The sequence below is a fragment of the Amblyomma americanum genome, chromosome 6, assembly GCF_052857255.1.
Source record: "Amblyomma americanum isolate KBUSLIRL-KWMA chromosome 6, ASM5285725v1, whole genome shotgun sequence".
Lineage (NCBI taxonomy): Eukaryota > Metazoa > Arthropoda > Arachnida > Ixodida > Ixodidae > Amblyomma > Amblyomma americanum.
The window spans coordinates 97,462,869-97,517,749 of NC_135502.1; the positions used below are offsets into that span (position 1 = coordinate 97,462,869).

The following is a 54,881-nucleotide window of genomic DNA, read 5'->3' on the forward strand; positions in this document are numbered from 1 at the left end:
CTGTGCAATGCCCTTTTTGGTTCTGCAATCTATTTTTTTAATTGGTTTGTGAGCAAAGGAAATCACGCAGTATCTGTCTCATATATCGTTGGACACTTCAACCGCGCCGTATAGGAAGGAGTAAAGGACGTAGTGAAAGAAGAAAGGAAGAAAGAGGTGCCGTAGTGGAGGGCTCCGGAATAATTTCAACCACCTGGGTATCTTTAACGTGCAATGGCATCGCACAGCACAGGGGCACCTTAGAGCTGGGTAAATCGCCCTGGAATATGTCGCACACCCCTCCTAACACCGAGGACCACAGACCTCTCCCTGCCGACACGCCAGTGCACCGGGTCAGCAGCCGAAATCTTGGACTGCCCCCTGAGCATAGGCTATTGGAGACAACCTCGCCGCCTGGCCGACTACCCCCTGTGCTCAGGTCATTCGACTCTACCTAGGCGCCTACCCCTCAACAAGTCACGCAATAGCGCGCGGGTCTCACTTCCTTGTCCTCAAGTCGCCACCCGGGGAGACCTGGCGGCAATATATGCCAGGATTCTACAGGGACATGGAAGTAAAAGCAGAAAACAATTATCTGGATACCTCACGGAAAAAGAACGCTTGAAAATGATGTAAGACCAAATTTTTATGGGTAAGGTGCAAAGGTTGCGTGACTGCGTCACCCCATTGTGGGGTATGTTCCTACAGTCACTTCACAAGCAAGCTAGTTAATGAAAGGAGGAGGAGGAAAAACTTTATTCAAGACGAGCACTAATGACCAATGAAGGAGAGCGCTTGCTCTGTTAAGACCCATTGTTCATCTGCCGAGCCCGAGTGAAAGCAAGCTATCTAGGAAGGAGGAGGAGGGAAGGACAAATAGGGAGAGGTGATTATAGCGTTACATGAATACAGAATGTGTTGCCTGTCCTGATCTTCGGACAGCTGGGACAGCTAGCTGTGCCATGCCATGGAAGTTGTAGAGCGTTAGTCGGGCAGGAGAGTGTTGGTTAGATCTTTGCGAAGGACGTGTGCTTGTTCAGTGCTGAGTGGTCGGTGCAGCTCAGGCGCTGCCAGCACTCCACGTCGTCCAGTGCGTGCAATATGTATGTCGATGTATCAAGGGAACATGCACGCAAGACATCAAACTTGTAACGTCCACGACAGCTCAGGCACAAAAGACTCCCAGTGCATGAAGTAAACATGCAGTACATAACATGAGTTCAGTACCTTCTGCTGAAATGAGAAAACAAGTTAAAAGTACATTATATTTGACACACGGCGCCTCACATCCAGCTTTGACCGCTGTACACAACCGAGTGGAAATTTTGCCCATAGCTCAGAAACCTTGCCAACTGGCCCTCGCTCTGTGCTATTCTAGAGTGCTGCATTTTCCTTTGTCTCTTTGTATTGAATACCCACATTTTTCTGTCTGTAGGCGTCCCTGGCTGCAGACTTCCACGCCGGAGGTCCTGGTCCGTCAAACCACTCACAGATAGCGTGGTTGGGGTTTTGAGCAGGAACGAGGAAGCGTGGGCAGGATTTAGAGCAGAAAACAAGGAAAAAGGCTTTATTCTCAGTATTTACTGATTCAGAAAACTGGGACAAAAGGTAAGAGACTGAGGAGGCAGATGGCTTCTTCCTCGGGAGTCTCAACACATTGGCGCTTCTCGAACGGAGCGCTGATACCCGAAGAGCGGCAGTGTTCTCGTAGCCAGGAAACCCGCCCTCAAAGTGTCTCGTAACCTCCCTTCAACCGCGCCTTAAGGGAAGAGGAAAAGAGTCTGGAGGGCATACAATTAAAGGCGTATATGTCGTTGTTTTGAGCCCATGTCAAAAGTTAGCCTGCAACTTGGATGAGGAGGAGGAGAAAGGCGAAAAGGAAGAGGCAGGGAGGTTAACCAGAAGAATAGTCGGTTTGCTATCCTGCACGGGGAAGAAGGGCTTGAGGGGAAGAAAAAATAAGGGAGAAAAAAGAGTAGCAGAGAGAAGGGGAGAGATGGTAGAGTAGCCTCCAACTTGACTTGCACGTGTTAGCTATATGCAAAGAGGCGTCACCCGGAACGAAGGACGACAAATGATTGCGCCATAATTTTGATACGGATGTTGTCGGGAAAACTGGCGCCACATGAAGGGCGGCCAATGGCGAGTATATAAAGACAAACGACATGCATAGTATTTCCTGAAGTGGCGTTGCTTGGTTTCCTGTGTGAGTCATACGGCGGCTTGTTAACGTCGCCCTTTTCTTTCTTGTCATCGCTGAGATTTTGAGCACCACCTGCGAGTACAGACAAACACTCACGCACACACGTTGCCGGCGTTGTTAGTAATAGGACTAGTCGTAAGGGGCAGTCTTCCTTCAATCTCGAAGTACTTTCCAAGAGTAGCTGTTTAGACGACTTCTGACATTGATGTGATGAACTCAAGAAGGTATGGTCCGTGGCGCTACTCTCGTTTTCTGACTCCCACTTCGATTCCTTTGGCAGTGAGCATTCCGTAGCCGTTGCGGAATTCCAGAGGTACCTGGAACACGGGCACCACATAATGGACAGCAACACCTCCGCAATACACTGCGGCCTGGAGATGGCCAGAGCAAACACGATATGTGAATACTTCGCAGCCCGCTGCATTTTTTTCACGGGGCTTGTTTTGGCGATATCTTTTTTGAAGCTCCAATTTTGAAGCTTAAGCGTTTCTAATGTCCTACCTCATATCCACCGCGGTAGAAAATTTTTTGGCGCATGAGACGCGCATTTTTTGATCGCGCTACAGAGAACGGCCGCTGAACATGTCTAATTCGTATAGTTTAGTCGTTCGGATCAGTCTCTCTGCTTATACTTGACATTACAGCCTTGCTACACACCTCAGCATGTAAATCTCACTACAAATGCTAGGTACCTGCTTATAATAATTTATGTTCATATGTTCAGCGTGTGCATTTGCTGCCCCTAAGCATGCCTAAAACAGAAAATTGGTGAACTGTGACAATTTTCACAAATTCCCGATTGTGGCGGATGCTACTGGGCTCGGACTTTAAATGCCTCTATGCAAGGCTTAATGTTTTTTCTCGGACAATCCATGCGGAAAAAGGTATGAGATCAGTAGAACAGGTGTGTCTATACTAACTTTTGTCTGCTCAATGCGAACGAGCAGAACGTTCCGAATGGTGTGCAGCACACAAAGCTTCACTGTGTGGAGTGCGAAGTGCGTGGCGATGCAGTTGCGCGGACCAGCTCCGAATGGAAGGTATGTGTACGGCTGAATGGAGGCCATGTTCTGTTCGTTGAACCTGGAACAGGCATTCACAGACTTACTGAGGCCCAAAGCATGTCTCAAAAGTGGACAGTCACTGCAGAGACAAATGGACCACAAGCAAGATGGAAACTACAAGACCAGAACGGAGCTTCTTTCTAACCTTTCAGGGTTGAAGGTCAGCGGGTCTGGAAAGTACTGCGGGTCGTGGTGCAAGGCATAGACAGGAACTGTGACGATGTCGTCCTTGTTTACTTTGATGCCGGTGTCTCCGAAAATGTAGTCTTGGCAGGGTGCTCTCTCGAGTCTGAAAAGAGTATGAGAAAAATTCATGTGCCACTCTACTATTGGCCTTTTCGTAGCTCAAGTAGCTCTAGTACTGGTTGAAATCGCGATAATGGCGCTACCTCATACCGTGTTACTGGCAGTTACTGTTTATTTCTCCTCCGACGTAATACTACTGGCAGTTTTAGGTGCCTGAGAGTTTCAACCTCAGACACTTCAAGTGACTGCAGAAAAGTGTCGCGAAAGGACATCTTATATTCAGTCGAAAAGGAATTGATTTGTGTACTGTGTCAGCTAGTCTGAATTAGAAGGAAATAAAACGTCGTTTCTTTTTTCTTTTATAAAGTTTGTAAATGCAATAATAATAATAATAATAATAATAATAATAATAATAATAATAATAATAATAATAATAATAATTGGTTTTGGGGGAACGGAAATGGCGCAGTATCTGTCTCATATATCATTGGACACCTGAACCGCGCCGTAAAGGAAGGAATAAAGGAGGGAATGAAAGAAGAAAGGAAGAAGAGGTGCCGTAGTGGAGGGCTCCGGAATAATTTCGACCACCTGGGGATCTTTAACGTGCACTGACATCGTACAGCACACGGGCGCCTTAGCGTTTTTCCTCCATAAAAACGCAGCCGCCGCGGTCGGGTAAATGCAACCGCAATACAGTTTTTGAATGCTGATCGCATCGAGAACGTGCGCAGTCCTATCTAACTACTTCACCAAAACATTCATAAACAATTATGTGAGGAATCTGTTCACTAATCTGGCAATCCCGGCCTTTTCTAACGCCACGAAAGTATCGATACCTATGGTAGCTTTCAACTAGAAAGTATCTTCAATGAAATGCGTAAACTGCTCAATATGGCAGTGACTAATCACGGTAGATATGGCCTCAGATACTAGAAACTTTTGGCTGCACACAGAGAGAAATTTTCCACTGATTATTTTACTGCTACTTGTTACTATTGCCCAAAGCGATAAATAGAAAGACGCCATGAATAATAATAAAAAAAAACTACGGAACGGCTTGCCGGCTAGGCGTTGGAGAGAATAGTAAGTCTGGTCCGAAAGGTACGCATCGTATTGTAACTGTACTCAACGAAACTTGGAATCGATCGACCAAGGTCAACTTTCAAATTAGATTTCACTTGCACAGAAACTTCACTCAAGGCTCACAGAGAACTACAAAAAATCGGTCTCCTTTCAATCGCTTTTTCAAATAGGATGCCTCAAGCGTTCGCTCATCGACAACCTTCTCGCCACTCAACGAATTCATATGAACGATGACACGCGCAATTGCCCAGCTGCTTTAATGTTCAGCTGCTGATTCCAAGGTCCTGTTTGCAATCCGAACCGCGACGGCCGTATTTCGATGGAGGCGAATTGTGAGAGTGCACGTTTGCTGTGTGATGTAAGCGCAAGTTTAAAAACCCAACATGGTCTAACTTAACCTTGAGGTCTCCACTACGTCGTCCATATAGCCCGTGCATCGGTTTGTAGCGTTAAATTTTACAATTTACAAATTCTTTGGAGCAAGAACTCTACAGATTTTGGCTGCAATGTAAATTAGTGAAGGAGATCGGCTTAATGCCATATTTGTCAGAATGCGATCGGAGCGCAATAATTTCTTGAATCGAAACGAGCCAAGCGATTTGTGTTTTCGTAATGCTAATGCTCTTTTGCTCCTGTCGGTACAGTGCCCAGATGTTAACTCTTTATGGCAGTTTGCTGGCGAAATTCATGTTGACATAGGAGCTGTACCATAACAATCACCATCAGTAGCGGCAAACATTACCGGGGAACAGGCGGGTACATGCGCAGCGACTCCGAGACAACGCAGTGCAGATACTCAAGCTTGTTGACCTCATCAAAGCCTGGGCGATCACCCTGAAATACAAAATGAATGTATATTTTTTATGCAAGGCGTTAAGCACCGCAAGCGAGAACTGCATTGACAGCCATATATTGACAGCACTTGTACACTAACGCTTTCAATGCATTGAATTTCAGTGGTGCTGAATAGTCTCTTGTGAGACCTGGCAACTTAGTACCAAAAGACATGTATTTCATAGTCGCTGCAAAGGTCGAAGGTCGAGCTTCATGAAGCCATCTCCCTCCCAAGCTTATTGCAAGTATGACCTGGTCGTTATGCAGAAAGAGGAAGCTTTATTATCAAGGAAGGGTGGAAAGATCGGACAGAGGAGCATGTCTCTGGAAGGCAGCTCGACATTAAAATGACATTAAAATGAAAGCAAAAAAAATGGTAGGGTTTTACAGCTGTCAAACTACGTAGACGTTCGAAAGCTGGTGTTCAGCCTGATTGGCTCATGGTTTTGCTTCGATGGTTCGTCGGTGCGTCTGGTGACGATATTAGACTCAGGTTAAGCTCTGATAAAAGTTAGGTTGATCTCATCTGTTCGCGCCGCAGATGGATGTTGATGCAGACGACGATGAGCAATGCACAGCGAGAGAGTTTGTCGCAGTTTAACACGAGGCGTAATCGGCTGCTGCGATAGCATTGACAGTAAAGAAAAAAAGCGGCGATAGCATTGTGGAGCGGGTCCCGGCCCTTCAGAGCTATGCTCACTATTTTGTTCCGCACCACTTATCACTTTTTGGTGGAGCGCAGGCCTGCAACATGTTTCTGGCAACAAAAACTTGTTACGTTTTGCAGGTGCTCCAGTGCGCGAGGCACTACATCCAAAACTTTCACCGAACATTTGCGACGTTTATATGGTCCTCCAGTTTTGAGCCGATGCGGAGCGATAACCTATAGAGTCTTGTTTCTGCTGGCGGACTAGGTCTCGCACATCCCTATTTAGTAGAGTTAGTTTCACGTTTCTTTTTTCCGTTACAGCTCCAATCCAGTTATCAGGGCATCGCTGCAAACGAACTTTGTGAACCTTCTTACCCACCGCGGTGGCTCAGTGGTTAGGGCGCTCGGCTGCAGATCCGGAGTTCCCGGGTTCGAACCCGACCGCGGCGGCTGCGTTTTTATGGAGGCAAAACGCTAAGGCACCCGTGCGCTGAGCGATGCCAGTGCTCGTTAAAGATCCCCAGGTGGTCGAAATTTTTCCGGAGCCCTTCACTACGGCACCTCTTTCTTCCTTTCTTTCATTCCTTTATCCCTTCCCTTACTGCCGCGGTTCAGGTGTCCAACGATATATAAGACAGATACTGCGCCATTTCCTTTCCCCAAAAAACCAATTATTATTATGTGAACCTTCTTCCCAACTTAGTGGTCTCTTCTAATTTTATGCAGCGGCCCATATTAGTTGGTATTATGAAGGAAGTTTATGACTCAATGCGTTTTCTGGAAATTCGTTTTTCTTATGAATACCAATTCTCTGTTTCACGCAAACATTTCTACAAAGGATTGATATCTATGCTCTTTACGCCTCCTTTGTATCGCTCGCTCCACTCTAATTGTATTGGTCATGATGTGCTGAGACGAGTACGTAAAATGCCGATTTCACATTTGTACCAAAACGTTTTTCTTGAAACTACACGCTGAAATTTTACCTATCGAAGTGTGGCTCTGCAAAAAAAATATTTTCTTTTCTTCTGTTAATCGCCTGTTATGTGATGCACCTGAAACCATCGAACTATGCTTTTTTGGCTGCAAAGACGCGATATCATTTTGGGACATTCTACAAAGGATACTGAAGAAATACTTTGTTTTGAATTCTCAAAATGTGCGTTACCAAATGGCCACCCAATATGACCGCGAACCATTTTACGTGATTTTCCTGCTCGGACTGCATAGCCTGTGGAAAACGCGCATGTTGGACCGGAATGCTAAGCCTGTCGTCTCCTCCCCCCCACAGACATTTCGGCCAGGCGCTTACGAAGATAGAGACTATCAACCCGACTGCTTCCCGTTATTGATATCTTGTCTTTTCTTGCCACCGTTTTAGTTAAGTTGTGTTAAGACGTCTTTTAGTTGTGTGGAGCTATGTTTCCATTTAGCTTTGTCGGCTGCTGGCTGATTACTTTGTAAATAATATATACAGCTCTGTCCTGCATATAAACGTGTCTACTAAATACCATGCTGAAAAAAAATAGCATTGTGCTCACATGCAGTCGCCAACGAAGCTAACCTGTTCAGAAAAAAATTTGTTTTATTTATTGCTTTATTCAAGACAAGGTCAAGGCTTCCGCGATGAATCGGCTTCGGCAGCTTTGGTGGTGAAGTAGAGCTTTCTTTTTAAATATTAGAGAGCGAAAATGAGAGGTGATGCCCTCATAACTTCATGAGCTCTAGGCAATATCAAGTCAAATGCACAACACGTATACGTGCACCAAGCCGCATAGTTCACCGGTTTGAGAGCCACAAAAAATGGCTGACGTTCCAGATGGGCGTCAAGAGTGCTCGACAAAATTCCTCTAGCGCTTATGCTGCCTCGGCCTTCTCACATTCACTCTGCAAGTACGGGATAAAAAGTGGGCTAACAGTAAGGATATCTCAAAAGTTTTCTGAGGAGTAAATTGAGGCCCTGTGTTATGCCAGTACACGCCCGCGAAATGGTATCATGCACTGGCTGCCGAAGCTTTGAGGGTAAAGTGCTGCGTAGAGCAACGAGGGTAGCACGTACCAAACTATTTACCGGAGAACAGCTTTTAGTGATGGAATGCAGCGTGGTTCAGATACAAAACGCGGGCAGGTATCTTACCTGAAATAAGATAAGAGCTGACTTCGAGCACTTCTTTTGTGCAGAACACGTACCAGTGGTTGACTGTATGTTAGTGTGGAAGTGCGGACACGGAGTGATGGATTACGCAATTAGCAGTGGCCGATAATTAGTGAAGAAGAGGGGGGGGGGGAATGTTTGCAGCTGCCGTAGGGTAAGGGAAGGTACAGACAACTGGAGATCAGCGGCAAAGCCTTTCCTCCTACAGTAGTAGCTAGACTGATGATTTTGATGACAAGCTCCTGAAGCTGCTGTTATAACTGCCGTGATTACACATTTGCAGTAAGTGAAGACAATAGTGAAATAGCAGTTAGTCACGCAGCGAACAATTGTGGCACATACATGAGCTGTGAAACACTCGTCCACTTCCTTTCTGAGCTTCTCCTGCACATCGGGATGAACGGCCAGCAGGTACAAGGTGAAGGCTATGGCACTTCCAGCCTTCTCTTGACCGCCGATGAAGAAGAGTATGCATTGCGCCATGGCCTCCTCTTCAGTGAGTTCTACGAGAAAAGGCGTAAAGACAACAACGATGAGAGAGGTTGGAAGTGATTAACCTTTGATTCGTCTCGCCTTTAACAGCTTTTGTCACCGCGTAGACATTTTAAACACTGATCCCTAAAAGATTCTCAAAGGCGGAAAGCTTAGTTAAACCACTAACACATATCCTATGTGGCTATAAATGTGCTGCCGCGAAGGTTACTTTCTTTAGTTTTATCTACGCCAGAACAGTTCTGATTGCACTAGAATGACAGTGAGCGCGCGCATGAGCTTCTGCGGTCGTACAAACTTTTTTGGATATTTTAGGCCATCTTCTTTAAAATATTCGTTACTTTCAGCTGGAGCATCCGGTATTCGTGAGCACATGCATAACGACTTGATGTAAGTTATAAATTCGTAAGGCATGCAAGGGTATTACACATGCTGTTCAGCAAACAAAAATAATAAAAATTCATAACTGGCTACAAATAAAGAGTGGAAGCAGTTTCATTCATTCGATGTGCATGGATTGCATGACTCCTAGAATGTTTTAGCACGGCATGGAATCAGACTGACTTTGCATATGTGTTCTAAATGCGATGATACATATGAAGGCAGAGTAAATAATTCGCTGCGTAAAAGATCGTGATAAAATATTTTATAAAAATACACATAACTCTGAAAGCTTGCAATGGGCTGCAAGTAGGGCTTTCAGGGTAATTATGAAAAATAAAAAAATATTCATTTACGGCCTGCGTTGATTTCGAGTGATGTATCATCGACAGCAAAAGTGGCGTATAGCACGTGAACTTAAACTAAATCGTACGATTGCTCCAAGACTACTATGCATGCAGTTTACTGCTCATCACGTACATAGCAATTTCGCTCCTCATGGTATACACATGTGGTGCGCTAGAAACGAAGAACAAAACGAGAAATACATAAATGTGTATATACGAAAACAAAGTGCTCGAAAAACAACGAAATAAATAAGAAAGCAGGGGCCCATTAAGGGAGCCGTGAATGGCCACAAGTTATTTCAGAACGCTTTCTGAATTAACGATGCTGTTGACACCGTCCTGCTGAGTGCTGCACATAGCAGCTGAAGTGGGACACAGTGGTCATTGCATCGCAAACCCATCGCGCCACGAGCATTCTCCTTCAATATTCACCTGAAATTAACGATTAGCTCACCACCTTAACCCACCCCCACCTTTTATATTAGAAATAACTAGTTTACCACGACCCCGGTTACGCCGACGGCGACACGGAAGCCAGGGACGGGAGCCTAACAGCTATCGCTGTAAAATAATAAGAATGACTAGAAACTACTGGTTCCATCCCATCTCTTGTTTCTTTGGACGGCTGTTAGCGTCATTAGTTTCGTGTTTCAAGAGTCGCACTTTTGCTTTTCTTCCAGGCTGATAGCATAACAAGTACAGCAGACCTCGTAGTATAAACTACAAATGCACTATAAGTAGTTTCAGTCTGTCAGCAATTCAGTTCAACCACGATGCATGTAGCACTCGTTGTCTAGTTGGACGTCTCCAGTCGTCCATAACTTTGGAAAACTACGGCACCGGCTAACACACGGTAGCGCCACTCACGCCACAGAGCGGGCCTAAAGCTAAACATGAGGACACTCATCAGCATACGTAGCTTCATTAATGAAACTCGACAAGAGACATTAGTGGTGAAGTGAAAGGGGCCGTGCATTCGGTGTTATTGGTGGTGTGCTGCTTTCTTGTGTTCTTCTACTGCACCCACGATACTAATAATTAAAAACACCGTTGCTTTCACACTTTCCGTCGTTCCTGAAGAGTCCCCTCTCTCAATGTCTGAGTTGAGGTTGAAGAGTCGATTGTCTCTGTCAGTGCTGCTTTCCGGTGTGTTTCCGCCTGTTTCTTCATGTGCATTCTTTAGGAGTCGGAAGAAGTTTTCTTCTTGCTAAAGGATTGGCAAAATGAAAAATATGACAGTCGGCACAACGTATACGTTCAGGAAACGGAAGAAACTTTCTTACCTCCTCTGATTTGTTGTTTATTATGCGCTGCAAGACGTCCCTGAAGAACTGGAGCACGCCAGGCGGGAGGAGTGAAAGGCCTATCATCTTGGCGAACTTCGGGAAAATAAATGTAAATCAGGAAAAAAAGAAAACAGTGTGTCACAGGTAACACACGTGATTTATTACTACCATATAATTGAAGACAATACAGTGCGCTGAAGGTGTAGGGACGTAACTTAGAGTTATCGACTACCCGCATAAACTCGCAGCGCGCAATTCCTCGAAGCCTAGTGTTTAACTAGCGCTATACACACCTACCGGCTGTGCGAACTGCGAAGAGTGCGATCGCTGCCTGAGACGCTAACTTGACAATTTCTTCATTACTAACTTTCATGTGGGCAGCCGCGATCTCAAATTGTTTAGCGCGCTTGGCCTATGTGCATATGAGCAAACCTTGTCGGAACATTACACACCTCAATTTTAACTGCTAGCTTGAATAATGCCAAGCAGTAGTGTGCAACTTACCTCATTCCCACTGGTAATTAAATGTATTACGCTCACTCACTGGCCCTTGGCTACGCATAAAATTGGACATGTCCCTATGCTGCGACTGTGGCGTTCCTGACAACCACCATAGACCTTTCATATTACGACTTTAAATATTGGCACCGTAATGAAGGCCATTTATTTCCTGACCATTTGTTCCTATCCTTTGCCATGTTCTCTGTCTTTACCTGCCGCCTTTACGGAAGCCGATCGCTCCGTGGGGTTTCATGTTGGGGAAAAACGCTGGCACAAATAGCCTTCTTTCCTTCTAGCATTAGTGTAAGCCACGAATCTTAAACCGGTATAGCTGTCTCTCGTTCTCAATACTTTGTGCCATCGTTCTCAATTCCGTCTGACACCGTTCACCTGCACTGCAGAGTATCAGCCTCGAGCAGGCTGATTCATAGCCCAGTTTCTGCATTTTATTTCCTTCTATTAATTTTCCTCCTCCTCTATTCGGTTGACCGCAGTTAAATATCATCCGTGATATCGCACAGAACTGACCACGGCATGTGAACATTACATATATGAGAAGATGAACGAGCTGGTAGATTGAGGAAATCTAAGCAAGCAACTATACAGAAGATTTAAAGGTGCTCCTGTAGTAGTCGTTTCTTTTATAACTGTAAGTGCAGCTGCAGCCCCGGACAAATAAGTGAGAGGTGCCACTCACTAATCAGCAGTATGCGAAGCGTGACGCCTTTGGGAAGGATTTGCTTTGACCGAGTGACGAACTCGTTCTCTCTGTCTGAGTGGGAGTCCAGCCTTGTGGCAAAGACACATCTGGCAGTCACGTCCATTGTGTAATCCCAGAAGAACCTGTAAAGCATAAGCGGGAAGAGACGCGGCGAAATTCTCACGAATCAATTTGTAATAATAAATGTGAACGGCGATATTTATTGCTGTGCTTTCGGCACGGATTGCAATAAAATCGCGTTCCTAATAAGGATTTTTTTGTCCGTACCAATGTTCTTTCACTATCATCACAAGACAAGAAACTCTTTCTTCATCTCTTCCCTACCCCCGTGCCGAGTAACTCGAGAAATAATCATCGCTCAGCCCAATATGTGTGACCTTTACTATAAGAAAGCCGCTTCTCTCTCCCTTAAACCTAGTGTATTTTATATACAGTGGTGCGAAGCATGTTTACTGCAAAGTTATGTTTTAGACAGCGGGTTCTAACGCACTTGTGTTTTCAGTGCGATAGCATTAGAAGCGTCATCGGGGAAAAAAGTTAGTCGTCGGTCATAAGATTCGCCCATAGACTGAAGAAAAATGACGTCAATTGACCGGGTAAGTCCCATTGGCTGGAGAGATGCGACTTCAGTTCTGGAAGAGGTATCAGCCGCCTTTAATTCTACTCATTGCCAGCACATTATGTACTTTGGTGCCCCTGTGGATTGTTTTCTCTGTTTATTATGAATGTTTGCCTTTATTCTTTGAGTTTTGTCGAATGTGTGTCATGCTGCTGCCGCTTTGTGGCCCTAATGAAGAACGACAGCATTAACAGCTACATTTCAGAATCTCTATGACCACATATTTTTGTCCGTCGGTCTGCCCACATATGAGAAAACAGGAGCAAGTAGAACACATGCGGAAAGGTATGAGCTTGAGTGGGATTTGAACTCACGCCTTTTAGTTACCAGTATGTAGAGCGAACGCAAGAGAAAGGAAGCGTATCGCACGGGGCTGCAGAAATTCAGGTGGGCGGATGAGGACAGGAAGTTTGCGGGGATAGTGTGGCCGCATTCATTGCACGTTACGACAGGGTTATTGGAGGGATATGGAGAAGGCCTTTGTCCTGCTGTGGCTGTAGTTAGGCTGGTGATGATCGGTAGCGATAGTACGGCGACCTCAGGTACCTGGTGCTGCCGGAGGCCGACGGCGCTGCTGCTCTTGTCACACGGAAGCTGCTGCTGCTGAGATCCAAGCGAGAAAGAGGAGGAAAGGGCACGGTCCTGTCGACTGTCTCCAACGGGGCTACGATTACTGCGACGTGAAGAGAGAAGGAAGTTGGTAGAAACATATGCGAATGAATGAATAAAACCTTTATTACAAAAGAGGGGGAGGGGAGGGGGCGTAGTAGCTCTCAGCAGCTGTTGGGGAACTAGGAGAGATGGGGGTGTAATAATAATAATAATATTTGGTTGTTTTTTTGGGGGGGTGGGAGGGGAAAGGAAATGGCGCAGTATCTGTCTCATATATCGTTGGACACCTGAACCGCGCCGTAAGGGAAGGGATAAGGGAGGGAGTGAAAGAAGAAAGGAAGAAGGAGGTGCCGTAGTGGAGGGCTTCGGAATAATTTCGACCGCCTGGGGATCTTTAACGTGCGCTGACATCGCACAGCACACGGGCGCCTTAGCGTTTTTCCTCCATAAAAACGCAGCCGCCGCGGTCGGGATCGAACCCGGGAACTCCGGACCAGTAGTCGAGCGCCCTAACCACTGAGCCACCGCGGCGGGTCTCTCACATATCGGCGGACACCTGAGCCGCGCCATAAGGGATAAAGGAGGGACTCCGGAAGAAAAAGCGGCGACGGCGGCGACGAAGCGCGCGGCGCACCCACTCCTCCTCCCCGGTTGCCATGGTAACGGCGCATGCGCACAACTTGCCTTTCGCGTGTACCGCGAAATGTTCGACCGGTAGCATAGTGTTGCTCCCGCTACATAAGAGGTGCAGTAGTGGAGGGCTCCGGAATAGTTTCGACCACCTGGGGATCTTTAAAGTGCACTGACATCGCAGAGCACACAGCCACGTTTGCGCTTCGCGTCCATCAAAATGTGGCCGGCGCAGCAGGGTTTGAACCTGGGTACGCCGAATCAGTAGCCAAGCGCATCGTTTTATGAAAGGAAAGGTCGCAGTAGCTGTCACATCTCGCTGGGCACCTCAAGCGCGCCTTAAAGCATGCAAATGAAGGTGCATATGTCATCGGTGCGAACCCCTCTCGCAAGATATAGCATCAAACTTGACTAAAACATTTAATCTATATGGAAAGAGAAGTGCTGTCACAACACCCGGAACGCTGTACGATGGACGGTTGCTCAAAAATTTTTTTCCAAACCTAGTCGGCAATTATGCCCCCTTCCCCAATTAGTTGAGCCAGTGACGCTATCACTGGATCTAATCTGTCATCACCATGATACCTGATACCTGATTTAATATTTACTGTGGGTCCTTGGACCCAAGATATTAAACTTACTTTTGGAACATGGCGGTGTGCTCGGTTTGAAGCACTCTGGGGCGGGTTTGCCCGGTATTGCTCTGCCTCCATGAACGGGCCGGGGCATATTAGAGCGCACATTTTCTTTCTGTTTTTTCTTCCTCTCCAATCCTTTAACTCTCCTACTTTCAGCACGCTGCAGTGAGCGTGGCTCGTCTTGAGCCAGTAGGCAGACCCGTGCACTTTCCTTTTCTTCCTATTAGCAACAGCAGCAGCAGTACGTTCATAATAATAATAATAATAATAATAATAATAATAATAATAATTGGTCTGGGGGGGAAAGGAAATGGCGCAGTATCTGTCTCATATATCGTTGGACACCTGAACCGTTCCGTCAAGGAAGGGATAAAGTAGGGAGTGAAAGAAGAAAGGAAGAAGAGGTGCCGTAGTGGAGGGCTCCGGGTTCTAGTGCATTGGGTTCTATTTGTGGTTTTCTCCACGATTTTCATAATTGCAACTGGTAGGTTGATGTGCTAATTCTTTTAAAGTTCTACGAGCTCTTCTTTTTCACCAAAATGCTGTCTGTTATTTAACTGTCAATATTGTTCTCTTGTTTTTATTCATTTATTTTTCAAAATTCACGATTGGTGCTACATTTTTGTCATCATCTTCCATGGAAACTTCTTTGTTTATTCAACTACACCTTGGCCCATCCCCCCGCGTGGGTATGTGCCATATACCTCGGGTGAAGAAGAAGAAGAGGGCTCCGGAATAATTTCGACCACCTGGGGATCTTTAACGTGCACTGACATCGCACAGCACACGGGCGCCTTAGCGTTTTTCCTCCATAAAAACGCAGCCGCCGCGGTCGGGTTCGAACCCGGGAACTCCGGATCATAGGCGAGCGCCCTAAACACTGAGCCACCGCCAGTACGTTCAGCACACACATGTTTTTATTGGACACACCCCGCGCAGGGTTGCAGAAAAGAGCTCTGTGCACACTCATATCCCAGCAGAAACGCGTATGCACTGGCGACGTACCCGCCGTGGTGGCTCAGTAGTTAGAGCGCTCGGCTTCTGATCCGGAGGTCCCGGGTTTCGAACGTGACTGCAGCGGCGGCGTTTTGATGGAGGCGAAACGCGAAGGCGCCCCTGTGCTGTGCGATATCAGTGCACGATAAATATACCCAGGTGGCCGAAAATGTTGAGGTGAAAAGCTTCTCTTCGTTAGGTAAAGTAGTCGTCGCGTAGGCCGCAGAATGACCTTGAACGACCTTCAGCCCAACCACGTTGGCCGTGTATGACCATATGTGGTACAGTTATGGTGTGGAACCCATGACCTCTGACATTGACGCATGAACTTTAGTTGATCTTTGACCTCCGACCTTGAGTTGACCATTGACCTTTGATACTGGATGATTTCATTGACATTTGATACTGGATGATCTTTGGGTTAAATTGGAAGCTATTCTCGCCAGCCCGGACCCAGACGTTCAGTACCGGGCCACAGCAAGAGCGTAGCAGGTCGCCGACCGACAAACTGCCGGCCACCTAATTCGGCTGAAGAAACCCAAGAGCACCATCTTCTTACTGACAATAAAGTTTTCTCTGTTTCACCCCTTACGGAGCGATTCACGTGTCCGCCGATATGTGAAACGTATACTGCGCAATTTGCTTTCCCCAACAACAAATTTTCCACCAGCGAACTCGAATGCTCCTACACGATATTCCGCGCTCAACCATGCAAATAGTCTGCTAATTTCGCATTGTTATATGTGCCGACATCATCAGACCTTACAATTCACATATTCGACACTGACCACAAGGCTCAGCGGTCGTATGAAACATCTGCGTCACGAACTGCTGTGGCATCTAATAATGTACATATAGCGATAACCACGTTATGTTCCGAAACAACTCAAGTTGTGCTGGTATTACAGCAAAGCCGCCGAAAGTGTCCTCGTAAATCTTGAAATATGGCGCCTAAAACTTCCTCAACACTGTGCGCTGCTTGAGGAGATGAAAAGCTTAATACCACCTCTGAATAGACGAGTAGATTTTAAAGCAATACAAGATTTGTTCACAGTCGTGGGAATCACTTGTGCCACAAATTCCGCAAGATTCTGGAAATTTAGAAAATTGGCTTTTATGGAGAGCAAACGGCACAGTATCTCTCTCACATATAGGCGACACCTGAAGCGCGCCGAAATGAAGGAAGAGGGGCCGTAGTGGAGGGCTCCGGAAAAATTTCGGCCACCTGGTCATCTTTAACGTGTACTGACATCGCCCAGCACACGGGCGCCTTTGCGTTTCGCCTCCATCGAAACGCAGCTGCTGCGGTCGGGTTCGAACCCGGCAACTCCAGGTGTGACTGGCTCACGGTGTCAGTGGACACCTCAGTCGCGATTTGAGTAGGCGGTACCGTCCGCCTACACATTGAGGCAGTAATGCATGTCTTCTTTTCGCAAAACCAACGGAAGGCTTAGACTCCGTTGATTTTGAGGAAATCAAGGCTCATAACTGGCTCTTTGGGTGAGTGGACACCACAGTCGAGCTTAGAAGTAGTGACGGTTGTGCCCCCCCCCCCCACCTGCCTGCAAAGAGCCGTGCTAATGCACAATATATTGTGCCTAGTAATGCTAAACCGCCAGCCATTTCTTGTTTCGTGTGGACTGAAGTGAAATTCAAATAAAATGTGGCAATGACGATGACAGTGAACCACTCATTCTTGACCCACCAAGCGGTTTTGTGAAGAGTGAAACAGAAGTTATGAATGGCGGCGTTTCCTCCAGATGACCTACCTTCAGATAGCAGATCAGCTGTTGTAGACGGCTTACAATGTGTCTCAAAATGATTGTGATACATCTGAGAAAATGAACTGAATGTCGCCTTTAGTTCAGTTTGTTTAATAAGTCTTTCTTGTCTTGTTAAGGGTTCATTGTTAAAACAGACTCGGGTTCACTGACCTGGGACTTGACAGAGCTCTAAATGTGAAGTCGTTGTTTTTTCCCTCCCGCATAAGCATGCTGCAGGCTTCCTCAAAGAAGTAAAAAAAAACTAGTAAAGATGCCACCTTGGCGTTAGGTAATCATCATCATCAACGGTCGCACACTCTCTCAGACCGTTTTCGTCTTCGACGTCCAATTCTTCGTTCTACGCCCTGCTCGAGGAGCGCGAGCATCGCGCGAGCATCGCGAGAGCACCAGCGCTGTCCACGCGCAGCAGTCTGCCAGTGCTGCGCGATCGAACGGCTTTGTTCTTTTGTGGCGGCGAGTCGACGCAAGAAGGTGAGCCCGTCGTTTCCTTTCTTTGTCTTTCGCAGAGCTTCGCTGCCTATTCCGAGGGCGAACTACTTTGACTGTAGAGGTTGAGGCTACGCCCTCACCGCGGGCGATGCTCTCTAGGCGAAGTAGGCAGGACAGTGCTATCCGTCTGTTCAGCGCGACGAAGCGCAGTTGCGGGGAGCTTGCTCTCGTAACGCCCGATAAAGGAACGGTTTACTCAGCACTGGCTTCGAATGAAGGTGCAAGTTCGCGTCAGCCTCTAATTAGCAATCGAAGGTGGTTCGAAATTGCCGAGACTGCTTGAGCCTCATAGCTTGTCAATGGAACGCGTGCTCAACTGGAAATCGTCTTTTTGCACCAGCGTTATGGCACCACTCTGGTTCAGGCTTACCTCAGAATTCAGTGAGGCTTCTCGATCGCAGCAGCGATGCGGTTCAAACTGAGTTTATCTCTGCCAGCGCAAAACTGGAGATTTTGTTTCAGAACCTGATGTTCATTGGCGTAAGCGAAAATTCCCTCTTTTGGAGCAAAAATTTCCGTTTGGTAACTTTATTCGCTGCACCAGCTTGAAAACTCCGTCAGTTTGAAAAATTGAGACGATTTCAGTTCTTACATTTGCTGACCTTGCGCAAAAATTTTCTTTTAATTGCCCCTCAAATCCCGTCAAGGGAAAAATCCCCAAATGGAACATGACTGTTCAGGACGAGCGTTGCTGTTCGCGCCACTCCTACAGCGCCTATTGTTGTAGAGTCATTGGTCAATTTCATAACTATCCTCCTAGCCAAGCGCACAGACCTATCACCCACACTGCGCAACAGGATATATTAACCTTTAAGCCTCTCCCAAAGCCACTGATGCAGGGCTTTGGCAGCCCCTCTGTAATACCCCTGCATCAGCTGTGGCTTGTCACTCAATCGAACAGCAGCGTGATTTATAGCTGCGACCGCACACGTTATATACACCAGTTCTGCCACGTTATATCCCAAGTTTGCTAAGGCAGATGCTCAACCGCCTCATATGCCAGTCAATTGGCTAACTCGTGCGGGAACCCTCAGCATCTTTGGTGGTCCCCTGGAATTTTTTGCGCTTGGCTCTACTATAGATTGAGTTAAGTGTAATCGATGTTAGCCATTGTTTAATGTAGGGCAGTCATTTTGTGAGCTCTAGAACGCGTCACCGAATAGGTTTCCACCGTGACTTATTTCACTAGTCGGCATGAACGCTAACCATTTTCGGTATTTGATTAACTGGGGATACCCCTGCGGGTGTTGGGAAACGATGTGGTTATTAGCAAAGGTTTCTGGGTCAGAACTAATAACTTCTTTTTACCGGGCGCTGCAGTTGTCAAGTCTCAGAGAACGCCTGCTAGTACCAAGCTAGTACCTAGCAGATTCACCATCGCCGCTGAGGACCACTCGCAGGTACTCGAGCACCCGACTTGTAGCCACCGTGCAATGAGCCGGACTCCGAAAGCCGCTGCCGGCCCCAACCAACTGAGGGAGGAGCTGAGGCAGCAGTTGCTGACCACATTTGCGGCCAACAAGAGGGAACCAGCAATGGAAGAGGGAACCCAGTCCGTGGAGGATTCCTCTCCCGCGGCGTCCGGAGAGCCGTCGAAAAAGCAGCCTCTGACAGTAGTGTCCGCCACTAGCTGCGGCTGCCACAAGTACGATGACATGCACGTGCACGTCACTGTGCTGTGTCCGTGCTCTCGGCCGACCACTACCGACAGAGCGACGCAGGTATTTAAAGCGTGCCACTTCGATATCCATAACTTGTCACTTTGAAATTTTGTGCATTTTTAAAACTGTTTCACACGTTTCACCTATGCAACTAGATTTTTTACTGGGTTCGCAGTCCTGTTTAGGAAGGCCCCCTGCCAATTTTTCAAAAATAATCTTTTTGAGTTATGAACCTGAGTTTTGTGGCATAGTAATATCTCTTTTGGCGGACATCAGAAAAGAGGCAAGGAATGTTACTATTAAGCTGTTAAGTAATTCCTCATAGTGAACTTTCTAACTTTTAAACATTTAGCAGATTGCTCGTATTGGGGATATTAGTTTTATAATTGCTATAACCCTGTTACCCTCGCCGCTGTGGCTCATTTGGCCCCCGAAAGAAGTGTGCTTTTCAAATGCACTTGTCTTTGGCAAGCGGAAAACAACGCACGTCACTACTGGCGCAGCACCTGTACGGGACCTCCTTTCTCCCGTGTGGGTGTCGAGGGCGGGGCAGAGAAGGTCACATGACATGTGTGACCCGTGTGCGAAGAGTCGGAGAATCGGAAAGTAATCATCGAGGGTAATTGCAAATGCTTTCGCAAAATTCTTGCATAAGATGTCTGATCGTCCTGTGAAGTTTTTCTTAGTAGCTCTTTGCGCCTCATGTTCCTTTCCGTCTCTGTGCAGACTGACATGGCGCGCACAGACGAACAGCAGAGGAGCACACCGCGAGGAGCTGGGATCAGCGTCGACCACCTCCAGACGTCGAACGAAAGGGTGTTTTCCCAGACATGTTCACACGAGCTTGGAGCCAGCGTTCCTAACGGAACTCCCGTCACTCTCAGCCTCCAAGGGACTCCGAACAGCGCACACATTTCTGGTGAGTAGCAGAATAAGCTTCATGGTATTAGACGTGGCCTAGCTTGCGATATCGTGTGCGCACATTAAATTTATGTTGCCAACAGGGACAGTCCATATTGGTGTATCGGAGTGCATAGATAGCCGGAACACTGACATGTGTTAAAGGAGTTTAGGCACCTAATTTTGGTGACACGTTTTTTTCTCTACTATGATGCGAAGGACATTACTACGCATGAATCACCATGTGGTATTTACCTACGGTCACTACAAAATTTATAATCATATTTTACCAGTCATGCTGTTTTGGTTTCGGTTTCAACAGCCGAATGATGGCTGTGACGTCAATGAGTGGTTTTATAATCACTGCTTCATCGTTTTAATTCAATACAGTGCTTACAAGGCAGCCTTCCTCAAGAGCAGGAATGACAACTAATGAGAAAGCAGCGATTATATTGCAGTTTTTTCATGCCTCACATGACAAAACCACTCTTTGACGTCACAGTCTTCATATGGCTGTTGAAACCGAAACAGCACGGGAAAGAAATGTGATTATAAATTATTTAGCGCTGGTAGGAGAGTACCGGATGTGGATCCATGTATATCAATGCCTTGCCCATCATTACAAGCAAGAAAACGCGCACCCAAAAGTTACGTGCCTATACACTTTTAATGAGGACACGTTGAATTTTGCTCAGCATCTGCCTTCTCCGAGCCAGAACTATGTCTTAATGCGAAAGTGCTGCCACCATGTTTCGCGGCCTCTGTCATGATTCCTTGCCTTGGCGAACAGAAATGTTGTTGCTGCAATGAATTCTTCCCATTCCATGAAACCTTACGGCTTCAACAAGGTCGTTTGAGTAGCGATAGGAATAGTGTTTGTGTTACTCTGTATGAAAGCAGCACGAGAAGGTGTCCGAAAAGTCTTTCAAGAATGTCGGCCCAATTGAGAAAGGATGCCGCGGAAATCGTATGCCAAGCTGGTGTTTTTGGAATGGCAATTGCACTTTAGAACTGCCTGGTTGTAGCCAGGGGTGGAACTCAAGGCAGTTCCTGTGTTCCTGGCAGCAGCAGGTGATCTCTGCCTCCAGCCACAGCTTCATCATTCCGTGGAATTACCACCTGCAAACAGTTCAGACGAACTCGAGAAGCTCATAAAACGCAATTATTGAGGTAATGCAATTCCTTTGAGGACATCTTTGAGAACTTTCGTAATACAACATTGCAGAAAGGTACCCATCTGTTAACGCTTGCTACAGTATAAGTGCAACCAAAGCATGCAGGAGAATGATTCCAGTAAAGGAAGAAAAACGGTTAATCATAATAATAATAATTGGTTTTCTGGGGAAAGGAAATGGCGCAGTATCTGTCTCATATATCTTTGGACACCTGAACCGCGCCGTAAGGGAAGAGATAAAGGAGGGAGTGAAAGAAGAAAGGAAGAATAGGTGCCGTAGCGGAGGGCTCCGGAATAATTTCGACCACCTGGGGATCTTTAACGTGCACTGACATCGCACAGCACACGGGCGCCTTAGCGTTTTTCCTCCATAAAAACGCAGTCGCCGCGGTCGGGTTCGAACCCGGGAACTCCGGATCAGTAGTCGAGCGCCCTAACCACTGAGCCACCGCGGCGGGCGTTAATCAACTTAAGTGATTTTTAAGTGTTTTGTTACGTTGCACTTTTGAGTACTTTGCAAGAATGCAACAACGACATAGAGGGAGAGAATCTATATATTGTGGTAGGCACTCGGAATGCCTGTATCACCGGAGACACGCCGCTGTTCTTTTTTTTTTACAATCGTTGCCTGTTTACGTGGCTACTAACCGCCTCGGGCATTATGAGCTGCTTCAACGTGGCCAGCGGCCAGCAGCAGGTTGAGAGCGACCGTGTGTGTCGAGCTCATCGCGAGCAGCTTTGGTCTATTGCTCTGGGGTGCCAATTATATTGGTTAATGGCTTAGTACGATTCCTAGGCAGTCAATTTGCCTGTTACGACACACGCTGTCTCGTGCGTCATCAACGAAGTTATCGCACCAATGTCTAATTGCAGTTTTATCAGGTTTCGTGGCATCCTTTTTGCTAGTTTTTGCTGTTGTGGTGCATAGTAACACAAACGCTGCGAACTGCAAAGATAGCGGCTGTGCATACTTGATATTGTTGGTAAATACAGTGCGGCAAGGTGCTCGTCTTTGTATGCACTTGCACCCCTTGAACTGGCATGACGCAAGTAGAGAATGTCATTTTTTTGGAACCAGGCCGACAGCACAGAGATAAAGAGCTTTAAATGGTAAAAAATATATTCTGGAACCCTTCACTACGCTTTATTCCGTTGCCCACCCGTTGTTTTACGACGTTCAACGCCATAAGTCAAGCCCTGTACGCACCTTAAGGCCTTAAAAATATTTATGTATCCATCAGGTGCAAGCCGCATTTTTGGACCGAGAGGACCATGCTTCATTCAACTCTGTTACAAGTTTCGAATTCCGGATGTAGCGAGCGAAACCGAATAACGCCGATAGCAGGCCTCAAAATCCTGCTCATCTATAGTAGGATACAACTTAAAAAAAAAACAGCAGTTGCTAACACTGGGCCACGGTCCGCGGCGTACTGTATTACTCCGCTGGCCCATTGTAATACTAAACGAAATCAGCTTTTTAACGTTTCAATATATTAAAGAAGCGATTTATCAACATTCTAGCTTCTATAATTTTATTTTCCTTGTGATTAGTTTTTTGTTTAGGTAACAAGAAAAGTTTTAACAACGGGCTATACTTTTTTGTCCTGAAGGAAATCTGTGAGTCAGTCGTGAGCTTCACTGCAGACTTAAATTGTATCCGACTATACTAACATTGCCTCTTCTGGTGCCGCTTAGTGCTCGCCCCGACTTACCTTTTCGATAGCCTAATATAATTCAAAGCATCGATTCTAATTATAATAACCCGCCGCGGTGGCTCAGTGGTTATGGCGCTTGGCTGCTGACCCGAAAGACGCGGGTTCGATCGCGGCCGCGGCGGTCGAATTTCGATGGAGGCGAAATTCGAGAGCCCCGTGTACTGTGCGATGTCAGTGCACGTTAAAAAACCCTCGGTGGTCGAAATTTTCAGCAGCCCATCACTATGGCCTTCCTCATAGCCTGAGTCGCTTTGGGACGTTAAGCTCCCATAACCCAACCCTTTAATTATAATGGTTTAGGGGTTACATTGCCCGCTGAAAATTGGAACGATGCTGCGAGCAACGTGAGGAACCTGTTCTTTCCTTCGGAGATGAGCAATGAAGTGCAGAGTATTATATTGTATATATGCTGCTCATCCCTGATACTATTCTTGTGAAGTGATAAACAACATTTAACTTTCCTTTCCGCTATACCACGGGGCGAAAAAGAGACTACTGTTATAACGGTGCAAGGTGACAGCTACAAACATTTTACCTGGACACGGGTCCTTATACATCCGTCGTTTTAAGATGTGCTTTTGGAGCTCGACCCATGCAGAAATTTGAGTGAATTGGGTGACCGACTCCTTCTATCGCATTTTCATTGCTTCAATGATTCATAATACTTTACTCATTCATTGTCCGCAGTGCAAGCTTTCGAAGATGAAGGAAACGTCAGCATAGAGGACGGCAGCAAGTAAGTTTCCAAAGGCTTAATTTTTTAAAAGCATGCCAGGCATTCCAATGCAAGGCGTAAAATTTTATTTCATTCAAAAGCAGTGTTAACTGTTATGTTTTTAAAACTTGCGCGACTTCGAACTGTGCATTCATATTAATTGCGAAAACAGAATTGTGCAGTCAGGGATCGCTTTGACTACACGCTGTTCTGAGGTAAAAGAAAACGCCGAAAGCACCTCTGCACATTGTAGTTACTTGACGTTGTTTCCGCGCTCTTTCTTTCCACCGTAGCCATGCTCACAGTTACGCAGCGGGAACTGCACGCTGGCACCATTAACTGCAGACTGCATGTAATACACGGTACTGCTGAGCAGACAAAGGAATGGAAATGAGGGGATTATTATGACACATATGAAGGAAGCCAACAGTCTACAGCACCAAGAAGCATAGGGTAATGTACATAATTGTTTTAATAGCGGTGTTGATCAGTAAGGGAATAATAGTGTACATATTTTATCGCTGAAAGATAATTGGTTCGAAAGCAGAAGAATAAACATGCTGCCGGCTGAATCTGAACCCACAATCTCCTAGTTTGGCGACCGCTGGCCTCCTTCACGCGGTACCGTTTTTAATTACATCAAAACCATGCTCTGGTCTTTATTCTGCATTCAGAAATTGAGTAAATGGTTCGCTTTTGAAGCCTGTGTAACTTACTCCTGGTTCAAAACTGGCGTACAGAAGTGGCGGCTACAACTGGCACCCGCCGATTCCGTGCCGAATTTTTAAAACGTCATTGTATATGACGGTATATGACGTCACTCGAGCAATCACGCCAGACAGTGCGGGATGCTTTAATAGTTAGCCTCTGATTGGCTGGCTGAAGCTGTGGCTTCTGGAATTTTCTTAGCCGGTTCGTGCGTATTTGGTGGCTACAGACGTGACGAGGTAGATACAGCGCACTGTACTGACTGGAACTGACGCAGAATGGACTGCAGGAAAAGCGAAAGAAGAGAAGTCTGATTAAAATTTCCGGCCAGGCGCTGGACTGGACATCACGACAAAAGCTCCCACAGAGGCGCCAGTTGAACTGAACGTTCACGCCCTGCGCTTACAATATGGACGGTCGATAAGAAAAAATGAGTTGAAGCCGGACATACCCGCAACTGAACACTGATTTCGTGGCGTATGTGTTGTCATGGCGTTACGATAACTAAGTATATGCTAAAGTGTCGCTCAGTGCATAACCACCATGATCATCATCAACCTGACTACCTCCCCCTGCAGGGCAAAGGCCTCTCCCCTGTCTCTCCAATTAACCCTGTCCTCTGCCAGCTGCGCCCACCCTATGCCGGCAAACTCACTAATCTCATCCGCCCACCTAACCTTCTGCCGCCTCATGCTACGCTTGCCTTCTCTTGGAATCCACTTCGTTACCCTTAAGGACCAGCGGTTACCTTACCTTCGCAGTACATGTCCTGTCCAAGCCCATTTCTTCCTTTTGATTTCGACTGGGATGTCATTAAGCTACCTTTGTTCTCTCACCCACTCTGCCCGCTTCCGGTATTTTAACGTTACACCTATCATTGTTCTTTCCATGGCTTGCTGCGTTGTCCTTAACTTAAGCTGAAGTCTTTCTCGTTAGCTTGCACGTTTCTGCCCCATAGGCGAGTACCGGTAAGATACAGCTATTGTATCTCGACCAAACTGTCCCGCTTCTAGTTCTTTATGCCAGAGCTACCGCTGTAGCCGAAAACGCAAGTTCGCCATCACACCGCGGTATCGGAAGAGCGCTTATGTACTTCACGTTATGTCAAATCAGTGCGGCCTCTCCAGTTTGGTATTCCCGCCATCAGCAAGAAATTTTTAATGAGCAATTTATTGAAGTATTATTTTTCGTGAAAAATGTAATTCATTGTACAAATGGAACCGTCCACTCGAACCTCCTTGGATAGATTTTTCCGCATACAGCCGACTCTGGCTCTTTTGTCACTGTTCCTTTCACATGTCCGCTTAATTATATCTCTTAATGTGTATAACTTAAATTTAATCATGTGGTCATAATAGTGATTTGTTTGTTTTTCTTTTAATGACACAGTTTCTGCACTCCTCTCTTTTCACCTGTTTCCTCCTCCACCTGCGGTAGCACGACGGCATGTTAAGGTTGCACGACGGCAGGGTATAAGCATGCATCAATCGCTGCACTCTAATTAATGGGGTCTGCATCATCGCATAACAGATCTTTGGCACTGTACCACGCAGGGAAGAGGGGCACCCAGCACACCCAGTTTTCAACGGCGCTGACACCTCGCGGATCTCGCCCGCCGACAGGAGGCGCAGCGTTCACGAGGCGCTGGCCCGCGTGCGGGACACGCTGTTCGAGGCGCTCCGGGACACGCCTCGCGCCATGGCTGCCACTTCCCGAGCCGCCATATTCGAGAGCGTCTTTCCCGCCATGCCAACCTCGACGACTCCGTCACCACCCACAGCGCAGCCGCTCTCCTCGCTGCTTCGGGTACGTGCACATTAACATTGCTGGCACAGTGAAGCTGCCGCGTCGGACGAGTCTGATGCATCATATGTGATGGCACGCTTGTCGACGAACTTTTCTAGAGAGTTCGAGCGACATCTGCCGTTGGCCTCTCGGTTCGAGTGGAGTGTGGTCCGTTACCTTTTGTCGCCTTCCGTGGCCGGCTGTTGCTGCGCGCCTATTTCGCTGCCGGACGCACTATTTGTGAGTGGCTGCGCGCATCGTACATGACGCAGTGCTTTTTCGGCTGTTAGAAACTGAGGCCCCGGCCGCCGTAGTTTCTAAATACTACCTAGAGGGAAAGCTGGCGCCACCACCTATGCGTGTTTCTTAAACAGCACTTATTCCACCGCGGGAATGTCGGTAAGACGAGGTTTCGTTCTTGGCTTGGCTAGTGTCAGGCCGAAAGCGTGGATTCTACCTCAAAATTAGTAGTTGGAACGCGATTCTCACCTCTTTGCGCAAATTAAATTCATTCAATACGGCGTTTTTCGCTTCTTCAATAGATTTAACCCAAGTGAAAGTTGTGTATTAGGGTAATAAGGAAGCTTTTACAGCATTTCTTCGAGGACTACTTCGAGAAGATTCGTATTGTTACGGCTAAATCCACTTTTTATGCCCAAGATTAGCTAAGGCAAGTAAGAAACGTCATCTTACCGGCATTCCTGCGCCTATGCACATAGGTTGAATTGTAGCGCCGCCAGCTCTCCCTCTAGTTATAAAGCAACGCTATGCCGGCAGCGAACAATGCGAAAAGCGAAAGGCGGCCTCTGAAATCCGAGGCGTTAAATAACTTTATAAACACCGCATTTTCGCTTGCGTGTTTTCTTCTTTCCAAAGATACCTTAGAGATTTTTATTCATTGAGCACCCCGTAGTGTTCGCCTACGACCATTAAACACATTTTAATTGAAATTTTCTTCACAATGGTTCGGTTTCATCAACCGAACTATGGCTGTGACGTGTAGTAGAACTTTACGTCACGTGCGGCAGGGAAAAACGGCAATATAACAGCGAACTCGGCGTTCGTTGTATAGATCTTGAAGAGTTCTGCTTTAAATGCTTTAGGGTCTGAAAACTACGGATCAACATTAATACTGTAGTTTTTCCGCGCATCACTGATGTAGAATTGAACTACACGTCACAGCCATCGTTCGGCGGAAGAAACTGAAACCGAAAAACATGAGCAAAGAAATTGAATTATAAATTACCGCAGTGTCTAAAAAAGAATTAGTCTGCCGCTCCACGCGTGCTTGAATTCCACAGCGTGAATTTAATCTTCCCTGCGGTTTAGCTCGCCGTGAGGACGTGGCGTTGAGGAGTATCCGGGTTTATGCTGCTCTAACGCCTGTGGTCGGGTCCTCCTGGACATGACAGACCCTGCTTCTTAACTGCCCCTTCTGTTCTTTAACCCTCTCATGCAGAAAGCAATATTTGCGCGATAAAAATATATATTTTGCGGTCGTAGGCGAATACCCCGTGGTGATCTTTGTGTTCTAATATCTAACGCATTATGTGAAAGCAGAAAACACGCGTTAAATTAGGTGCCTATGGCAGCACGCTCAGGCAGGCTAATCGCGAACCCAGAGGCAAACTGTAGATATCGCTCAAGCACTGAAGAGCACGCTCCTCAAACATTCTAAACATGTGTGTACATCGGCTCAAAGGGAACAAAACATTGATCGTCACTACAAACACGTGCGCACTTTTTTGTGCACATTCTTGCGTCTATCAGTTCTGCAACAGTTTGAGTAAAGTTTTTCTGCGGAAGTTACGCACATGTTTTTTAACAGGAAAAGTTGACGCTTCGTTTCTTTATACTGTTTATAACTCCAGTAGACGAATGCCGTCTATGTTTTTGCCCAGAAGGCTATGAATTTCGGATACGAGGAGCTTTCATTAAAACAGGCCTCTTCAAATGCAAACCCAGTCGAAAAAAAAAAACTATAGAATTGTGCCCGAAATTCGAAAAAAAAATATTTTCTTCTTTTCTCGCAGTGACTGACTTTCACTAGTATTGTAGATTTTGTAGTGGTTCTGTTGCTACTCTAAGGAACAGCACAATACTACAGAAAATCTGCTCTAAGTTCATGCACAGAAATTCTACAGAAATACGTTTTCACAGGCGGAAGTTTTCTCTTGTGTTCTTCGATAGGCAGCTTTTTTACTAAGTGATAGAATTAAAGCTGGTAACCTTCTTACTAAACTTAGAACTGCACTCAATACCTAGAGTATGCCACTTACACAGAACCTTCAGCAGTGGCGATGTACGCGTGCCGTCGGTTTGCTGGTGGTATTTTCACAGAATAAGATTGTATTATTTTCCTTCAATTTACAGCACGGACCCAACATTTTGAAGGCGTTATAGTGACGCTAAGACATGAATTTTCAATGGAAAACAAGACGTACAATAAACGTGCAGTTGTCGTATGACAACCTCGGTTGCTTACGCGCCAATGAACCCTGTAAAAAACAGCAGCCGCTTAAATCACCTCCAGCATAGGGTAATTAGTACTGTCCCCGCAGTTGACGCCGTAGAGTGCCAATCTCATTTTTTTTGTGTCATGCAATGACTACTGGTCATTTTGGTGAAAGTGAAACAATGTTGATGGTGCTTACAATGCTTCTCTTCGAAAAGGAGGCGTTTCAAGGGAAAGTTTGAATCTTTCAAATCTGGCACCCAGCGTAGCGGTAACTACCTGCCATGACGTCTACATAAGGCAAGCAGTCATCGCTGATCCCTATCATGAGAAGAATAAGAATGTGGCGGAACGCATATGGCACGTATGCTCACATCATGAAGAGCAGCTCGCCTATAGCCCTCAAGAGAAAAATTAACATAACAGCTGCATCTTACCGGTATTCACCTATGGGGTAGAAGCATGCATGGAGGTTAACGAAAAGGGTTAAGAGACCGGAAGCTAGCAGAGTGCTGAGTAGGTGAGGGAACAAAAGCGGGTTAATGACACCCTAGTCGAAATCAAGAGGAAGAAATGGGCTTTGGCAGGGAAAGTAATGCGAAGGCAAGGTAACCGCTTCTCCTTAACGGTAACGGGGTGGATTCCAAGAGATGGCAAGCGTAACAGGGGGCAGCGGAAAGTTAGGTGGGCAGATGAAATTAAAGAACTTTGCGGGGATACGGTGGCAACAGACCGCTGGTCGTTAACGGTAATGGAGTGGATTCCAAGAGAAGGTAAACGTAGCAGGGGGTGGCAGAAAGTAGATGGTTGGCTGAGATAATAAGTTTGCGGGAATACAGTGGCCACAGATGGCAAAGGGCAGGTTTATTTGGAGAGACATGGAAGACGCTTTGCACTGCGGTGGACGTAGTCATGCTGATAATGACGTTGATATCTTACCAAAAGAGCGTCATTATAAGCAGGTTTTACTTGGGTAAATTTGAATGAATAGATATTTAGATACAGAGTACAAGAGCAAAATAGCAGTATTACCAGGTGTTGAAATTGATTGTTATACGCGGTGTTCAGCGAACTTTACAGCAATATCGAAATATAAATCGGCTGCGTTTTTATGGAGGAAAAACGACAAGGCGCCCGTGTGCTGTGCGATGTCAGTGCACGTTAACGATTACCAGGTGGTCGAAATTATTCCGGAGCCCTCCACTACGGCACCTCTTCGTCCTTTCTTCTTTCACTCCCTCCTTTATCCCTTCCATTAAGGCGTGGTTCAGGCGTCCAACGATATATGAGGCAGATACTTCGCCATTTCCTTTACCCAAAAACCAATTATTATTATTAAATATAAATCGACTTCCAGCGACTTTGAAATCGGAAGGAAATATTTTCAAGCACAACCTTCAGCGGATGTAGTTTTGGAAAAACCATTGTAATTAGGTGGCTATTTAACCAAATTTTCTGTTTACTTCTAATTAACTGTCTGGTGGTTTGTGCCGAGGTCACTTCGAACCCATGAATAATAATTATAATAATTGGATTTTTTGGGAATGGAAATGGCGCAGTATCTGTCTCATATATCGTTGGACACCTGAACCGCGCCGTAAGGGAAGGGATAAAGGAGGGAGTGAATGAAAGGAAGAAAGAGGTGCCGTAGTGGAGGGCTCCGGGATAATTTCGACCACCTGGGGATCATTATCATGCACTGACATCGCACAGCACACGGGCACCTGAGCGTTTTTCCTCCATAAAAACGCAGTCCATGAACAAAATGATGCCAGATAAAATTTTGATAGGTAGTAAAACTAATTGGCTTCCGCTTTGTAGCGCGATGACGCAGAGCCCTTTTTTCCGCGCAGAGCCGCCATTAACTGTGCGCAGGAGCGCGCAGGAAGCTCGATGCAAACGCAACGTCCACTGATGACATGTTGCAGCGCTTACACTCTACACACAACGCCTATATGGGAGTAATGGAAGTCTAATGCACTCCCTTTTATTAAAGGGAGTCCACTAGAGGACAGCTTACTCCCGTTTAAAAACTCTCTGTTCAAGGTGTACGGCGCCCAATTAAAACACCCTGGCCCGTTGGAGCACACTGTGCGCATTCTTTTACTTCGTCACTTGGTGCAAGGAAAAGGATAGTAATCGGCCACTATGTGTTCGCTACTTTTGAAAGTGACTAACCATGAGACTTTGTGACCGAACTAACCAACTGATTGCTCTAATTAATTAGCTCTTTAGTGAGCTTCACTTGCTAAGATAAATAATTAGGTTATATGTAGAGGAAATAACGCCGGCCGCAGCGGACACTTTCGTCCTGAAAAGATTTTCTTTCCGTATCGAAACCCTTACTTTTAGGAATTCGTTATTCTTCGTTGAGACAGCTGGTGGCGTGTTACATAATCTGTCCATTTTCGATTTGCTCATTTCGCCCTCTGTCATTGATCACTAAGATATACCCGCGGCTTTCAAACTTCGGTTGCATGGAAGCGACGCGACCATTGAAAGTGGTTGGCGACCGGATCTCATCAATGGCTGCCATTGGCTGCGAAATGCAACTACGTAGTGGTGAAGTCCGGTCACCAACCGCCCAATGGTAGGTTCGCTTCCCCCAGACGCTTGAAAGAAGCGTATATAGTTGAGTAACCAATGACAGAGATCGAAATGGGGAACAAACAGTTATAGAATACAGTCCCGTGGTATATATATGCAGAAGCGAACAAGAAAGTTAAACCACTTCTACGTTGTGAACATAGGAGCGGAACTCTGCGAATGAACTGCTTACTTGGTGTAGTTTTGTTGAAGAAAAGCCGGAGCGAGGAAACACTGCGAGGAATTAACGTGTAGGTAGCACCATGCACAAATATTTTACTTTCGGCCTTACAGGCTTTTATTGGCAGGTCAGCATGGCTTAAGAGCCAGGCAAGACCTTTATAGTTCAAGCTGTGCGTGCAGGTATTCGTTTTCGCAAAATCTGTTGTTGTCAGGAATGAAACATTGTACAGTCAGCTCGTGAATATGCTTGGTTTTATTTGGATTTATGGGCTTTTATGGCGCCGCAGTGAAGGGCTCAGATTATTTCGGCTACCTGGGGTTCCTTAGCATGCACTGTCTTCGCACAGTACACGAGCATCTGGAATTTCGACTCGATCGAAATTCGACCACTTTGGCCGGGATCAAACCCGCGTCTTTCGGGTCAGCAGCCGAGTGCCATAACCACTGAGCCACCCCGCCGGATATGGTGGAGCCGCTTCCGCGAAGCGTCCAACGTTTCCATCATTTCTTTTCCTTAGTCTTCAAAAGTTAAATGTACGTTCACCGAATGCTTCTTGTTCCATATATATTTCGCGTATTCAGATAATTCACGCATTTTCCACAAGGCCAAGAGGATGAATATTCCAAGCTTTATGATGACGCTTATCTACACGACTCGGCAACGCAGTATATGTTCTCCCAACCGGCTTTAACTATATATAGCTGGCACCATTTGCATCTGGAGTTGGCATTACGAGAGCAATTAGAGAAAATGACGCCGGAATCGAAAGCCGAGTGGCATTCCACTAACCGCTGTATTGGGGAATTGACCTGGCATTGACCACGGAGTAGGAAGCCTTAACGAAATCTTGCAATTTTTTTGCAAATGTTTTTAAATGCACTGCAGGCACATGCCGGTGGCGATTCCCATGCCATCGTGAACAGCATCCTGGATCCTATCGCCGAGGAGGAAGAGGGCATAGGTGCACGCTCAGAGGCTCGTCGCATGATCATCAGCGAGGAGATGACTACCATCTTCGAGCACATCGAGTCGCGGTGGACAAAGGTGTGCGATCAGCTCCGTGTGGACCTGAACGGCAGGTGAGTACGCTCTATGAAGTACGTCTTTCGATAGAGTAAACGTTTGCTCCGTATTTAACCCCCCTTTTTTACAGAATCGCCGCATTAACTTTGAAGTATGCCTTCGTTTTCTGGAATCCGCAATTTGAAAAATTTGACTGCTAAACTTCAACGTGTGCAGAATCTGGCTGGTATAGTCAGTGAGCAAAAGGTATAAATAAAAGGGGAGCATCACAGCCATTAACGCTTGAAGGGCCGGTGGCTTCCCATGAATAAAAAAAAGTTGGTTTCTGTGGCCATATTCTGCGGATACTGTGGTTGGATTCAGTGTTGGATTCTGGTGGCTTCAGGGGCCAGGGCTGCAGCGCTTCTATAGTTAGGGCAGCGGTTGGGCTGCCCTGGCATACCTGGTCAGCAGGCGAGTGCCCAGGGTTGCGGTGGTGATGGGGCTACGGCAGGTGGGCAGCTCCGATGCGGTGTGGCAGGTAGCAGGGCGTCCTGGTTACAGCAGGGTGGCGACTGTAGGTCGCGGGAGGGGCGTAGCATCGGGCCCTGGGCGCGGCGCGTTGCCGAAGCGTGATGGTGCCTTGTAGTTGCTAGTGATGAACGTTGCCGTTCTGATGTGCCCTTCTTTTCCATCTGTGCCGAAAAAGGTCCACACATGTATCCAACTCCCGCAGCGCGTGCTACGTCGCTGTTCGACCTTCACGAGAGTCATGAGGGTTAACGCAAGGCAGTCTTGAGTGACAGTGATTGGCATGAGCGGCCCTTACGTTCATGCACCTGACGAGACTGCCTGCAGGCTCGCGCCCTCGCTCTGGGCTGCGCAGGCAGATCTGCTTCTGCCTATAAGGCGCAACTTTACCGGGACGCGTGGTTCGCCGGCTGATCGCAGCGCTCGTTATCCGACTGCGGCGCGTGTCGGGCTGTGTCCTGTAACCACTCATCTCGCTGCACGTAACGTTTCAGGTCGCATACGTGCACCGGTCCGCCTGTCGGTTTCGACCACTAGTCCTCGAGCCTGTAAATGATCGAGGAAAGTTTCTCTCGCACGCGGAACGGCCCGATCAATTTCGGCGCCCAGGAGGCCGCAAACTGTTCGCTAGCGTCGCTGAGAACGAGCTGGCGTCCAAGCACCAGGTCGCCCACTTCGTAGTGAACACCCCTGTGCGAGCGGCCGTACTGTGCTTTCTGCTGTGCCCTAGCAGTGCCCAGGTTGCGGCGAGCCTTGCGTAAGGCTTCCGTCATCTTAGCGCGCAGCTGCGTCGCGTATTCAGCTCGTGCGGACGAAGCGACTGGCGTCTTCCTGCTGTCCGATAGCATCCGGTCCATCGGATTTAGCAGCTCTTTTCTCAGATTGAGAGAAGACGGCGCATACCTAGTCGAACTGTTAACTGTATATAACGCAAAGCAAACGTGATCTCCGGCAGATAGGAGTTCCAATCTTAGTGCCTCTCAGAGTACGCGACAAGCATGTGCTTAACGTTGCGATTGAATCGTTGCGTGGGGACCGACTGAGCATGATAGGTGGTCGTTTTCTTGTGCTTAATGCCGAGTGCAGCGCACGAATCAACGAACACCTTGGCAGTGATGTAGGACGCGTTGTCCGTCATCAACTGCTCTGGGAAACCGAACCTGGTGAATACGTCCATCAGCTTCTCCATGAACCCTCGTGCCGTCAGCTTTCTGAGGGGGGAAAGTTCCACACACTTGCTGAAGTGATCTGCGACCACTAGCAAGAACTCGTTCCTACTCAGTGATACGGTCCCATGACACACATGGCACGAGCGGGCGTAGCGTATTACGTCCCTTTTCATACCTGGCCAGATAGCGAAGCGACAGAACTTACTGTAAAGGGCGCTTCACATGCAAGCGATTGAGCGAACTGAGCGACCAGCGGCTCCGCGCGGCGATCCTTTTCGCAAGGTTCCGTTTCACATGCGTCGCTTCAGAGCGTTTACTGCCACGGCGAATCCCAGTGTTGCTGGTAAAGAATACGAGCTCGCGGTTGGTTCCGGTGGTTTGTAACCATGAACATGAACAATGTTCATGCAATTTTTTTTGCAAGATTGCGGAAATTTTGCTAAGAAATAAAGAATTCTTGTTTGTTAAATATTAACTACTTCTTATTTTCATGCCAATATCTTTTTTTTTAAGTTCGTACGTGCGTGTCGGAAGTACGCATAGTAAACAAACATTGTCTTTCCCGCACGAAACCTCTTCTTGTCACATGCCTTTTCCGCCGTGCAGTCATTGGTCAGAGGGGGGAGCTATCGCGCTGTCACTGCAAAAATTTACAGCTTTTAGGAAACCCTACGCTCTGGCCGGCCGAGCCGCCGCGACGGGTCGAAACAGGTTTTTACTGCGAGGCGACAGGATTCGCTGGCATTTTCGCTTGCACGTGAAACACGCTTAACAATGCTGCTCTCAACGCTCGCGGTATCACCACCTTGAACGCGTCATTTGTGTCGTTCTCGGAGGGGATATACCTCAGCAGGACGCCGTCGGAATACAGCAGATACGAATCCATCGCGCTCACAGCACTGCCAGCTGTTTCCAAGTGCTCCGCATCGACAGCAAAACCAGCTGTCACTCTGTGCGCGGCGATCCTGCCGGCCGGCACCCGGAGCCCGTCGATCACCTTTCGACAAAACGGATCCTTCTGCTGAGCTTAGAGCAGCTCTTTTCTGCTGAACACGATCCCCACGGGACTCGCGTAGTCCACGTGGTTCACGCTCTCGCCCTGGATCAACGGTTGGTCCGTGCTCCTTACTTGCGCTACGGCTCGAGTATGTCCCTCACTCTCTCCTGCTGTCGGGCGGTCGGTCGCGTGACTTTCCTTGCACTGGACAGGAGCTCGCGAGAGTGCGTCAGCCACAGCGTTGTTTTTCCTTTTGCGGTAGCGCACGGTGAAGTCGTAACGCTACAGCAACAGGGACCAACGCGTTAGGCGGCCGCTCGGCTCGCTGAGTCGTCTCATCCAGGTGAGCGCATTGTCATCCGTCTCGATCACAAATGCCACCCCATCGACGTATTAGTCGAACTTTCGCAGAGCAAAAACTATCGCGAGACATTCCTTCTCTGTCACCGAGTAGTTTCTCTCTGCCGGCGTCAACGAACGGCTCGCGAAAGCTACCGGACGGAGAACGCCTTCATGCTCCTGAAGCAACACTGCTCCTAAGCCCAGGTCGCTTGCTTCGGTTTGAAACACAAACTTCTTGTTTAGGTCGGGTAGCTGCAACTCAGCCTTGTCAGCGAGCACTTTGGTGAGGCTGCGCAGTGCATCCTCTTGCTCGTGACCCCAGCTCCAGCGCTCGCCTCTCTTCCAAAGCTTTGTCAAAGGCGCCTGCAGAGCTGCGCAATCTGGAATGAACTGGCGATAAAAGTTCGCCATTACCAGGAAGTGTTTGAGACCAGCTAGATCTGTGGGCGGCGGAAACTTACCAGAGCGTCAAGCTTATCATCGCACGGCAGAATGCGGCCTGTGTCAATCGGGATCGAACCCCAACAGCGTTATTCGGGTAGCGGCGATCTGTGGCTTCTTCGGGTTCAAAATGATTCCCGCAGATCTCAGCCTCTCTACGACGTCCCTGAAGTGGCGCAGGTGTTCTTCGAATGTTTTCGAGTACTCCGCGATGTCGTCCAGGTACGCGAGCGCATGTTGCCACTTCGCATCTCCTAGAACACGGTCCATTAGGCACTGATATGTAGCCGGTGCTCCTACCAAGCCAAAAGACATTCTCTTGAATTGGAAAAGGCCTCTGTGACAAGTGAAAGCAGTTTTCTCCTTATCACACCCTTTCCTTTCGACCTGACAGAATCCGCGGCTAGCAACGAGCGTTGTAAAGTACTTCGCCCCACCATGGTTGGACACTAGGGAAGGAATGGTTGGTAGAGGGCACGCGTCTGTTATTATAACCTCATTCAGTCTGCGGTTGTCGACGCAAAGCCGATAAGTATCGCCTTTCTTGGAGCTAAGACTACCGTGAAGACCTCTTAAGAGCACCACGGTCGATAAGTTCGTCTAAGACGCTGTCCAGTGCTTTTCTCTTAGCCAAGCTAATTGTTCTAGGATTTCCCTTCCAAGGCAGTGCGTCACCCGTGTCTATTCTGTGCCTGACTAGTGTAGTGAGGTCAAGGCGGTCAGTGAATGTCGCGTTGTATTCGTAGAGGAGCGATGACAACCGTGCCTTCTCTCTTTCCGACATGCTGCTCACTTCCGACAACAAGGCGTGCGCTGACCTTCCCTGCACGGCAGACCAGATTTATACCGCGGCAACCTTATCTCTGCCCTCTCAGCGGCGATGGTCCGCTCGCCTCCTAGTTCTCGGGCGGGCGGGGTGAATTTTTCACGGTCTCACCCACCTCGCGCCACGTTCGGAATCTGAGTTGTCTGCGACGCCGCGGGCGCTTTCGCGAAAACCTTCAAGCCCCGCCGCGGTGGCTCAGTGGTTAGGGCGCTCGACTACTGATCCGGTGTTCCCGGGCTCGAACCCGACCGTGGCGGCAGCGTTTTTATGGAGGAAAAAACGCTAAGGCGCCTGTGTGCTGTGCGATGTCAGTGTACGTTAAAGATCCCCAGGTGGTCGAAATTATTGCGGAGCCCTCCACTACGGCACCTCTCCTTACTTTCTTCTTTCACTCCCTCCTTTATCCCTTTCCTTACGGCGCGGTTCAGGTGTCCAACGATATATGAGACAGATACTGCGCCATTTTCTTTCCCCAAAAAGCCAATTATTATTATTAAAAGCTTCAAGGCGCCTGACGTGCGCTCCCTGTAGCGTCCGCTTCTTATGTCTTTCGCAATACCTGTCTAGGCTAGGAAGTCTCGCTCAAGAATTACAGGGGCGGATAAACAGGGAAGATGAACGAGGCGTTGTCGCCGCACGCGTCTTTCCAAGCGAACCACTATTCCAACTGCACCTCCTGGCTGCGTTGTGCCGCTCGCGAGGTGAAAAGTGGTATCGCACTCTCTCAACTGGATTTTGTTCTCACTGAAATGGTTTAACTCCTCGTCACCGAACAAAGTAGCGCTTGCTCCTGTATCGAATAACGCGGTGAATTTATTTCGAGCTATCGTTAGCTCAATGAACGGCGCGGACAAGTCAACAGAACTTCCTACGCGACATGCCAAAGGCGCTAGCAAACTGGGGTTCTCTGTGTACGCCGCGCGGGATCGAAGGTCGATCACCGGCGGCTTTGGCCGTTTCCCGACCGTGTTTGGTCACGAGTGGGTGGAGGGACACATCCACGGGTGAAGTGCCCCGGCTGGTTGCATGGGCAGCAACGGTTGCCCGGGCCCCGACTAGCTAGGCGCTGGTCGCCCCGTTCCGGTCGGTCGTCTCGAACTCGCTCTGCGGACGGTAGGGGCCACTCGCGCTTCCGCGTGTCGGCCTCGCTATCTCGCCTAGGTTCCTTCAGCTCGGCGGCAGTGTGTGCTGTTCGCAACGCGTGGCTGAATGGGTCGAAAGCGAGGTCAGACAACTCCCAACCTCTTGGGACACGCTCGTCAGCAAACTATGCTGACGCTTCAGCTCTGGGTGGACTGCGCGCTGAGCTGCCATCACACGCGCAACGCGGCTCAAGTGACAGCTGTGCGGGCTGTGGCGGCCGATACGCACGCGCAGAGAGTATGTCTCCCTGAATGCGCTTCGCCTAGGCAGCCAGCTCAACCAAATCTCCGAACCTGACTCCGTTCAGATAGGCCGTGAAAGTCTGGTGCGCTTGTCTCGTGACACGATCAACTTTCACCGTGTTCCTGGCGCGAGGGTCAGCGAGGCGATAAAGTTCGTCCATCGCTCGGACGTACTCTAACAGAGACTCGTCGGTGTGCTGGGTGCGGAGCTCCAGCTCTCTCCTCAAACACCACTCGTAAAGGAATTCGTCGCGGAAGATTGTGCAGAACTCCTTCATTGTCCTCGCTCGGTTGCTGGATAGTCGGTACCAGCGAGCCGCTTGCTCCGTGAAAGAAACAGGCACAACACGCGCGAGCATTTCGGCGTCTGCGATTCCTGTCTCTGGGTGATAATGCAGCACGCGGTCGAGGTACTCATTTGCTCCCGTACAGTCATGGTCCCCCGCGTAGGTAGGCAAGTCTATAGTAACACGTGGTGCCTGGGCCGGGGCTTGCAAACTGTTTTGCAACATACCCGCTAGACTCTGCATAACCTGCATTACGTTCTGCAAGAGCACCTCGGAAGGCTGCGGACTAACGACCCCGGAGTAAGGCGCAGCCGCTGATGGCGTCGAATGACGAGGCCTCAGTGCTTCATTGTCCGCGGAGCGGCGATGGGCCCGATGTGGAGCCCCCCATACCAGGCCTCGGTCCTGCCAACGCGTCCGGGGATGTCCCTTGGCTATTCCGCGTGCAACGCCCAAGATATGCAACACCAAACCCTTCCAAAGGCGCGTGAAGTAGGGAACCCTGGTTCTGTGCCACTGGGTCAGACAGCATGAAGAAAGACTTAAGGTTGGGCCTATCAGCTGTCATTCTTTGTTAGGGCGACTGTAATCGCTCGCTCGTACAAAGTTCACTGCTCAATTGCCTACTTCACCCCACGTTGGGCGCCAAGATATTGTCACTCTGCGTCCAGCCGGCCTTCCGTGCCAGCTACACGCAGGCGTTACTATTACGCAGCACGTTTCCCCAACCCGGGGTGCAGAGTCGCAGCCACGGCAGGTCCGGACGAAATAGGCAACGACAGAGCACGCTAGGATATAGTTTATTACACTAACGCGAGGCAAAGTACACTGCGGAAGAATGTTCTATGAGAAAAATAGACTTTCAGTAGGTCACCAAGTCGTTGATGTCGACCGGCGTTGGGTTCCTCGGGGACAGTGCAAGTGCGGGCCAGCAGCGAGAGAGAGCGTTCCCCGCCACCCGTTCCTCCTTTTATCTCCTCAGTCATTGCCTCCCTAAGAGCAAATCGTTGCCGACATGCTCAGGCGTGGAACCCTCTCCGCAGTAGGCAGCGCGCTGCCGTATGTCACAGCAGTGATGGGGCTGAAATGAGCTGAGTAGCAGGGGTGCCTTCTCTCCACATTTCCGGAAGAGCGCGCGCGTGGAAGTCACGATCGCCGCTGGCGCGGGGACGAGGAGGGATACCAGTGTATCCCACAACATTTCCTACTAGCCGCCGCGGTGCCTCAGTCGTTATGGCACTCGGCTGCTGACCCGACAGACGCGGGTTTGATCTCGGCCGCGATGGTCGAATTTTGGTGGAGGCGAAATTCTTGAGGCCCGTGTACTCTGCGATGTCAGTGCACGTTAAAGAACCCCAGGTGGTCGAAATTTCCGGAACCCTTCACTACGGCATCCTGTTGCAGCAGCAGCGGCCTACTCCGCCGGAGCAGCACCAGCCGCCGAGGATGAAGACGCCGAAGTGCAGCCGAATTCCGAGTCATGTACCTTCGCAAGAACCCTCGTTCGCTGGTTTTCCGTGAAATTCTCCTCCCTTCGTGCCCCGTCCCCATATCTGCAAGACGTCAGCCGGCACTCCGCGCCCTTTGGTCCCCTGTGCCTTTCGGCGTCTTGTCTTCGATGCCCTCCACGGCCTGTCCCATCCCGGAATTCGCGCCACGCAGCATCTTCTCACAAAACGTTACGTCTAGCCCGGCATCAACAAGGACGTGCGCGTCAGTGCCCGTGCCTGCCTGGCTTGCCAGCAGTCTAAAACACAGCGGCATACGACATTTCCCTTCGGCTCGTTCCCTCCGCCGTCAGCCCGTTTTGACAACATCCACATCGATATCTTGGGTCCTTGGCCACCTTCCGCTGGACAGTCATATCTTCTTACTTGCATCGATCGGTTTACTCGCTGGCCCGAAGCGTTCCCTCTGCCTGGCGCCACCAGTGACACCATCGCCAAAACATTCATCGGCGGCTGGGTCTCCCGGTACGGGGCTCTCTCGACCATCACCACTGACCGTGGCGCCGAGTTTGAATCACTTTTCAATAACCTTATGACTTAGAACTTCCCGATTTAGAACCACTGCTTACCATCCCATCGCCAATGGTATGATCGAACGCTTCCATCGTTAGCTAAAAACATCCCTCAAAGCCCAACTCGACACCACCCATTGGGCTGCCTCCCTACCACTGGTTCTGCTCAGCCTCCATGCTACACTGAACAAGACCTTCGTTGCACTCCGGCAGAGCTTGTCTTCGGCTCACCCCTGCGTCTTCCTGGCGAATTTTTCGAATCTACCGATTCGTCTACAAGTCCCGACCCTACCGATTACGTGACGCATCTCCGCTATTTTTTCCGCCATCTCAAACCGCCACATCTCCGACCGTCTTCACATGTTCCATCCAAACTAGCGACTTGCACGCACGTCTTTGTTCGCCGAGACTGTCCGCAAGCCACTTCAGCGCCCCTACGACGGCCGTTTCCATATACTCGAAAGAACATCGAAATTCTTCGTTGTCGACATTCATGGGCGCACTGACACCGTTTCAATCGACCGCTTGAAACCAGCCTTGACAGAGGATGCCCCGCCCACTGGACCTTCATGTGTGCTTTCTCTGCCATAACCGGCCGGCTGCCCTCCTCCGCCGTCTTTTCCTGTCGCTCCTCAGAAGCGGAAAGTATCGTTCCGGCTCCTAGCTTCACCGGACTCCTTCACTACCGGGGGGGGGAGGGATGGGCAGCAGCAGCAGCGGCCTTACGCCGCAGGAGCAGAACCAACAGCCGAAGGTGATGACGCCGAAGTGCAGCCGAATTGAGCTCCCTCCTCATGCCGGCGTCTGCACACCATCCATACGTTCTAGGACTTCAGCCAGTAAATCAATCATTTCCTTCATCGTGCCGGCCTCATGCTGATTGGCGCACAGTCCCTCATAGCCTAAGTCGGTTTGAGACGTAAAACCCCCATAAACGATAAACCAAACCATTTTGTATTAGAGAAGCCAAGTACAACTCTAGGCTTTGCTGGTCCATTTGTAATCTGCGCTCAGTCTTTCCTTTTTTCTTCCTGCACTTTCTGTTTATTTTGTAGTTTTGGTCCTTTTATTCGTCTAACTTGTCTATTTTGTCCATGGTCTCTGCAGACTACTTTTCTGTTTTCTTTCTGGCATATTTCGCCATGTGCTTGTTGCGTAGACTGTATAATATTTATTTATTGTAACAGCCCATTTCAAGAAATGTAAGAGTACTTACTGCGAGTGCTACTCAGTGTGTACACGGTCGAGTACATATTTTTGCATGCATTTTTCTTTCTACTGTTTCCGTACAGGCCGACTTGCGTCATATACGCGCTGTATATTATACCCCTATAACAATATCCTCTGGACGTTGCAAGAAATTAGAAACTTTCTTCCCCGCAGTGGAGGTTCGCAAGCATTTCTTTAGTCAGCCGTGCTCTGCCGAAGGAGGCATTTCACTGTTTAGGTAATTTAGATTAATAGCAAACAGCCTATAAAGAGAGTTCACCAGCAGGTTTCCTGTTTATGCGAGAGTACCACTTTTTCGTGTGTATGGCCCTGGGATTTTACGCCCTAAAGCTGCATGAAAGCAATCAGAAACGACGCAGCGGAGGCCTCCGTAATAATTTCTACACACAGGCGTTGTTACACTTTGCCTCGCACTAAAAAGCGGACACTGCTGTGGTAGCAGCAGTACGAGTGCTTTTGGAAATGGACACATCAGTTATGTTTATTCGATAGTGCCACCTTGAGTCGCTGGCACCATTCAGTGTTGTGCGAAATCACACAATGGAATACCGTTAACTATAAGAAGATCCGTAGTTACTATTCACCCGAGTGTCTTCGCATGTTTTGTCATCGCGTTTTCAATCAAGGTCAGCCTCTATCCAGACATGTTCCCAAAAGGAAAGTTATGCTCCTTTCGCACAAGTTTGAGAGTACCCGTGTGCCTTGTGGCATCGGAAGAGAGGCGTTCGGAAAGCAAGATGGTTTGGCTTAATTTGGGGGGGGGGGGGGGGATTAAAGTCCCAAAGCGACTCAGACTATGAGGGACACCGTAAGGAAGGGCTCCGGAAATTTCGACCTCCTGGGGTTCTTTAAAAGCTGGTGGTCCAAATTATTCGGAACCCTTCACTACGGACTGCGACATATTACTAGCGTTAAAATACAACGGACAAAGAGCAGAACACACAGGACAGACGCTAGCGTCTGTCTAGCGTCTGTCCTGTGTGTTTCTGCTCTTTCTCCTTTGTATTTTAACGCTAGTAATATGTCGCAGTCTGTAGATCAAAAGCACTAACTAGCCCAACTGAATTCTTCAACCCATCACTACGGCGTCCCTCATAGCCTGTCCCGCTTTGTGACGTTGGTTTACCGCAAACCAAGCCAAACCATTTTGTTTTCAGAACGCCTCTCTTCCGATGCCACAAGGCACACGGCTACTCTCCTACTTGTGTGAAAGGAGCATAAGTTTCCTTTTGGGAATATGTGTGGATAGAGAGCTGACCTCAGATTGATTGCTTGCAGGAGCTTTACTCTAGAGCGGCCACGAAAGGATGTGCAATGTTCAATGCACACAGTGTAGCATCGTTTATCACACCAGGTCTACACTGCTCGCCCTCTCCTCCGCTTCGTGACAGGTACAACCAGTTCCTCGAGGATTGCCGCACCTGCCTGAAGACCGAACAGGGCGGCTGCGAGCGCGACCAGCTGCGCCACGAAATGGCCGAAGCTCGGCGAGAGTTGATCGCCGACATGAAGGAGAACTTCCGCACCGCCTGCGAGGCGTTCGAAGACTGGCGCGAGCGGTACCTGCAGCGCGAGCTGCAGGCGTCCTGCACGCAGCTGCACCAGGGAGACCGGTTCCGGGTTCTGTCCGCGGTGCTCCGCCTGGAGATCCTGGACAGCCTGCCGGAGCTTGCCACGCGCACCCGGGAGCGCGCCGCCGCGCTGTGGAAGGAGCTGCTCGAGCTCTGGGGGCCCGACGTTGACGCGCTCTTCAACGAAGAGCTGTAGAGTTCGTCCGAAAAGAACGCTCTCCTCTCTGCAAACTCGTCTCGGCTGTTCCTTCTATTACCCGCCGCGGTTTCTCAGTGGTTACGGCGCTCGACTACTGATCCGGAGTTCCCCGGTGCGAACCCGACCGCGGCGGCTGCGTTTTTATGGAGGAAAAACGCTAAGGCGCCCGTGTGCTGTGCGATGTCAGTGCACGTTAAAGATCCCCAGGGGGTCGAAATTATTCCGGAGCCCTCCACTACGGCACCTCTTTCTTCCTTGCGTCTTTCACTCCCTCCTTTATCTCTTCCCTTACAGCGTGGTTCAGGTGTCCAACGATGTATGAGACAGATACTGCGCCATTTACTCACCCCCCCTAAAAAAAAACAATTATTATTTCTTCTATGCCGTTGTGCTCATGTACAGCCCCAGCAAGAGTAGATAGCAGTGATGAAGAGTGACGCTTCCGTGCTCCCTACAGCAGTAGTCGTACTGGGTATACTTAGTGTGGTGCCTGTAGTTGATAAAGCAGTGTAACGTAGGCAGGCTACGGTTTGTAACTCACGACCAATTGATCTAACCCAGAATAGCGGCTCGTCCAACAAAAATTCTGGCTAGTATTCCGTTCACCGTTCGTACATAAGATGTTGTGCCGTTGCCTAGGAATCGAAGCTTCTACCCGAATTACTGGGGTCACCTCTAATAGTGGGCAAATTAGGGAAAGTTTGGAGGAGCGTCGCGCCAGCTGCGCGAGAGACTGCTCGGGAAGAGAAACATGGGTCGCACTATCCCCTACCGGTGGCTGTGATAAAAACAGTGCAGTGGCCACTGCTCTGGTAGGATGAGCATTCTCCGCCATCCATGAATACTAAATACAGAATGACCAGTCCTGCTAATGTCCTTATGGCTGAGCTTAACCTGTCTACTCCAGTGTAAGTATGAACACGTCTACGGCTGCGCTAAACCCCTACCAATATTTGTTAATATTCGTTACGATGCATCTGGGAAGGTGGACCTGAGCCTTGTAGCCTAAGCAGTAGGCCTCCTCTGGAAACGAAGGCGAGGAGCGACGTGAACTTCATTGTCAATCCTTATGTTATGGCCAGAACTGCGTGAGCTGGCCGGCCATGAAAAGTTAAAATATTGAATATTTAAAAAGGAAATAACATGAACTCTATTCGAAAACACAAGAGGATCACTAGGGTCGCAAGCAAAGCGGCGCTGAGGCTAGTACGAAGAACCGCTTACTATCCCAAAGGCGTGCAAACCCCCTTGTATTTACGGGAAATCTGTTAGCTGCACCTCGAACTTTGGATACTTAGCCGCCTAAAGACCTCATTGAAAATGTAGGGGCGGGGGGTCATCATTATTATCCTGACTGCACCCACTCCATGGCAGAGGCCTTTCCCGTGTCTCTTCAATTAACCCTGTCCTTTCCAGCTGCGCCCACCCTATGCCTGCGAACTTCTTAATCTCATCCACCCACCTAACCTTCTGCCGCCTCCTGCTACGCTTAGTTTCTCTTGAAATCCATTCCGTTACCCTTATGGACCAGCGGTTATCTTGCCTTCGCATTACATGCCCTGCCCAAGCTTATTTCTTCCTTTTGATTTCTACTAGGATGTAATTAACCCCGGTTTGTTCCCTCACCTACACTGCCCGCTTCCGGTCTCTTAACGTTACATTAAGATTTTTCTTTCCACACCCCGCTGCCTTGTCCTTAACTTGAGCTGAACCCTTTTCGTTAGCCTCCAGGTTTCTGCCCCGTAGGTGAGTACCGGTAAGATACAGCTGTTGTACACTTTTCACTTGAGGCATGTTGGTAGTGTGCCATTCATGACCTGAGAGAACCTGCCAAATGCGCTCCACCCCATTCTTATCCTTCTAGTTATTTCCCTCTCACGATCCGTATCAGCGGTGACTACCTGCCATAAGTAGACGTATTCCTTCACCACTTCCAGCACCTCGCTTCCAATTTTCAACCGCTGTTCCCTTGCTAGACTGTTTAACATTGCTTTGGTTATCTGCGTGCTAATTTTTAGACCCACCGTTTTGATCTGCCTGTCTAACTCATTGATCAGGATTTGCGGTTCATCTTCTGAGTGACCCAGCAAGGCAATGCCATTAGCGAATCGCAGATTTTTTTAGGTATTCTTCATTAACTCATATCCCCGACTGTTCCCAATTCAGGCCTCGGGAACACCTCATGTTGACAGGTGGTGAATAGCATTGGCGAGATGGTGTCTCCTTGCCTGGCGCCCTTCCTTATTCGAACTGTATTGCTGTCTTTATGGAGGACTACGGTAGCTGTGCAGCTGCTATATATATCTTCCAGTATTTTGGCATGAGGCTGTTCTACACCCTGATTTGAGAGACTTTAGTCGCTCTGAAAAGCCCGTAAGGCATGTCGAACACGTTGTGACGCTCCTATTCGTCGACATAGGCGCTGGTCCGCCAGTGTGAGAATAACGCTAGGCGCGTCTATGCAAGTGTCACGATGGGCGCTTCTACTACCACCAGCTGGACATCCCCCGCGGCTGTCGTTGCCAGAAGCAGCGACCAATGGCAGAGGTCCAAACGAAATGGAAAGGCAGCGAAACGTTCGAGTACGCGGCCTCTGCTTGGTTAAAGGGGGCCGGGAACGGCACTTAGTTGCAATGCATTCATTCTCAGTTTAATTTGGCCGTGACGTCAGTCGTAACGAAAGCAAACGAGAAAGCAAACGGCCGTCAGGGATGCGGCCGGCCTAGTTGCGACAGAGCCGCTGGCCAGCCTACTGGTGTACTGCACAGACTTAAGCCGGGCCGGGCCGGGAAATGAGCTGTTTCGCCGGGCCTGAGTCGAGCCTGGGCCGGGCTCGGGCTTAAAGTTCCGGGCCTAAGTCTGGCTGGGGCCCTGCAAAAACAGCCGACTTTTCATTCACTATTGAAGAGTGAAGTACACAACTGCGGCGTTGAAGCAGCAACACGGATGAACAATGAGTAAAGGTACGCGCTTAGAAAAAAAGTTAAGCTTGATTGATTAACTTATTTATTGATTTCTCCGCCCCGGTGGCTTAGTAGTGAAGGCGCTTGATTACTGAACCGGGGAACCCGGGTGGGGGAGCCACGTGCTTTGAGGTGCCAGTGCTCGTTGAAGAGACTCAGGTGGTCGAAATGATCCGGAGATTTTTGCTTCGGCGTCCCGCATAACCTGACTCCCTTTGGGCCTTTAAGCCCGAAAAACATAGCCTTTATTTTATAGCGGTATTCTTCTTACGTGAGAAAATTTACCAACAAACCTCTACATCACTAGTAAGAGTAAAATTCAACCGGTCTTATTTGGCCATTGATCATTCGTCTTCCCGAAACATAAATGTACGCTATTAGAAATTAATTGGGGAAGAACGCATCCCTTTAGAACGCTTATAGTCTTCAAGCACACACCGCGAAATACTGTAAGTATAAGTACTAAGTATAATCATGAGCAATAAGTTTAAGCACTTACTTGCACAATGAAATAGTTTACTAGTTCTTTCTAAGAAACTTCAGATGTACCACAGTTTTGTGGGGCTGCTCTATTTAAATAAAATTAAATTAAAACTCTTTAATTTTTCTTCACGAATGTGCAGTTTTGGTAAATTATCTTCGTCCCTCATTGTCTATTTGAGCCGTATAATGGAGCAATCACTATTCAAGACCAAAGGCAAGGACAACCGTTATTTGCGCCTCAACTAAAAATACAGCTTCACAGCTCCTCTGAATGATCCCCTAGAGGGCTAAAAGCACACGCTACGCCCTAAAGACTTTTGACGGGTGTGTAGGTTACAGGATTTTCTGGCCTAAACTTGCCACGGTGCCTGTACTTCCGCGGCTTCGCGAGCTCATAGCGCCAACAAGCGGCATGCGGTTGAAGCGATTGACGTCGAGCGTGCTGAAAACTCATGGACACCTGGCGCATCCTTTCGGTCGACCTCCTAACTACTGCCCTTTGTTGGCGGGAGAAGCGTTTTGGACCGGTACACTCGCATTTCGGGAACTGTCTTGCTCGGAGCAGAATAACGTTTCATTCGTAAAAGCGCTCATGTAAGAAGCCGTAACTACAACCGAGCAAAGCCCTCGGCGTCGACATGGCAAATAAACATGTTTATGATTCTGTCTTCACACGCCACTGGAGTACTCACGGGTGAGCGGCTTATAGTGAACACGTTTTTTATATTCAGGTCTAGTGCAAGGCATAATAGAAACAGTTCAGTGCGCTGAGAAATTCTCTGTGTCTGTTGATATTTCACATGGAATCGCGCGCAATTTCAGTCAAGGTTGTTTGCTAGTTAGAATTGTGGCTGAGCCTGAGCACTTCATGATAACTTCTGCAGCTTTAAGCTGCCATAGCACGGTGGTTATGTTAGTAGCGCGCTATATCTTCGCGCACATAATACATCCAAAAAGCTGCCTCTCTAAAAACTTTAGCTCCGCGACTTAACTTGCGATGGCATGAAACAAATGTCATGGGGCCGGTCATTACCGCGGTTCTACCACGCAATTCATCCACTTATAATCATTGAGAGCTTTATATAAGGGTGCAATATTCTTTCCTTGCATCAATACTTGCTCGTAGCGTGTTGCACGCTTAGATATACAGTGCTAATTTTTCTTTTTATTCAGTGCAGCCTTGAGAAACACCAAGGCAATATGTAACAGATTATTTCTACTGCAACAGCGTTTTCCTCAGGCTCCACCACAGCTGAAGAGTCATTGTTATTATTTATAGAGCTTGCAATATGCCCCGCGGGGTTGGACATTTGGGGCTGCCAACCTCCATGCAAGGGAAAAGCACGGTGTCAGCATCCGACTAGCAATCAAGGGAGTAAATGTTTTGAATGACATAGGTTGATCCCGAAAACTGTAACCCAATGCCCACAACGATGCCAGCGCAAAACTACTACTTTGTAACCGACCTTACTTTCTGATTAAGTATTGCTCACAGGTTTCTTCTCTTTTGAACATAATTTGGCGCCTGGCACCTTAACTGCAGAATCACAGCTGCTAGAGCCGGGCCAAACATTTTTTTTTATTCAAGAAATGTGCCATGAGGCTTAAGTTGAGATAGGGTGAATGGAAGGCAGGAGATAGAAAGTTAGAAGATGGACATGATGGTGAATGAACTATCGACTTACGTCATTGTGAAAGAAAAAACTCTTTCAAATCGTAATTCACATTTCATCAAACCGCCATTTAAGAGAGGTATACTATATTAAGCAAAGTTTTTTTTCCATTATCAGGACTTAAGGGCGCATTCCAGGCAACTTATTGGACAATGTGAAATTTGGGTTTCCTATTGTAGCATAGCTACAGTACGGTAGCATTTCGAGCCTTCAGCGTGGCGACGCCGTGGCGGTGCCGGCGCTGCCATCCGGTGGCTGCGCCGCCATGCAGTCATGCGGTTGGTCACGTGGTGCGGAGCAGCTGCCGGCGGCATGGCGCCTTGGCTGATCACGTAGTTCGTCACGCGGTTGTTCACGTGACCAAGTTCCACCCGGCCAGCTGCAGCTATCGCGTCACTCCAGGTTTAACCAAAACTACACCACTGCCAATTTTTTTGTACAAGAGATAGCACAGACACTGCAGGACGCACATCGCTTTAACCACTCATAAGCATACAACGATGCATGCCTGTAAAGACGATAACTGGCGTGTTAGCTGTGGGATGTTTGAGATTTATAAGTCTCCTGCCACCGCTCCGTCTATTGATCTGATCCTTGGAGATTAGAAATTATAGCTTTTGCTAAAACTAGCCATGTGAATATCACTGCAATCACTTTGTCAGTGAACAGGCTTAATATTGTCCTAAATCGGTTGCAGAACCAAAGGGGGCAGGCACAGGCCTCAAGTAGCAGTGTTCCAGCTGAAAAAGCACGCGCGTCTCACTTCCTTGTCCTCAAGGCACCGCCCGGGGACACCTGGCAGCATTATTCCTCCTCCCCCCCACCCCCAAAAGAAAAAGAAGCAGAAACAGGGGCGCACATGATGAGAACGGGATACTAAAACTCCTGATGATGATTATGGATGATTATGGATTTTTATGGCGCAAGGGCAGCTATGGCCAAAGAGCGCCATGTCACAGGGTATTTTTTCTTTTTCTCAAGGTGGGGTCAAAAACCCATTTCCCAAGCATTTCACCCTAAATAAGCCAAGCACCAGACCAGAGGAAAGCTTGTACCCATTGTATCACCGGTGGGTACCCGGCGGCACTGGGGATCGAACCCCGCACCTCCCGCATACGAGGCGGATGCTCAACCACTTGGCCACCGCTGCGGTGGGTCTAAAACTCCTGATCCCTCCACACATCACATCAATTCGATTTCTTTGGGTTCCTGGGCACAGGGGTCTTCTATTAAATGAATAAGCTGATGCTTTAGCGAAGGCAGCCCTGAGTGGACCGATTGTTGACCTGCTTCCAAAAACTGCTTACATCATAATAATAATAATAATAATAATAATAATAATAATAATTGGTTTTTGGGGAAAGGAAATGGCGCAGTATCTGTCTCATATATCTTTGGACACCTGAACCGCGCCGTAATGGAAGGGATAAAGGCGGCACGCTTTCGACGGTAGACTGTAATGAACGAATTGGGCGCATCAGCGCTTACTTCCTTGGACGACTTCCAGCACCTACTGTTCCCTTGGAGAAGCTCAGTCTGGCGATCGCGCAATCTTGAAGTTTCCTTCACGAGGCTTCGTTGCCGGGGGCCGCAACTAAATTTTTACCTCTACAGGCCTGGTCTGGCGATCTCCCCATTGTGTCCGTATTGTGCGGAGCCGGAAACAATAGAGCACTTTCTTTTTTTTTTGCCGTCGCTACTCATCGATTAGGAGGCGACTATTAGAAGTTCCAATACAGAATCTCAGTTTGCGCCTGTCTTCTGCGGTTTTCCTGTCTCTTGGCGCTTCTATGCTTGGCCATACCAATGGGAATGTTTGCTCTGCCATTCAAAATTATCTCCTAGAATCAAAACGTCTACCATCATGAGCTTTCGTCCTGCCCATCCCATTATCAGCTTCTGTATTTCGGTTTTTACAACCACTTATAGTAATCCCTACCCCTTCTTTGCCTAAATTTTAGTTTGTATGACCCCCCTAACCTCCTGCAACCACCTCGGCTACGGAAACTGTCCGATCCAAATTTTGGTAGGTCATCCCATGCTTGCTACATGCAACTGGTCATTTAAATAGTCACCGCCTGGTTATGGCCAATCCCCCTTGTGGGTACGTGCCATTGTGTGAGGTCAACAGCAACAACAACAACAAGAACGGGAGGAAGGAAAACAAGCGATCACGGCCGCCGAACGGCTGCGGGCAAAAATGAAACAAAAGAAAACGCAAAAGAGGCGCCCGTTAGTGCGTAAAGTAAGGCGTAATACACAGTACGTGCACGACCTCAGGCTGAGGTCGACAGCGCGAACTCGGCACAGTGCCATCGGGGAGGACTCCATACGTCACATCCGTGATGCGGCGCAGCTCTGTGTATGGTCCAAAGTAGCGGCTCAGGAGCTTCTCCGGCAGGCCGGGGCGACGTACTGGAGTTCATGCCCACACTTTGTCGTCGGGGTGGCACTCGACGTGGTGATGTCGTTGGTTGTAGCGTTGCGTATCTGATGCCTGCTGCCGGCGAATGTGCATACGGGCCAGTTGGCGGGCTTCCTCTGCGTGCCGGGTAAATTCTTCGGCGTCTGGCGTGAGCGCCTGGTCGTCAGGGGGACACGGAAGCATGGCGTCTAGCATCGTTTGTACATCAGGCCCGTATATGAGGCGAAACGGCGCAAAGCGAGTCGTTTCCTGAATCGCCGTGTTGTAGGCAAACATCACATATAGGAGGATGTCGTCTCAAGTCTTGTGCTGTACGTCGACGTACATTGCGAGCATGTCCGCTAAGGTTTTGTCGAGGCGCTCCGTGAGCCCGTTTGACTGCCGCTGGTATGCAGTAGTCTTGTGGTGGTTGCTGTGACTCAGCTGGAACACCTCGTGCATGATCTGCGCTGTAAACGAGGTGCCCCTATCGGTGTGGACGGAGGACGGGGCGCCATGGCGTTAAACAATGTGGTGTATGAAGAAGCGCGCGATTTCAGAGGATGTACTGCGCGGCACCGCCTGGGATTCAGCATAGCGCGTCATATAATCAGTCGCAACTATAATCCACTTATTGTCAGGAGACGACACAGGGAATGGGCCCAGAAGATCAATGCCGACTTTGTCAAAAGGTGTGCGAGGTGGCGCAATGGGTTGGAGCATACCTGCGGGCTTGAGCGGTGGTGACTTATGACGCTGGCACTCACGGCAACCTCTGACGTAGTGGTGGATGGATGGAGCCAAAAAGCTGCGCCACCTAATGCGTGGTGTTAACAGCTTTTCGTCGGCCTCGGGCGCAGCCTCCCAAGCACTGTTGCCGAGTTTCTAGCGGAGGCAGTCACGATGGAGCATGTCCTTTGGCAGCGTTCCACCCCGTACGACCGGCCAGTCCTTGCTGCTTCTGTTACGGAGTCCCTCCCGGCTTTCAAAAGCAATACCGACTTTTTCCGCGATATGATCCGCGCTGTTGTTTGTGACGAGCTAGAGAAGATTAGTGGTATATCGCAGCCAGCGGCCAGCTCCCTTATGAGCGTTATCTGCGAAGAGGTGCAGCAAGCTATCAGGCCTCCGTTACTACACGCCGAACCACAGCCTGCCCAGACAGACTACTGCCGCCCGACCTACGCTGAAGCTCTGCGACGCCCTGCCCCAAATCAGCGGCAGTTTCTCCCAACCATCACGACGTCCTGCTACCCTCCGTGCAGCCAGGGCAGCACCGCATCCCGAGTGATCGACAATCCCTGTGCAGAGCGGATGTCTGGCGTGGCCCTGATCGCCGGCGTTTGTGCTTCTACTGTGGGGAGCCCGGTCACCTTTTCCGCTGGTGCCCATATTGAGAGCTTGGCCCGCAGGGTTTTCCCTCCGATGCGCCAAGTCCTCGGTTTGGCCAACGGCCCCGTGAGATTGAATAGTACGTAACCCAGCATCCTCTGTGGTCCATGGCGAGCCGTCAGTCCCGATCGCCGTCACCTCACCGATCATCGTTTTCACCGAATCCGCAGAACTCCTCGCGAGCGACGGCGGTCTCGCCGGGAAAACTGAGGACAGCGACCTCGGGGGGCGTGATCGCTGGATATCGACGCTGTAAAGACCCCCTGACGACGCAGACGACGCAGACATCCGATGATAGAGCTTTGACGACGTCGACGACAGCAGCTGAACTAAAGGACCGCTTCTCCCTCAACATACCCGTGTTTCTCGATGGTCACAGCATTAGCGCGTTGGTGGACACAGGAGCGGAGTTTTCATTTATCAGTAGCAAATTGGCAGCGCTTCTAAAGAAAGTTACAACTCCTTGCTCTGGCGTGCAGATCCGGACGGCGGGGGCCATATCGTTCCTTTGCTTGGACGGTGCACGGGTAGAGTCCAGATCAGCGACTCGACATTCAGAGTTAGCTGCCTCGTGCTCCTTGACAGTTCTAGTGACCTGATTTTGGGCGTAGATTTTCTCTGTGAGAATGGTGCTGTTATCGACCTGCGGCACAGAACCGTTACGTTTTTTACAGCGACAGCCGACGACACCTCCGACGTTCGTCAACGCTGCTCCGCCCTTCGTATTTCCACTGAAAGTGTCATGATCCCGCCTCACTCCAGTGTTTTTGCAAGCGTCGAAAGCGGTGATGGGCTACGTGATGGACCCGCAGTCGCCGAGGGCAACCTTTCCTTGCTGCTGACAAATGGCGTTTGTTCGACCCGAAGCGTTGTCCACCTACGTAACGGTCGGTCGGAAATCCTTATTGCTCATTTTACGAACAAACCTCGTCACCTTTTCCGAGCTACTGCAGTCGCTGGGCCGACCAATTGGCCGATGTTACTTAGTGATCTGCGTCCGAGGCCATGGAACGTCCGGACACGTCCCTGGATCGCATCGATATTAGCTCCGGGCTCCCAGTGACTCAACAGCGCAACCTCCGCGCCCTACTGCTCCAGTACAATACCTGCTTCGCATCCTCCTCGAGAGAGCGGCAAACGACGATCACGAAGCATCGGATCATCACTTACGATGGTGCTCGCCCGATACGACGACAGCCGTACCGCATTTCCCCAAAGGAACGCGACGCCATCCAAAAGCACGTGAAGGAGATGCTTACAGACAACATTATTCAGCCATCTAAGAGCCCGTGGTCGTCGCCCGTCGTGCTTGTTAAGAAGAAGGATGGGACACTGCGCTTTTGCGTTCATTGCCGTAAGCTGAACGCCATAAAGAAAAAGGACTTCTACCCACTGCCCCGCAACGACGATTCACTCGACATACTTCGCCGCGCCAAGTATTTTTCGTCGGTCGACCTAAAGAGCGGATATTGGCAGATTGAGGTTGATGAACGTGGCCGCGAAAAAAGAGCCTTTATCACACCCGACGGCCTATATGAATTTAAGGTGTTGCCCTTCGGCCTTTGCTTTGCGCCGGCGACGTTTCAGCGCATGATGGATACTATTCTGACTGGCCTCAAATGGCAAACATTTTAGTTTACCTAGATGACGTGGTGGTGTTCTCAGAAACCTTCGACGAACACCTTGAACGCCTGCGGACCGTGTTAGATGCCCTGCGGTTGGCCGACTTGACACTCAAACCCGAGAAGTGCCGCTTTGGCTACAAAGAGCTCAAGTTTCTCGGCCATGTTGTGAGCGCCGACGGCGTACGACCCCATCCCGAGAAAACTGCCGCCGTAGCCAAGTTTCCACGTCTTACAACAAAGAAAACAGTCAAGCGCTTCTTAGCTTTGTGCGCCTACTACCCAGTTTTATCGCCAACTTTTCCAAGGTCGCTGAACTCCTTACCCATTTAACACGTGACGATACGCCGTTCTTCTGGACTGCCGAGCAACAGGTTGCTTTCACAGAGCTGCTGCTGCACACTACCCCTGTGCAATGCCGCCAGGTGTCCCCGGGCGGCGCCTTGAGGACAAGGAAGCGAGACGCGCGTGCTCTTGCAGCTGGGACACCGCTGGACTGCTTGCGGCCTGCGCCTAGTCCTTTTTGGTTCTGCAACCTATTTTTGACAATTTCTGGTGGAGTGCGCTGGGTAAATCGCCCTGGAATATGTCGCACACCCCTCCTAACACCGAGGACCCCAGACCTCTCCCTGTCTACACGCCAGTGCACCGGGTCAGCAGCCAAAATCTTGGACTGCCCCCTGAGTATGGGCTATTGGAGACAACCTTGCCGCCTGGCCGACTGCCTCCTGCACTCAGGCCATTCGACT

The 54,881-nt window shown here is 48.8% G+C and overlaps 2 protein-coding genes across 3 annotated transcripts; one reads left to right on the forward strand and one right to left on the reverse strand.

Annotated features, from left to right (window-relative positions):
• Positions 1–1,527: 1,527 nt before the first annotated feature.
• LOC144094865 (cytochrome P450 3A31-like) lies at positions 1,528–10,587 on the reverse strand. The gene is made up of 6 exons (XM_077628743.1): positions 10,499–10,587; positions 8,559–8,719; positions 5,321–5,412; positions 3,392–3,535; positions 3,103–3,265; positions 1,528–2,499 (listed from the first exon to the last, which is right to left on the reverse strand). Exons 2-6 carry the CDS (start codon positions 8,697–8,699, stop codon positions 2,422–2,424), a joined length of 618 nt encoding a protein of 205 aa, XP_077484869.1. The 5' UTR covers positions 8,700–8,719; positions 10,499–10,587; the 3' UTR covers positions 1,528–2,421.
• A 6,423-nt stretch (positions 10,588–17,010) lies between these two features.
• On the forward strand, positions 17,011–43,627 carry LOC144093901 (uncharacterized). 2 transcript variants are annotated; one of them, XM_077627650.1, is made up of 7 exons: positions 17,011–17,694; positions 19,033–19,433; positions 20,100–20,292; positions 23,850–23,898; positions 26,139–26,391; positions 32,481–32,674; positions 43,217–43,627. In XM_077627650.1, the coding sequence occupies exons 2-7, from the start codon at positions 19,146–19,148 to the stop codon at positions 43,590–43,592; spliced, it is 1,353 nt and encodes a 450-aa protein (XP_077483776.1). In that variant the 5' UTR covers positions 17,011–17,694; positions 19,033–19,145; the 3' UTR covers positions 43,593–43,627. The 2 variants fall into 2 exon arrangements, with proteins under 2 accessions (XP_077483776.1, XP_077483777.1); XM_077627651.1 differs by having other exon boundaries at positions 19,113–19,433.
• The last annotated feature ends 11,254 nt before the right edge of the window (positions 43,628–54,881 follow it).

Coding starts and splice junctions, on each gene's coding strand:
- LOC144093901 (XM_077627650.1), top strand. CDS start 19,146: ATGAGCCGGACTCCGAAAGCCGCTGCCGGCCCCAACCAACTGAGGGAG. Junction 23,899..26,138: donor AGCATAGAGGACGGCAGCAA/GTAAGTTTCCAA, acceptor TGTACCACGCAG/GGAAGAGGGGCACCCAGCAC. Junction 26,392..32,480: donor CGCTCTCCTCGCTGCTTCGG/GTACGTGCACAT, acceptor AATGCACTGCAG/GCACATGCCGGTGGCGATTC.
- LOC144094865 (XM_077628743.1), bottom strand. CDS start 8,699: ATGGCGCAATGCATACTCTTCTTCATCGGCGGTCAAGAGAAGGCTGGA. Junction 3,266..3,391: donor CTGACCTTCAACCCTGAAAG/GTTAGAAAGAAG, acceptor TGCCTGTTCCAG/GTTCAACGAACAGAACATGG. Junction 2,500..3,102: donor TTCGCATTGAGCAGACAAAA/GTTAGTATAGAC, acceptor CCCGTGTTCCAG/GTACCTCTGGAATTCCGCAA.